General features: G+C 33.3%; 1 protein-coding gene, 3 long non-coding RNA genes and 1 other non-coding gene across 7 annotated transcripts in view; 4 read left to right on the forward strand and 1 right to left on the reverse strand.

Moving 5' to 3' along the window:
* LOC117682645 (uncharacterized) overlaps positions 1-10680 on the forward strand; it is a 13250-nt gene extending 2570 nt beyond the window's left edge. Inside the window, exons 2-6 of the mRNA XM_034450698.2 lie at positions 1-67; positions 7514-7749; positions 8301-8442; positions 8657-8800; positions 9037-10680. The exon at positions 1-67 is cut by the window's left edge and continues 55 nt beyond it. Of these exons, the coding sequence (XP_034306589.2) occupies positions 1-67; positions 7514-7749; positions 8301-8442; positions 8657-8800; positions 9037-9263 (816 nt within the window). The 3' untranslated portion in view covers positions 9264-10680. The remainder of the gene's footprint in view (positions 68-7513; positions 7750-8300; positions 8443-8656; positions 8801-9036) is intronic.
* A 16432-nt stretch (positions 10681-27112) lies between these two features.
* LOC136274572 (uncharacterized) lies at positions 27113-32960 on the forward strand. The gene is made up of 3 exons (XR_010712992.1): positions 27113-27945; positions 28578-28715; positions 32168-32960. It is a non-coding gene; the product is annotated as an uncharacterized lncRNA (long non-coding RNA).
* An 8997-nt stretch (positions 32961-41957) lies between these two features.
* Positions 41958-46179, forward strand: LOC136274573 (uncharacterized). 2 transcript variants are annotated; one of them, XR_010712995.1, is made up of 4 exons: positions 41958-42086; positions 42333-42470; positions 42897-42941; positions 46122-46179. It is a non-coding gene; the product is annotated as an uncharacterized lncRNA (long non-coding RNA). The 2 variants fall into 2 exon arrangements; XR_010712994.1 differs by having other exon boundaries at positions 42894-42941; positions 46122-46178.
* Positions 46180-46279: 100 nt separating this feature from the next.
* On the forward strand, positions 46280-56045 carry LOC105344457 (uncharacterized). The gene is made up of 8 exons (XR_010712993.1): positions 46280-46438; positions 46860-46907; positions 49966-50022; positions 50145-50282; positions 50553-50642; positions 53107-53163; positions 53272-53409; positions 54779-56045. It is a non-coding gene; the product is annotated as an uncharacterized protein (transcript).
* Positions 56046-61344: 5299 nt separating this feature from the next.
* LOC105330449 (uncharacterized) lies at positions 61345-65611 on the reverse strand. 2 transcript variants are annotated; one of them, XR_010712997.1, is made up of 6 exons: positions 65179-65611; positions 63527-63569; positions 63125-63193; positions 62951-62978; positions 62698-62772; positions 61345-62446 (listed from the first exon to the last, which is right to left on the reverse strand). It is a non-coding gene; the product is annotated as an uncharacterized lncRNA (long non-coding RNA). The 2 variants fall into 2 exon arrangements; XR_010712996.1 differs by lacking the exon at positions 62951-62978 and having other exon boundaries at positions 65179-65607.
* Between the last annotated feature and the right edge of the window lie 6478 nt (positions 65612-72089).

A 72089-nucleotide genomic window follows, 5' to 3' on the forward strand; every position in this document is an offset into this window, starting at 1 on the left:
CTGTCTTTTCTTGCTTTCTTTATGTGTCTCTCTGAAGTGCTAGTTGATGCTGTAACTTCATCCTCGTGTAAGTGGCATCTGTTTATTTTTTTATCCCCTTTCGCAAATTGAAGCATTGTCCATCAGAGAATACTACAGATCGCTAGATCTTCAGCTACGTTTCATAATGTATACGAATCGTTTTATATATAGTTTTTTATATAACTATAGAATAATGAATGTCTCTAAGTAAATCTAAATTATTGAAATTTTAAGCATATGTGTTGAGTTTTACCTGTTGAGTGTTGAGGTGAATGCCCCCCTCCCCCTTCCAAAAAAAAAATAAACATCACAAAGCTTGGAGATTTGGATAGAATGAATATTATGAATTCAAAGTGGTTTTAAGAATATAAATACTTGGGTCATATTTATTCTGATCTGGTACGTTTACATGTATTTTCCTAAATAATGAATTCCCTCCTAATATTATTCATGTCGCAAGGGAATGCTCCGTTTAACAGTGCCCTTGCTGCATTCCTCGTCACCTTACTGTGTCACACACATATATAATAAAATAGTAAAATACAGTAGCAGTGTAGAAAAAAAACATTTCTTACATCGCATACATATAAAGCATACATTGTACATTTGAAGAAATGGTACTTGAATTTTTCAATGCTGTTTGTAATTTTATTTTGGGTGTTTAAGTAACGCAATGGATGTATGCGCTTGCTTCTTAAATGCCCTGTCACACCGGAACTGCGTCCTTTAGGCGATCCCGCTGTGTCTTTAAACAATGTATAACGCCAAGGCGCACGCAGTACAGTCTCCTACAGCACCGTAAACACGCGACAACATCTTCATTTATCACAATGGGATCGCTTAGAACATTATAGAACGCCATGCGACGGCGCGCACTTTGAATATGCACAAAGTACGCATCGTGGCTCTGCGTCCGATAAACACGCAATGGAAACGGAGTGAAGTCGGCGTGACAGCGCTGTAAGGTCCCCGTTGGCACGCTCAAGGAACGCAGCTAATCGTAGTGTAGGCACAGTGATAAGTCGATTTCGCTTGCACAGAAATCTCTCGGAGTCCTTTGTGATCTCAATGCGTCCTATTGCGCTCTCACTACGCATGTTTGAGCTAGTTATTTTCCATTTGGCTGCGTTCACAAAGCGACCCCAAAGAGCTGTTGCTGCGTTCATCGCGCTCTCTGGACGTTTCATTGTGTTTTGATGTTTTCACGTGTTTTTTTCCATGTTTTCTAACAACTAATAACGGTTCTTTTTTGTAGACATATCTTTTAAGATTTTTGTCTTTCACAAATTACTGAGAAATGTCTTACGTTTCAATTGCAATGTACCTAATTTCAACAAAACAAAAATAATTTTTTATCATATATTTACTAGTTGTAAGTTTAAAATTCTTGTTCGTTTCCCATACCATTGTACAAATTAACATTAACCTTTCAATGAGTAAAGAACGTCTTATATTTACATTCTACTGTGTTTTTCCATTAAATTCCGTGATGTTTAAATGCCTCTAAATGCAACAAGTAGTCAAAGGTCAAATTGACGAGTTTTATTATGACGTCACAAACGTTGAACGCTGTAAACTGCAACGTCACAAGCGAAAATCAAAGTTCACGCTTGTGGCTGTTACTGTGGCTCTTCCATTAATATAAACTTACCCTTAGGATAAGATAGGAATTTTAAGGTATTAATCACATTTGCAGACAAGGCAAGAAGTTAAAAAAATGTAAATATAAGCATTAAATCATGATTTTTTGAAGTATACACTCTCATAACTGCAGCGGTGTGTGCATACAAATTTTCATAACGCGCTAACGCGCATTACTCAATTTGTATGCACACACCGCTGCAGTTATGAGAGTGTATACTTCAAAAAATCATGATTCAATGCTATAGTAATTGCAGTCAGCGCACAGAGCACGCGGTGGACGCGAGGTAAAAACTCTTAGCACGTTTGATACTCAGCGAGAGCGCAGTCAGTCGCCAAGAAATGCAGTTACATGCCGCGGGAGTTCCGAAGAAACGCCTCGGTCGCCGTCAAGACGCTGTGACATTTTCACTTGTAAAAATTTCAAATAAGATTGTATATTTTTCTGAATTTTCTTGCTATTCGAAGGTGTTTCCATGAACCCTGTAGGAACGCAACTTGGTGTGACAGGTCCTTTACGCTGCGATCTAAGGTAGCAAGGGACAGTTTCGAATAAAGTACCCGTCAATATTTTTGTAAAATTGAGAATTGCTGTACTTGAAGGCTTATGAGTGTTGCTAAAATTCATGAAATGATTTTTAATGATTATCATTAGTTAGAGGGGTGTCTCTTGTTGAAATTGATATGCAATATGTAGGCCCCTTGTGTTAGGTACATGAGAATCAGAAGTAAAATGCGAAACCTGCGGCTATGACTGTTGTGCTGACTTTACACAGTGAAATTGCAAGTTACAGACGGGAGGTAAAATAACACGAAAAGTAGGTGGATGGGACATTGTAAACTATACACCGGTAAGTTTCTGACATGTGATAGTGCAACATGCACGCGGTACGGAAGGTCAACCCTCTGCAGGGAATTAGCTGGGGGAGGTCTAAAAAGCTGAAAAATCATGAAAAATTAGCAAAATATGAAAGGGTCAAAATCTCATAAAAACCAGTATGTAGAGAATTTTACAGGTTTTGACTAGTAATTTTCTTCAGAAATTGGTGATTGGCCTTATAAAGTGTGAATTAAAGGTATTTGTGTTGAATGGGAACTGAGGAAATTCTAGTTACAGAGTTCCGAAGACATGCATCCCTTGGCTACAATGAACCGTATCAAAAAAACTGTCCCCTGCCACCTTCAAGACTACATGGTATTTTCATATTTCTCCTTTAAGTGTAATTTTGAGTGGATTTTGTACCATAAGTAATACATTTTGTGAAAATGGATGATTTTCTTTGCTATAGATGTCATTACATGATTTATTAGCTAAAATATTCAAGGGGGGTAACTCCCTCTTAAATGTGGAGAATGACCACCACTAGAGTAAATTGGCTAAGAGAGTAGGTATTTCCTATCCTGATGACAATTAATAGGCTTAAGTTAATTACTGAGATAAGAATAAATACTTTAAAACAGTTTTTATCAATTAAATCATTAAATTTATGAATTTGCAGCCATTTTGCTGTCTGATTTTATGAAATAACATTAAGCCCCCTGACTTATATCACCCAATATTTTTAAAACAGCATATATTTATTTCAAATGAACTTTACATGTAGACAAATCCAGTTATCAAAGTATACAATATGTCAAAAACTCAAGTTTTTGCTCCTTCCTATCAAAAAATGGTATTTTAGATGTATTTACAGAATTGAAAAAGCCACCCCCTCTTTCCAGTGGACTCCATTACCATTACATGTAGGATATGTAAATGTACATTTGACCTTGAAATAACATCTGCTATGATAATTACTCTTGAAATGAACAAAAAACAACATATTTTTACCCTTTTATTGTATAAATGCATCAAAAATGTAGAAAAACATGAAAAATTTGAACATTTTTCATGGAATTCTCATCCGTCCCCAGGTACCCGGGTGTGTTTGAATTTCATTTTAATTAAACGCACACATCACACTTGTAGGTCTTACTAATTTAGCAAAGTTTAAAGGAGACTAGAAACCAGAATATATAAGATATCCACTAAATATGATTATAGGTTTAGTTTTTCATGAAAACAAGAAATCACATGTAGGGCGACATGACTTTTTGTGAATAAAAATGCTACAAATCATCCATTTACCAAAAACAGATCAATTTTAAATATCAGTGATGGTTGTTTTCAAATATGTGTAAGAAATGACTCAAGGAAACTGCCACAAGTTTCATAATATTAGGTTAAAGTGTTCAAACTAATACTTCTTGTGAAAATCAAAAGATAGGGGGAGGGTATACATGTAAGGGTATTTCTAAGTGATGTGATGCTTTTATCATGATAATATCAAGCAGATGTATGTAGTATTGAATAAGGTTTCTTATTTAAGGAGGTTGAACAACAGTTGACCTCTAAAAGATTAGGTAAAGATGCTTTATTTATGGAGAGCCCTGTGAATCTGTGTTAAATAGAGGAAAGTGGAAATGGTGGGTTCACTTAAATAGCCATATTTTTCTTAAACCTCAATGGAATTGGCAAAATGTGGTGTACTTTTTTTCAGAATAGCATAAGCTTTTTAAATTTAAGACAAGGTGACTTTTCAGAGAATGTTAGTGTATGTTAATTTAAGGTAGCAAGGGACAGTTTCGAATAAAGTACCCGTCAATATTTTTGTAAAATTGAGAATTGCTGTACTTGAAGGCTTATGAGTGTTGCTAAAATTCATGAAATGATTTTTAATGATTATCATTAGTTAGAGGGGTGTCTCTTGTTGAAATTGATATGCAATATGTAGGCCCCTTGTGTTAGGTACATGAGAATCAGAAGTAAAATGCGAAACCTGCGGCTATGACTGTTGTGCTGACTTTACACAGTGAAATTGCAAGTTACAGACAGGAGGTAAAATAACACGAAAAGTAGGTGGATGGGACATTGTAAACTATACACCGGTAAGTTTCTGACATGTGATAGTGCAACATGCACGCGGTACGGAAGGTCAACCCTCTGCAGGGAATTAGCTGGGGGAGGTCTAAAAAGCTGAAAAATCATGAAAAATTAGCAAAATATGAAAGGGTCAAAATCTCATAAAAACCAGTATGTAGAGAATTTTACAGGTTTTGACTAGTAATTTTCTTCAGAAATTGGTGATTGGCCTTATAAAGTGTGAATTAAAGGTATTTGTGTTGAATGGGAACTGAGGAAATTCTAGTTACAGAGTTCCGAAGACATGCATCCCTTGGCTACAATGAACCGTATCAAAAAAACTGTCCCCTGCCACCTTCAAGACTACATGGTATTTTCATATTTCTCCTTTAAGTGTAATTTTGAGTGGATTTTGTACCATAAGTAATACATTTTGTGAAAATGGATGATTTTCTTTGCTATAGATGTCATTACATGATTTATTAGCTAAAATATTCAAGGGGGGTAACTCCCTCTTAAATGTGGAGAATGACCACCACTAGAGTAAATTGGCTAAGAGAGTAGGTATTTCCTATCCTGATGACAATTAATAGGCTTAAGTTAATTACTGAGATAAGAATAAATACTTTAAAACAGTTTTTATCAATTAAATCATTAAATTTATGAATTTGCAGCCATTTTGCTGTCTGATTTTATGAAATAACATTAAGCCCCCTGACTTATATCACCCAATATTTTTAAAACAGCATATATTTATTTCAAATGAACTTTACATGTAGACAAATCCAGTTATCAAAGTATACAATATGTCAAAAACTCAAGTTTTTGCTCCTTCCTATCAAAAAATGGTATTTTAGATGTATTTACAGAATTGAAAAAGCCACCCCCTCTTTCCAGTGGACTCCATTACCATTACATGTAGGATATGTAAATGTACATTTGACCTTGAAATAACATCTGCTATGATAATTACTCTTGAAATGAACAAAAAACAACATATTTTTAGCCTTTTATTGTATAAATGCATCAAAAATGTAGAAAAACATGAAAAATTTGAACATTTTTCATGGAATTCTCATCCGTCCCCAGGTACCCGGGTGTGTTTGAATTTCATTTTAATTAAACGCACACATCACACTTGTAGGTCTTACTAATTTAGCAAAGTTTAAAGGAGACTAGAAACCAGAATATATAAGATATCCACTAAATATGATTATAGGTTTAGTTTTTCATGAAAACAAGAAATCACATGTAGGGCGACATGACTTTTTGTGAATAAAAATGCTACAAATCATCCATTTACCAAAAACAGATCAATTTTAAATATCAGTGATGGTTGTTTTCAAATATGTGTAAGAAATGACTCAAGGAAACTGCCACAAGTTTCATAATATTAGGTTAAAGTGTTCAAACTAATACTTCTTGTGAAAATCAAAAGATAGGGGGAGGGTATACATGTAAGGGTATTTCTAAGTGATGTGATGCTTTTATCATGATAATATCAAGCAGATGTATGTAGTATTGAATAAGGTTTCTTATTTAAGGAGGTTGAACAACAGTTGACCTCTAAAAGATTAGGTAAAGATGCTTTATTTATGGAGAGCCCTGTGAATCTGTGTTAAATAGAGGAAAGTGGAAATGGTGGGTTCACTTAAATAGCCATATTTTTCTTAAACCTCAATGGAATTGGCAAAATGTGGTGTACTTTTTTTCAGAATAGCATAAGCTTTTTAAATTTAAGACAAGGTGACTTTTCAGAGAATGTTAGTGTATGTTAAAGGTAGCAAGGGACAGTTTCGAATAAAGTACCCGTCAATATTTTTGTAAAATTGAGAATTGCTGTACTTGAAGGCTTATGAGTGTTGCTAAAATTCATGAAATGATTTTTAATGATTATCATTAGTTAGAGGGGTGTCTCTTGTTGAAATTGATATGCAATATGTAGGCCCCTTGTGTTAGGTACATGAGAATCAGAAGTAAAATGCGAAACCTGCGGCTATGACTGTTGTGCTGACTTTACACAGTGAAATTGCAAGTTACAGACGGGAGGTAAAATAACACGAAAAGTAGGTGGATGGGACATTGTAAACTATACACCGGTAAGTTTCTGACATGTGATAGTGCAACATGCACGCGGTACGGAAGGTCAACCCTCTGCAGGGAATTAGCTGGGGGAGGTCTAAAAAGCTGAAAAATCATGAAAAATTAGCAAAATATGAAAGGGTCAAAATCTCATAAAAACCAGTATGTAGAGAATTTTACAGGTTTTGACTAGTAATTTTCTTCAGAAATTGGTGATTGGCCTTATAAAGTGTGAATTAAAGGTATTTGTGTTGAATGGGAACTGAGGAAATTCTAGTTACAGAGTTCCGAAGACATGCATCCCTTGGCTACAATGAACCGTATCAAAAAAACTGTCCCCTGCCACCTAAGATTAAAAGTGGTAGTACTTACTCGTATTTAAAAGTGTACACTGGTCGCCCGCTTGGATACGTTGGTTTTTCCCAGAGCGTCCTCTTACATTAATGACCTATTCCGACAACATCATGATCATTTTCTACGAGTGAGTTCTTTTAAGGTTACAGAACTTGTTTTTCAGTCGTTATTTTGAAATAAATAATATTCAGTTTTGGGGTTGATAATCTATTTTGATTTCAACATATATGTCATGAAGTATGCATGAACAAAGTTGTTTTTGTAGACGTTTTGTTAGTTTACAAGCCGTGAAGCGATTGTGTACCATCAACACAACTATATTATCTATAATGTCCTTTTGAATATCTTTGTCTGGTTTACTCGCTGCTTACTTTTAGCTAACGAAATCTTATCTCCCCTGAGTCCTTTACTCGACTCGAAAATCTTAATTCCCATTGAAGGGAAAATAACTCAGAAAAAATCTCGCAAATATATATGTACTATAATGTCTTTCTCTAAATTAATTTTTTAAAGACGAATTTGGAGAGGATTGCTTTTCGAGCAATGGAGGATTGAAAGAAGACGCAAAAATAATCGTGCGATACGAAGGGAAAAAAGTTTCCATTTGCGACTACTTTTCCTTTGAACCAGCTTCATCAACAGAGACTGGAATTAGCCACAAACTCTGTGTTAGACCTTTGAACTTTACAGACCCTGATTGTTCTGTGCAGTTGGAGATGAAATCCAGTTACCTTGGCTCCAGATTGCATGTGAGTTTAACGGTTTTATTGAAAATAATTTCACATGATTTTCTCACTCTCATAAGATGTCGTTTTTTGACATTATTTTAGCATCCATGAATTCACTTTATTAAGTATCCATCCGATACTCTAAAAGTAAGTTTCAAAAATAAACCCCATTAAATAGATGTAAATATATATATATATATATATATATATATATATATATATATATATATATATATATATATATATATATATATATTTTTTTTTTAAATTCAAACGTTCATATACTAGCTTATATAATTGATATTGTTAGACTTGGAAGTAATAATGTTACTTGTGTTTTGATTCCTTCGTACAGTTTTTGAAAGTTTAATTTAGTAAATAACAATAACAATATAACAATTTATCGACTACGATATAATTTTAAAAGTTTATTTCAAATATTAAGGTTCATTTCTTGACTATCCAGCCTCGTTGATATATCAGACATAATTATTCTCCATCGCAAACTCTTCTATTACGTCTGTGACTTACTGTGCCTTACCGTCAATCAAATCTCTTGATTATTTTTACAGACTATCACCTGTTATACAGGAACCACGGCCAACTTTTGTGGTGATGAAGACAATGATCTTTATATATTTTTCAAAGAACGTGGCTATACATCGACAAATAATGCCAGATTTATGCTTCAGGTCTACGCTCAAAGAGTAGATAGTACGTAAAGTCTTTTATTTTGTTTTTGATTGAGCAACTAATGTCAAATACGAATTTATCAACATCATCATTATCATCATCATCATCATCATGATAACCAACAACATCATCATCATCATCATTACCACCACAATCGTCATCATCATCATCATCATCATGAAATTTCATTTTTGTAATTAAATCAAGTTTGATTTAAATCAAATCTTAATTTCAGATAGCGCTATAGTGTGGGGAGTTATCGGAGGTGTGCTTGCAGCCATTGTTCTTTTCTCTGCTGCTGCTGGTTTAGTATTCTGGTGCATATGCAAACGAAAACCAGCTCAGGGTAGAGTACTTAACCCTGGTCAACCAAATGCAGGTAAGAACGAATTCTTGAGCTATTATTATTATAATTTTGCATATATGCATACACGTGGTAGGTAAACAATAACTAAAGAACTATTATCCTAAATGTACAGAATGATATATTATTTAAATAATTAGAAATCATTTATGTTATTCGTTTTATGAATATTTCAATGTCGTAAAAAAAATGTTGTCTATTATTCTTATTTTTATCCTATACGTTCAAAGTATGATTTATCTATCCTGAAGGTACTGCAGCGAATCAGCCCGCATACCCATACGCTTCATACTCCACACAAGCTGGAAATCCAGTCACCAATCTTTATCCAGTAGGAAACTACCCTACACAGTACTCATCGGGGACTACCCCACAACCGCAGTATCAGTATCAACCCCAGCCTCAAACTGCTTCCTATCAGGAGCCTGAAAAGGTGCCTTCTGCTCCCCCTCCAAGTTATGACGAAGCGCATCAGTGATTCATTACCCATTTTATAGCAAGAATGATTGACAATTGAATCTCATAAAGTGCAAAGAAAGTTATTTTTCTTTTTAACCACTGTTTCATCTATTTATGTTGACTTGTTTTACATGTATCTGTCGCTCAGGATGTTTTAATCACTATCTAAACAATGAACGCACGTGAGCGTGAGTCATTTTGCCCTTTTCTGAAAATCATGCATTAATAGAATATAATATTGATTTTTTTTCTTACTTAAATTTGCAGCTTATGAATAATTAATCTCTTTTTGGGTACTCTAAGAGGACTAAATAGATGTTTTCATATTTTTTCAAAGATCTCAAATTTGTACACCTTAAATATAACTTACTTGATAAATAGATCATTTACTTATAGCATATCAATCGAAAAGAGCCTTAAATAGATGAAAACCAAAGATGTATCAAAGTGATTATAAACCAAAGTATTGATATGTATTCAAATATAGGAGCAACTGAGTCTGTTGGAATTAACAGGTATTCATCGCTTACTTATGAAACTATTGCAATACCTTGATCAGAATTTTTTAGCAAAAAAAATGTATGTTATGCATACACATCAATTTCAATCTTGTGTTGCATCTTCTAACATTTTACAATTCACAAGATCATCAGATATAGGATATTATAAAACAAATGTGACATATATGTGATATAACTAAAGTTTACGATTATTTTGCAGGCAAATGACATGTTAAAGTTATTTGTGAGTCGTGATAAAACTACTGAACTTTACTTGTACGTTTGTCTGATAAAATTTAGGCTGTGTCATATTTCATAAGTTTCATGAAAAGTTATCATGTTTATTTATCTTTATTTCTGCTTGATTTGCAAGTGATTAAAGAAGTGGGAAATTGTGTAGAGGTAACTTTAAAAAGAAAGTGTGTACATGTAACACATAATTCCATAATCATGTTTTCTTTTTTTTACAGACTTGTTTAAGTTTTGGATTATGATACAATGTTTACCGATTTCTAACCAGATTTCAATTATATTACTTGTATTTTGACAATAAGGTGGCTCACTACACCTTGAAATGTTTTCTCAAATTAGCAGAAAATTACTTGATTATGATAGACAGAATTATAATGGATACAAAGTATTAAAGTCACAAAGGCAAAAAATGTGCAATTTTGGATGAAAAATTACATTTTCGAAAATTTAATTCAGTAAACATAAACAAAAGCTCAAGGCGGATTCGGTCGCGAACTCATGATCTGCCGTTCAGGAGCCCAATACTTTAACCACTTAGCTACGACAATATACAACCGAATCGAAAGATATAAACAATTTAATAAAACGTTTAAATCGCCACCCTGTGACGTAGTGTCATTAAAGGTATTAGTCTGGGTGTAGTGATGTACCTTAATTAAATAAAAAGTTTGGTTCTAAGTGTGATTTTGCTTGTATTTTTGTTTTACCTATTAGAGTTTATAACAAGTGAAAAGCTGTCAATGTGACAGCAAACCGGGTTTTCTTTTATGTGAACCGTATCCATAATCCATTTCAACCCGTATCCAGTGAAATGGAATACCCTATATGCAATATTTTGCCAAAAAATGACTAGGTAAAAAAGCTGGCAGTTTTTTCATAAATTATCGGAAATCAAATCCTAGCAATATGCACACCTCTGATATATGTACAATTGATCTGCAAAAGAACAACAAATTTCCTATCTTGAAAACTGTAGGAGGAGTTATCCGTACAATGAGGGTACCCTATATGCAATATTTTGCTAAAAAATGACTAAGTTTAAAAGCTGGTATATTTTTCATAAATTATCGGAAATCAAAATCCTAGCAATATGCACACATCTGATAGATGTACAATTGATCTGCAAAAGAACAACTTCCTATCTTGAAAACTGTATTACATATTACATGTAAGAGATACATAATGGTGAGGTCTGAATATTGATAATATTATGCTATACCCTGAACTTCAGATGACATTGGATATCTTAAGTTTAATATAAACTCATTTATAATATATATAATTCAACATTTAATCACCGTTCTAAAATTTTAAGATTTTATGATAGTTAATCAAAATCGCAATTCAAAATTTTATAAAGGCGAACGAAAAGAAAACGTTGTTGAAATTTATAACCTCATGACTTCAGGTCATTAACTGACGATAAAACAATGCCCTAAACTCTTCAATATGATAAAAGCAAGCAATTGTATTAAGTTGTAGTTCCTCTGTTATCATTTGGCACATTGCACAATTTAGTTGCCAAATACACTGTACATGATTCATTGTATACGCATTGTGAAATAATTAAAAGTAATCTTTTAACCATATCAATGGCATATTTAATCAATGCAAATCTTTATATCTATCTATCCATCAGTTTTCTAAATCTGTTATTCAAGAGGTTTTTCCGTCATTTAAAGTTTCTCCGATGTTATATAATTACCCTTTTTGGAACGTAGAGAACTGCAAGTTCGTTACAGACAACTTTAGACTTCCCCCTTAAACTTTCCGTAGCAACAGCTATTACTATATGAGGAATTTAACATTTAACATTGAAGTTGTTCCTTGTTAGCAGAGACAATTGTTGTTTGATACCGCCATTGCCGAGTATTTCCTGTTCATATATATTTTCACAGATAAAATATTAGAATAGGGAAACGGAATCTAGAATAACCTTTAGTATTAAAGACTGTATATGATCTATTAATTGAAAAATCTTACTGGTATTTGTAATGAATTATTAAATAGATTGTTTATGTGTATGTATTCACTCCAAGTACAGTACCTGGAAGGTTTTGTTTGTTTTGTTTTGTTTTGTTTTTACAAGATAAACAATAGGATAGGATTCATGCACGATAGGATAGGATCAATGCACGATAGACCAGTATACACGCACGGTACGATAGGATTGGTACACGATATAATAGACGATGTTCAGGAGAAACGTTTAATCGCGTTAAACCGTTTTCACGATTAACCAGATAACGACAGAATTTGACGAATAACTCGTACGAATCAATATATACGTGAAATTTCTTGTTATCAACAAATGCCTATAGTTGTTAATCATCACTGCATCATTTATAAATTTAATGTTTATAAATGACCAGATAAAACTTTTAAACAAAAATTGTGAGCTAAATGATCAATAAACTATCAGTATTGTTAACATTGTTTTCAATACTGAACACCCTAGCCGATCGCCGCGAAAAGTTCAGCCTGCGATCAAATCACACGGAAAATAGCGGGTTTAATGAAATTACAATTATTGTTCTAAGTAAATAAAAAAAAAACTTTTATAAATACATTTATTTCTGTATAAAAATGACACATTAAAACGAATTATATTGCAAACAATTTAAATAAGTATCAATGCAGATACACATTGTTTTATTACCGCACACCCAAGCCCATCGCCAGGAGCATTTCGGCCCGAGATCGAATATCACACGGAACATAGCGAATTCAATTAAAATTATTTAAAGTAGATATATATTTTATCATAAATATTTTTGTTTCTTTAAACAATGATGCATCAAAAACGAATTATGTTACATACAAGTTAATGTTTACGCAGGTATACACTCCGCGTACAATTTAATATATTCGAAATACGTGTACATGTATATGTGTTTCGTTGTTACTAAGAACTTCGATAGTTTACATTACTTTTTTCACTTCCACTGCTTACAGATATGATATACATGTAATATTTATTAATTTTGACATAAAGAATTCATTATTTAGCATCAGGATAGAATGCTGGATAGGGATTTACATTTCTTGCTCGATAAATTTCAGTATACGGCGCTCTGAACGACTTGTAACTTTGAAATAAATGCACATGCTTATGAAAAAGACATGAAATGATTAACACGATAGGATAAACGGAAAAACTGTTAAAATCAAACGATAAATCGATAAGATTAACGCACGATAAGATAGGGTTAACACAAGATAGAACAGTATACACGCACGATAGGATATGATTAACGCAAGATAGAACAGTATACACGCACGATAGGATAGGATTAACGAACGATAGTACAGTATACGCGCACGATACGATAGGATTGATACACGATACGATAGAATAGGATTATAAAGAATAACATTGCGGGTACTGCATTACGCATTCGACTCTCAACAAGGCACACGAAATCAAACAAATCAGGTATATGACTATACTACTTTAATAAACACAATAGAATAAAAAGTTATTTAATTATCATACTCGTGACCAAAATACATCATAAAGTAGGAAACATTATTCGTTTGGATTATAACTATTTCCTGTTATTGTTATGCTGATCAATTTCGTGTAACTGGCTGAGCTTTATCATGATAAGTTTTATCTTTGGATCGTTTTAACTATCATGCAAACAGCCAAATAGAAGGATGATTTATACATATGTGTTCATAAGTATAATCCTGTGTTTTTCTATATGTTATGTTCACAGTGATTCATATGGGTTCGTATTCAAATTCGTTTTCTTAATGTTTATCCAACATTTTATAAAGGTATATTTTTTTTATTTATGATGTATTCATATTTTTTCAATTTTTGTAAATTCGTATAGAGCAACACCAAATAGAGATTGTTTATACAATTCCTACAAAGATGGTGATATGTGCAGAGGTATGCTATATTTTATTAAAAGGTTTCCGTGAATGACTTTAAATAAGAAAGTCATGTACAAAAAATGGCGCTCCTTTTAAAAATTTTATTGAATATTTCGGAAAGAACTGCACTGATACACCTTTTTAAAATTATCTTATTAAGTTTACAATTCTCATTGGAATTAACATTTATCATGACTGTGTTTTCCATTCTAAAGATTGTCCGGCAGGATATTTCGGAAAGAACTGCACTGATAAGTGTAAACTTCCTTCTCTGATTTTATAATTTGATATTATCGAAAGTTCCAGTGAACTTTTATAATTCTTATTTGAATTCAAATTTATCTTGATCGTTATTTTTTTTTTCATTGTGAAGATTGTCCGGCAGGATATTTCGGAATAAACTGCACTGATAAGTGTAAACATCCTACTTTTGGAGTTTTGTGTTCAGAAACATGTGACTGTCCAGATTGTCATCATATTGTAGGTTGCGTTTCACCTACAGTAAATACAGGTAATGTAAAAGTAGTTTGTCGCTAATTTTTAGGCCTCTTTATTGTAACACACTTTCATCGAAGGACATTCTGTGTGCCCAATTTAGCTGAATTGGTCCACTTGCCCTAGAGACGAAGTAAAACTTATCAATAGTTTACAGACGAACGGAAAAGTGGATATAAATGTATGCAGACAGACGGCCGACGTTCAAGTTGTTAAATAAATTGTGTTTGAGATATACTTGGAAAACCTTTTATGACATTGCTTATAAAATGCAATGCATAGGGAACTGTAAATTGTGTTTGTTTTTGTTATAACAGCCCTGAGGTGAGGTAGAACTCGTATGACACAACCTTAATTTCCTTAGTATTATTTAATTGAATACATTGTATTATCGATCAGTGTGTTAAATAAGTAAAGAATGATTTTTTGGTTATTTCTCATGGTTTACATTATTTCAACTCATTTCTTTACCTTTATATGGATTCAATGAACGCTAAAAATTCATATTATAAAGACATTTGATAAGAAAAAAAGTTAAATAAGATATAATTATGTTCAATGGATGTTATAAAGTCTTAAGTATAATATTATTCGATGTATACACATAAACTATTTAGATCAATAAATAAGGTCTAAAGTTCTTACATTACCATATTATTGATCGAAATTATTTGATAAAGCAGGAGATGGTACTTGTATGATTTCTAACATTTAATTGGTATAGTTACGCCGTTCAGTTTCATGTAACTGACTGAGCCTAATTAGTTTTAACCCGTGGGCGTCATAATTATCATGCAAACAATGAAGGATTATTCATACTTATGTATAATCTTACGTTTCTTTGTCTGTTATGTTTAAAGTGATTCCTAATGGTTCGCATTCAAATTTGTTTCCTTAATGTCTATCAAACATCCAATAGAAGTATATATTTTTGAATTAATTATGTGTAAATGATTTTTAAATATTTTGCAATTCATATAGAACAACCAAATAAAGATTGTTTATACAACTCCTACAAGGATGGTGATGTTTGCAGAGGTATGCTTTATTTTATCAAAAGTTCCACTGAACGCATGGATTATCAAGGAAATGCATGTACTTATAATGACACTTCTTTTACAATTCTTATTTGAATTAAACTTTTTTTCATTCTGAAGATTGTCCAGCAGGATATTTAGGAAAAAACTGCACTAATAATTGTAATTATTTCCCATGAAGCTTGTAAAACGATATTTGATTAGCTAATGAGCCGGGTGTAATTGTCTGTACACCAGACTTGAGCTGGACGTAAAAGAATATGACGTCACAATACTTTAAATGCGTAAAAACGTGACGTCATAATACTTTAGTTCCGTAAATGTTAATAGCATAAATTTAAAGTGTAATATTGAATGGGAAACGGATTTATTTGGTTTACATATAGGAAATAAATTCGTTATCCAGGTCAAATAAAAGGGGTACTGGAATATACACCTGGTCGTATTTCATACACCCTAAGACCTTCTTCGGCTTCAGTGTGTATGGAATACAGCCCGGAATAAATTCCCGTACCCTCTTGAAAACTTATTTAATTATCCTTTTTAAATTCTATCAGATTTAATCAAAAGTTTCAGTGAACATTTACAATTCTTGTTTGAATTTAAATTTATCTTGATCGTTTTTTTTTCATTCTGAAGATTGTCCGGCAGGATATTTTGGAAAGAACTGCACTGATAAGTGTGAACATCCTACTTTTGGAGTCTTGTGTTCAGAAACATGTGACTGTCCAGATTGTCATCATATTGTAGGTTGCGTTTCACCTACAGTAAACATGGGTAATGTAGAAGTAGTTTGTCGCTAGTTTTTTGTTAAAGAGCTTACAAATCTTTGTTTACACATGTATGAAAGCAAGGCTTACGACATTTTTTCTGTGTACTTTGGTTATGATACAAAAGCTATCTTATTTTTTTCTTTCTTTTTTTTAAATTTCATGTTCGTGGTAATTCACAAGTATGGCTTTTAAGCTCTTCGTCATTTTTGGTGTAAAAAACCTTTACTGTTGGTAACGATTAATTTCTCATCAAATAGTTTTAGATTTTTGTTTTTAAAAACAATCACAGATATTTATCCTACATTTTTTTTTACTAAACATCAATCATCATTTGTTGTTTCAGATTTATAGTGCTTATTTAACTATAACTATAATGATATAACACATGTAATACAAAACACAGTACCTATATTTACGGCAACAACACACAGAAATCACAAGACAAAAAGACAAACTGACATTTCTTGCACGAGAAAAGGTAATAAATTTTGTAGTTCCATCCCGAACTTAATTATCACACATAATACGATAGCTACAACACTCCTCTCCGTTTACTTATATGTTCTAAGTAAACGTATACAACTCACAATATTTCGTCCGAGTCCACCTTTGAATTTGTATTCATCCAACACAATGAATTCTTCGTCTATGTCAACGTGTGTAAAGACCATCTGTGATGGCATCTCTAGGGCACCATCCATACATCAGCGAATGGGAGTTACACCAACAAAGCAACCCTTCATCTCCAGTGAAATAGAACCGAAGGCCAATTGATTGGATGAAGCGTAAACTTCTCTGGCCATCCTTGATATATACACATAGTCTGGCGGCTGGTGTATCACAGAAGTCGCTGGTGCGGCCTGCAAAATATTCAAAGTGCACATTGCATCTTCCCTGGACATGTCAAATCTCACACTGGCACGGGTGAGCAAAGACAATGATCTAAACTTTCTCTCCAACACTCCAGGGTAGCCACTTTTCTCCTTAAACAGAAAAGGTAGGTGTTTTTGATACACGAGTCCCGGTATCTTTTTATCCGTTGATCTACTTGTTAGGAATGGGCACTATCCAATCGGTTCTACCACAACTAATCCTACGTGTTCTCTCTGATGGTCATCTCTCTCAACCGGTTGTCTTTCCTGGTGGTGGTCTTATGATCGATATTCTCCGTCTATAGGGAGTGCAGTTTCTCCTTTCATCTTTCCATATTCTTTTTCTCTCTTCTTCCTCTTCCATACCCCTGGATCTGAAACATATTAAATTATATTATAACTACCCAAGACCCAACACAACCAATGTTGGCTGATGTAATCTAAGTGAAAAATTAACCCGAGATCTCACACCCCGGACAGAGACAAATACTGTAATTCGTTTTAATTCCACGGTGTTAAAATTTCACAATTTCTATTTAAGTACCAATCGCGATGGTTTTAATTCATGCTGCTTAAAAATCAATTGATCAGAATATAAGCATTAAAACTAATAATAGTATTCACGATGGCTTTAATTTTGCGGGAAAATATTAAATCGCCAACATAGTGAAATTAAAACCATCGTGATTATTTGCCAATCTACAGTATTAACTATTGCTGTTTTAGTTAAATCCATATTAACACAAATGCCATGAAACCAATCTTTGCATTCATTAAACTGGATTATAAAGCTTCCATCATAAGGTCCTCAGCATACACAATACTGAGTTGCAGTGTTCGTAGATGCCGTGCTCCCCAATTTGTTGTCATCATACCTTAAACTGTTTTTCATATTGGCAATCTAGGCAGACAATGGTGTTCACTACACAATTTCAATTTGTCATGATTAATGGTTACCAATTTCTACTTAAGTTTGGCTTCATACACATAGTCAGAAAATTTTCGGGTAGCAATTCCGGGTCCTTATCAAGTAGGGCTCAGCTCTCTGCATCTCCCCTTTACATATGCTGAGTCAAAAACACAAACTGCATCTCCGACTTTGTATGCACGCGAAACCGTTTTTGAGTCATAATCCCCAACTTCAGAGTTGATCGTGCAATTTTATGGGCGGATTGCAATTTCTCAACAAATTCCAGGATATACTATTCAATATTCTTGTTAACCTTTGCTAATGGACCTGGAAACATTATATCTACAGGCATTGCGACTTTTCTTTCCAACATAATGATTCTGGCGGTAAAGCCTGTACTTCTATTCTTTGCTGACCTTAATACACTTTGTAAATGTGGGACATATTTATCCCATAGAGTTGGTCTACGGCTGACAAAACAGCGCAGTGCATCCATTAAAGTCAGATTGTATCTCTCCACTTGTCCATTTATGGATGGCCTACATGGAGTGTTTATGGTTTTATGAATATGTAACTGTTCTCACAACTGTTAAAAAAGCACTTTCAAATACGCTTCCTCTATGTGTAAGAATTGGGAGAGGAATACCAAATCTAGAAAAAATTCATTGGCAGCTTTGACTGTTGATTCCACAGTTTGATTTGAAAGAGGAATGCACTCCACCCACTTGGTGAACCGATCGATCATTATTAAAATTAACAAATTCTTCTTCTTACTCATAGGTAGAGGTCCTAAACAATCTAAGTGGATTCTCTCCATGGGTGATCCTGCATTGGAAAGCTTATTCCATATCTTATCTTTCTGATTGCTTTTTTATTTCTATTGCATAAAGGGCAAGAAAACATACGTTCCTGTGTTAATGCTTACCAGGTAAATGTTTGCTTGAATTCGTACCACAGTTCGATCGTAATCCTTTTGTCCCGAAGTAGGAAGAGTATGTCCGTCATCATCTCCATTGGTATTAAAAGCAGTTTACTGGATGTACTAGTTGTTTTTATTTTCCACAACACATTCTGTTTATCAATCAAGTACAATTCTCAATAGATCTAGTAGTGTTTTGCAGCAAGAGTGCTTAAATGAAGCTCATTTGCAGATGGATTATCTTTTTTTACCAGCTATTGGATAAGGAACGTAAACTCAGCTTCTGAAAAACGTCTTTCACTTATGTTTTTCCTAAAGAAATTTTCTACCTATGAACTGCCTTGTAAATTCATGGTTTGCACTGCTTGTACTGTTGACTCATCCAGAAACAAATACTCATCTCCTTTAGCGTATATTCATATTCAAGAAAATTGCATTGAACTTCATTATCCTTTGGGCTGCTATTATTACTGATCAATGGAACTGTATCATCCCCATCTGAAATAAACTCACTCAAATTCTGATGTATCCTTCTGCAATAATCGCATCCCCCACAGCTGATCTGGTGCATGTATAACGTCATCTTAGTAATACGGACAACTATCTGCATCTGGAGTTCTCGAAAGTGCATCTGCATTCTGATGCTTGTTCCCTGGTCTGTGGTATATATATATTCAAGCAATACTGGCTTAACTCTTCCAACCATCTAGCTAACTTTTGTTTAGGTTTCTAAAATTCATAAACTACTGTAGACTACTGTGGTCTGTTCTTATATCAAAAGGTCTACCTAGTAAATAATGACTAAAATGGCAGGTAAACCATACAACAGCTAATGATTCCTCTCTCGTAGTACAGTACTTTTTTTGCTCTCGAGTAAGTGTAAAGTACTCTTCTTCTGGTCTTAAATGGTAACATTTTTTCCCTTTTGAGTTTAATTCCATTCTCTCTAAAGCGCTGAACTACTTTGACAAAGTAACAAATATGACTATCAAAATTCTTGATCAAAAGCAAGAACATCATCTATGAGAGCTAACACAACTGTCAAATTAAGTCCTTTCAAAATTAGATTAACAACCGTTGAAAATTTTGTCGGCGCATTGCAAAGGCCAAAACTCATTCTTTTGAACTTGAACAATCCATGCTAAGTAATGAATGCGGTTTTACACTTTATTGACTCTTTTATTTTCACCTTCCAATATCCTTTACTTGCATCAAGTTTGGAGAATTAAATATTGCTCGACTATGAATCTATACACTCCTCCACCAGTGGTAGCGGAAATACATCATTTTCGTAACTTTGTTCAATGCTAGATAGTACACACACCACCTAACACTCCTGTCTCTCTTGCAGATGATTACAGGGGATGAGGCCCATTCTGAGATTGATGGTTCAATCACATCTGCATTGATCATCTTTTCAAGGTGTTTCTCTTCTCCCCCTGCAAAACAACCTGGTTTGCGTCTGAGGCGTTTTTTAATAGGCCGGGAATCACCTGTATCCATACAATGTTCAATTGCAGTAAAGTTGCCTATATCATACTCATTAGTCGAAAACACCTCTGAATAATCGATCAACACTGTTTTGAGTTTCTTTTGTTCTGATGTATTAACTGTTGACTAGACCTCTGATACAACTCTTGTAGGTGTGGTAGAATCTCCTAAACATGATTAAACCTAGCTACATACTGCAGTTTTGTTGACAGTCATTTTCGGAACAACTTGTAGAATTTCAGGAAGTATATCCACCATCTGGTTTCGTTTCAGTGCAATGTGGTAGTCATTGCAATCAACAAATGACATGATAGGCTTTGAGTTGCCTTCAACTAAAACACAAGGAAATAGAAACTTTTCAACTGTTGGCTCCACGACACATCGAGGAACTACTTTGTCTATTTCACATAACAACTGAAATACAGACTATGCTGGCACTACCATTCTTTTTTAAATAGTTACCCTAGCAACCTGCAGAGTCATTAATTTTTCACAACTGTGTGAAGCTTGAGTTGAATACCATCATCTGTTACAGTGTTCTTTGCTAAATTTATATCATTACCATTTTTGGTAAGAAAATCCAACTTAAGCAGCATGTCATCATATAGAGGGGCAACAGTTGACTTCAAATCTTAAATCTGCAATTCTAACTGACCTAACTGACAACCAGTCATTTTTTAATCACAGCCTGCAGTAAACAAGGTAAGATTTTTGACAACATATGGTTAGTTTTTAGATAAGTTATACAGTTGTTAAGATATCGAAGAAATTTCTGAGGCAGTATTTATAACAGCTTGAATTTTCTTAACATGCACAATTACTGGAATATGAATTTTTGAGCATGATTTCAACTGACTAATGACTATGGCTGGTTTATCTGCTCCCTTACAGATTTTTAGATAAGGGGCCGAGGTGAGGCTTCTTGACCCGATCCTTGAATGATTAAAGAATCTAAAAAAAGTCACTTCTTTATTTCTGCAGCCTTGTTCTCTTTGTTCAACTTCAGACAATTCATCCGGAAACGACCTTGACCTCATCAATGATAATAATTGCCACCTCTTGATTGAGAAGGAAACCTTACTCTAAACCTTTGATTGGGACTTGTCGGTCTAGCTCTACTTTTTAAGGAAGACAACGATGGAACTTGTTTGTTAACTTTTTTGATTTCCATCATCAGATTTCCCATCTGTTTATCCAGTTTAGTCAAACGTTGAGCTCGATTGACTTCTGATTCACTACTTGGAAACCCGTGTTGTGAGCGACAGATTCGCACTGACTATCCTGAGTCAGAAAGAAACTCGTCAACTTCACACAAAACTTCTCTAACGTCTCTTCGGTTTGGCATAGATTGCCTTGTTATTCTTATGAAAACTTTTAATCTTATCAGTGACATCCTCATTAGAAGTCAATGTAGGTTTGCAGCAAATTGTCTTGCTTCACAGACTGAACATCCAAGACAAATGCACTTGGAAGCTTGAGAGTACATAAAATCATCAAGTAAATTTTGAAAACCTTAGTTGATAATTCGAGCACTCAATCTGCCAAGTCTTCAAGGGTCTCATCAGCTTGTTGTTTCATTGTTGTTATTCTACCTGAGCCGTTTCTGGAATTTTTTTACGCCAAATATTCTATCAATTTTCTGAAGAAGGTAATTAAACTCAATGTCATCATTTCTTTGTAGGATGTTTCAGAAGGTTTCGCTGGCTTTTCCATCCAGACTCCAGCTTCATAATCTTTAGATTCATCTGCAGTACAGTTCTTTAATTGGGCGTAACGCATGGATTTTTGCTTAAATGCATTTCATTTTCATTTCCATTAAACCTCAAAGTTTTGGACAGTACAGCCACTCTCTTTAGTCTTCGCGGGGGTGTTAAGGAAGCATATGGAATCTGAGTTACATGTAATTCCTTGAAATCACAAATCTTAGTTATTATGTACATATTCAAATATCTAAGCGATGAAACGTAGATCAAAAACAAATGCAAAATACTGAAGACAATTTTTTTCCAGAAATTAGTTTGTATTACGTAGATTTACACATTGATGACGTCATGACTAAAAGTTGAATGTCGTGTGAATTTTATCGGAAAGCATTGTAAACATATTCAAAATATAACTAATCTAAGAACTCTCATAAAGTATTGTGGTGTGATTTATTGAGAATTGAACATAAGAATACTGGGGGAGATGTTAGTTTTATCAATCATTCGCTAAAAGGTATGTAAATTTGCTTTTATTTCTCGGCCAGGCTTTCCTCTGTCGTTGTTTACGATATGAAAATCCGACTAGAACAACACTACCCCGTATATATTGAACTTGAAATTTTATACGTATCGTTAGTTTGATCAATGCTTAAATTGAAAAGTGCTGCTAGAATCCCATGTTGTGTGTTGTTTTGATGCAATTTGCCGTTTTCCGTGCAAACTATATAAAAGTTGGGAAGGTTTTACGAGAACCGGATAAATAACTTTTTAATAAGGAAAAACATAGGATTCTAGCAGCGGTTTTGATTAAACTGAGATGTTTTGCTTTCACTTGGTATGTTTATTTTATTTTTGAAACCGCGGGTTAGTGTTGTTCTATCTCATTTTATGTTAAGGAATATACGTAAGCTATTTATAGTTGTCACGTGATAATGCACCAATGTGGCAGTTATGTACTACCCGATTTTATTGCACTAACATCTATTTTAAAGGATAATACTAAGTTTTTGATCTTATTCAAAATAATTATTTAATTTCACGATTTTGAATATAACAGTCAAAATAAGACGCTAAATTACCCATATGCTTCCTTAACACCCCCGCGTTCTGTTAGGGTCTGGATTGTTTGCATTGGCGACAATCTGTTAGTAGCTTGATAACCATTCGGATATCCATTGTGACCGTTTGGATGGCGTTAGGTACCATTCTGGTTACCTTGGTTACCATTCTGGTTACCTTGGTTACCATTCTGTTGTTCTGATTTTCAGAATATCCTTCACTTCCCTGTGGTACTAGATGAGCACCGACTGCTTGAGTGTTTTGATTTACTGGTTGATAATTTTGTACTGGGTATGTATATAGCAATAAGGCTGCTTGTTGCATTTGATTTGGTGCCCAATTGTCTTGAAAATTCCATGAAGGTAAGATAATAGGAAATCCAGCATTATGTAATGAACCGCTGAAAGATGGGGTTGCCATAAGAGTTATTCAAACATGTAATACTGTCTGCTAGGAACAAACTGATTTCCATATTGAAAACCATTTGGCTGGAATGACATTGGTCACTGTGATATTTGATTTCCTAAATTCCAATAATTCATACCTGGTACCGGAGGTTGCACTGGCATGGGCATTCCTAAAGATGGAGGTTGAACACCAACTTGTATGTTTCAATTGAAAGGTACATGTACTCCTTGGGTAATTGAAGTTACTGGCATAGGGTTACTAACTAAATGGACAGGATAGTCCAGCTGAGGTGGTATATTGGCTATACAAGATAAAGTTAAAGTAAGAGGTTTTATTGGTTCCATCATTCCATTGCCTAAAAGAGTAATCTGAGACGTAAACATCAAAGAAGCTGTCGAAATTAGGTCTGCTTGAACTTCTTTTTTTCACCTAAGGAAAATCATTTGTTTTATCATTCATATTTGCAATTATTGGACAACCAGTATTAAGCTGTTGTGCTTTAGTATCTATTGATTAAGCAACTTTTGGCTTCTTAAATTTTGCACCCCCGAAACCCTTATGCTCATCTAAAGGGACATACAAACAATTTTCGCCTGTCTATTTATAAAAATTCTGTATTTGTGACACACCTGTTGCTCCTTTTTCACCACTGTCTTTCAGAAGTAGCGATTGCTGTTAGTCCATTTCACCTTTATCACCCCCAGACAGCAGGTACTCAGCATTTACTTCTGACATATTCTGGGTGGATGTTTGTTGGTCTCCATCTTGCAAACTATCCTCACTGTCCTCAGCATGAGGTGGGTTTAAATGAGGATCTTCTGAAAAATCTATTTATTCCATCAATTTTTAAGTCACTCTTAAGTGTTTTTAATTTCGCCAACAAAATGTGGGGTTACATTGCCAACAATAGTTCTATGCTGCAAAATGTTTCTTGCTACTGCACTCCCTACACCAACATTTTTTAAAATTCTCTCTCATCAGCAAAATTAATCATAACTTTATAAGGCATTTTCTTTCTTTTGTAATCTCTCAAAATACGAAAAATAACATATGCACGAGCTATCCACCAGCCCGTGTAATGAAACAAGTTGTCCTTTTCTTCGAGATAAAATTTACAACTGTTGTCAAAATTACCTTCCGTAAAAGAGGGCAAATGAGACAAGCCAATGTCAATGGCAGAGAAATATATAAATATAAATATATCAATAGTTCAACGCGGTCGTCAAATTCACGAGCAAACACAAAAAACCCATGTACATGTACATGTATCTACAAATTTCCGTACCTACAGTGCAAATGTTACTAAAAACTACCGCACCGGTTCATGTAAAGCCGGAGCGCCAAATTACCCTAATTAGCTATAATTATAACATACACATGTAACAAAACACAATTTTACGGCAACAAAACACACAAATTACAAGACAAAAAGACAAACTGGCATTTCTTGCACAAGAAAAAAAAAATAATAGTTGTTATTCGATCCCGAACTTAATTATTACACATAATACGATATCTGCAACAATTATTCAGAGAAAAATTTAAAAGAAAATATGTATATGTAAAATATGATCACCCCAATTGTGGTCCCAATCTACCATAAAAAATCATGATTTAATAAAACTTGAATATATATGATCTACATGAGGATGCTTCCATAGTGGTTTAAATTTCTCTAGGCAAATGGTTTTTGAGGATTCAAAAATTGTTCAAAACATAAACCCACCTTTCTGGTCGTCACCCACCCTGGGAAGTATATGTCTAACAAATTTAACTCAACACTATCGGCGGATTCTTCAACAAATGTTCAAGTATTCTCAATTGTTAACTCATCTCCCCTTTAATTCTAAAGAGAGCTTGGCCCTTTATTGTAACACTCTTTCATCGAAGGACATTTTATGTGCCAAATTTGATTGAATTGATCCAGTGGCATTAGACACGAAGTAAAACTTGTTAATAGTTTACAGACGAACGGACGGACGGATGGATAGAAATACATGCAGACAGACGGATGACATACACAATGTGATCATAATATAAACACCCATCTAAGGCATTTGCACTGGTGAGCCAAACAAAACAACCAGATAGAGAAACGACTCAATCCATTTTTTTCCAAAACAGACGATACATTTAATAAAAACGTCACCTAAACCACATGCCGATATGAAGTGCAAATGGTGATCTTATGCTGATTCCGCTGTCTGAAAATAAAACAGAAATTCTAAATCTGCGAGGGTAGATATTAATTTCTTGCTTATTATTCTAAAGTATCATATTGTGGTTAATTGGCATACATTAAATGTTCGGATTGGTATCAGTTGTACATTTATTATTAATGCAGTTATAAAATTCACATTCACGAGTGCCTGTACTCTTACTTGCTAAGTTTATAAAATATAATGCATGATGTGGTGTTTTGCTAAAAGGCGACTAGCAACAGAGGTATTTAAGTGAAGCGCTATACATAAAATACGTGTATGAAGTACAATTACATTGCATAATTAAGATAGAAAATTAATACTGATCGACATGAATTCATAAATACGCAGTATTTCCATTTATCTCCGACTACCGCCATATTAGTTGTCGATCTCTATTCGCTACACGCCCCATATATAGGGCTGAGAGCATTATTCCTGCTACACCGCATTCAGGTATTTCATACACCCGAACACGTTACTTTGGACGGAAAGACGTATAGAAACGCGTTTTGTACAAAAATAATGACAACCACTGCAGTGGCAAGAAATATCCAATAAACGATGAAACACAACAGACTGAAATCAATGCACAGATGTTGTATGTTATAACATCGCACAATCGATCAATGTCAGTGAGCCAATGGATTTTAAAAACGGAGCGTTTTTGTATGAACGGATGAAAACGATGTTACTTTCTTTGATTTACCATCATTTAGCTACTGTCTTGGATGTAGTGCCGCCGGGATTTTCAAAAAGATGCAGACGTTAGGCACTCTGTATAAACGACACACGTGTTCGATGTGCATGCGAAGTAAGGCAGCACTGTCTGTGCAAAATAATACGGATACCTTGGAAATTCTTTCAAAGAATAAACATATTTTGTATTTTATTGTTGTTTCCTTCATTTTTATTACAAACATTTTACTACAATGTGTAGTTCGTGCATTTAGAAGTCTGTGCAACCTGAATGCGAATGCCTCGATCGGAAAGCAACCGACCGTAACTTTCTCAACCGGTATAAATACCCCAGTGGCAGTAGAGCTTTCATGTCAGGTTTAAGAGGCATAACACGTGACTAAAATATATAGATTAAACAGATATAAGAATTGCATTGCTTGTAAATATAATTTCAGGAATCAGGTAGAGATAACAATAAATGGATTAAACAATTTTTATTAGTATTGAATAATTGCAAGTTCAAGGAAAAATAATTGTAATTTTAAGGTGTGATCATGCAAAAACATCGTAATTCTTGTTTTTTGTTTTGGAAGAATTACAGTTTCTTTTTTTTTTCTAATTTGAAAAATTGGATTTTCTTATTATCATTTCATCAATGTGTTTTCTTGTGTACGTAGTTATTAAAGCAGTTAAATACATTCTGTTTGAGATATACTTGGAAAACCTTTAATGACATTGCTTATAAAATGCAATGCCTAAGGAACTGTAAATTGTTTCATTTTGATTATAACACCCGTGGGTGAGGTAAAACTCGTGTGACACAACCATAATTTCCTTTGTATTATTTACTTTAATACATCGTATTATCGATCAGTATGTTAGATAAGTAAAGAATTTTTTTATTGGTTATTTCTCACGGTTTGCATTGTTTTAACTCATCTGTTTACTCTTATAAAGATTCAATGAACGCCATTATATTCATACAAAGATACTTGATAAATAAAATAAATAAATAAGATATAATGTTCAATGGATTTGACAAAGTCTTAAGGGTAATATCATTCGATGTAGATACATAAAATATTCAGATCCATCATTAATTCAAAAGTTCTTAAATTACCATATTATGGATCGGAATTATTAATAAAGGAGGAGATGGTACTTGTATGATTTCTAACATTTAATTGGTATAGTTACGCCAATCAATTTTATGTAACTGGCTGAGCCTAATTAGTTTTACCCCGTGGGCGTCATACTCATCATGCAAACAATGAAGTATGATTCGTACTTATGTATTCAAATGTATAATATAATGTTTCTTGACTGTTATTTTCACAGTGATTCCTAATGGTTCGCATTCAAATTCGTTTTCTTAATGTGTATTCAACATTTAATAGAAGTATATATTTTTGAATTAATTATGTATAAAATATTTTAATTATTTTGCAATTTATATAGGAAAACCAATTAAAGATTGTTTTTACAATTCCTACAAGGATGGTGATGTTTGCAAAGGTATGCTATATTTTATCAAAAGTTCCACTGAACGCATGGATTATCTAGGAAATGCATGTACTTACAATGACACTTCTTTTACAATTCTTATTTGAATTGAAATTTACCATTAGTTTTTACCATTCTGAAGATTGTTCAGCAGGATATTTTGAAAAGAACTGCACTGATAAGTGTAATTATTTCCTATGTAGCTTTTAACTAGATATTTGATTAACTAACGAGGCGGGTGTAATTTTCCGTACACCAGACTTGAGCTGGGCGTAAAAAAAATATGACATCACAATACATTGAATGCGTAGAACGTGACGTCTAAGAGCTTTAATTCCGTAAATGGTATGCAAAGAAAGTGTTATATGGAATGGCAACAAATCTTTGGTTTAGGCAGGAAATAAATTCGTTTTCCAGGTCTAATTAAGGGTTAAATGGATTTATTCCAGGTTGTCTTCTGTACACTTGAGGCCTTCTTCGGCCTCAGGGTGTATGGAATACAACTCGGGGTAAATCCCCGTACCCCCTTGATTGAACCTGGAAAACTAATATAATTTCCCTTTTGATATTCTATTCGATTTTATCAAATGTTTGCAATTCTTATTTGTGTTCAATTTTATCATGGTCTTTTTTTCATTCTGAAGAATGTCCGGCTGGAACTTTCGGAGTCAACTGCACTGATACATGTAAACATCCTACTTTTGGAGTTTTGTGTTCAGAGACATGTGACTGTCCAGTTTGTCATCATATTGTAGGTTGCATTTCAACCACAGAAAAAAAAGGTAAATTGTAGACGTAGTTTGTCACTAAGTATCCAGATACAGAAGTCACAAATCTTCTTACATAATTTGAACAGAGATTATGACATTTTTTTTTAAATTTGGTAATGACACAAAAAGTTGAACAATCTATGATCCTCGGTCATGTTCGATAACTTTTCTATTCGTGCAATAAATCTGCCTTTTATAAAGATAAATTAAATTAGTCTTCTAGTGATAGTTTTATGATTATTTATGCAACGAAAAGCAAGTCCTATCGGGTCTACGGATATCTATTGCATTAATATTTAGGTAGAGGGGTTCGAGTCTCCAATGCACCGGCACAACGTTTGTTTATCTTAACTTTAAAATTTATTCAACTATATCCATTGTTGGCAAATTTGTAATAAGATTTTATAAAGCATGGATAGCATTCAACAATTTCATTTAATTTAATTTCATTTATAAAGTCTGAGGGACAAATGTTTTTTAATGGTGAAAAATATGCTTTGAGTCTTTAAACAGATATCCTTTTTAGCTCACCTGAGCTCAAGTGAGCTATTCTGATCACATTTTGTCCGTTGTCCGTCTGTCCGTCCGTTTGTCCGTCTGTCCGTCCGTCTGTCCGTCTGTAAACTTTTTACATTTTGAACTTCTTCTCTAAAACCACTTAACCAAATTCAACCAAATTTGGCTCAAAGCATTCTTATGGAAAGATGAATATTAATTGCAGAAATGAAAGAAAAATGTTCATTGAAAGCGGAGAAAACCTCAAAACTGTAAAAAAAAAAAAAAAAAAAAAAAAAAAAAAAAAAGGGAGGGGGTGCATTTTAAAAATCTTCTCAAGAATTACTGAGGCAAATCTAACATGATTTAGCATGACTAATCCTTATGGAAAGGAAAATATAAATTGCAAAAATTATGGGCTAATTCTGTTTCAAATCAGAGTTATTACGAAAATAATAAGAAAGAAAAGCTGTGTTTCAAGCAATTTATATCATCCATGAGTCTTGGTAAAATGGGTAGGCATGACCGGGCCAGGGCAAAACAGAAGATTGACAGTTATCAATCTGCCAATCTAGTTAAAATTTTCAAGATATTTACTGACCAGTATATTTGTATTCGCTGTAAATATTGCTGCAAAATAATGCGTAATTGGAATTGACGATTGCCGAGCTGCCCCGGCTTTTATTTTGCCCCGGCCCGGATTTGCTTACCCATTTTACCAAGACTCGTATTCCATAAAACTAAAACGAGGTCCTTTGTTTAAAGCAGCCATGACGCTATATGATAAACGGGTCGATCGGACAATGATGAATTTGTTTGTTGTGCAACAGTTCGTGTACGAAGGGAATCTTTGAAACATGCAAAATACATTGGTGCCGATTTTGTGAAGTTAATTGAGGCTAAATATTTCAATGCGTTGACAGTTTTCACATCTGACGGTGGTGTTAGCTTGTTGTGATTTTCGTTCCGTTTTCATTTATGCTTTGCGTTAACCTGGGAACTGTCGCTTGTATTTCCTGATTTTTACGTAAAAATCAAACAGAGACTTCGGTAAATCAAACAGTTTACTAGTTACCTGCGCAAATTTAAAGCATCTGATGTATTAAGAAAAAACTGAAATGCAATTCAATCAGGCTATCGGTAATTCGGTATCATCTTTTGCGTAATGGTGTATGTTTTGTTGAGATGATCGGCATTATCTCGAGTTTATTCAGTTTAAATAGAGTTTAATATCGCTGACGGAAATATGTAGGTATATACATGTATATGGTTCATTTTGAAAAAAAAACTGTGTTCTTTATTTGTTATAGTGCATGTTTCTTGTGTTTAATTGTTTACAATTTCTATTTTTCTATTTCTATTTACTTACCATATTTGAGTGTTAAGCTTCGAATTATAAGCAAGATACAGAGATTTGCTCACAATTCTATGTTTGTACACAGATCTGAGTCCATTCATTTTTTTTCCATTTTAAATGCCGAATAGGAAATACCAAGTTAAAAATCTTAAGCTGAATGTAATAAACTCATGTGAACAAAATATGACTCAAATCTAGCCAAATTTTGAGCTCATCTTGCTTATAATTCTACGATTGACGCTGAAATTTTGGTTGATCATTAGAAATTCTATATGAATTAGAGTATGTTAAATACTTGTTCACAAAAAAAATAAAGAATGATGTGCTGTATATAACTACTCTCTGGGGCCCCCTCTTTATACAATGAATAATGTGAAATGTGTGTAAATAAAAACGACATCGTTAAAACAGTTTCCATAGTTCTGACACATTTCTGTTGCGGGGATAAAAGTATTATTGCTATTCCTAACACAATATTACAGCGGAAAAATATCCTGGTTTGAAGCCATTTGTTATTTTTGAATGAAAATAATGGATGGGCCGTAGTAAATTAGAGTGATGTGCCTGTCAATACGGTAACATTGATTTTTATAGCTCTTTAACATGTCACGTGACAACATTTTTCATTCCAGTGTATTCATCAATCAAGTGTGAGTAAAGTTATAAAAGTCACGAGTGTACGCGAGGTAAACATCAGTCATTTAATTATAACGGAGAAGACAAATTAAATTGTTGAATATATTTAGTTTGAGAAATTGAGCGTAATGAGGTGCAATTTTCTTCTTCACATATATACATGTAGGATTTTTTTGATAAAATACAATAACTACTAGTATTATATTTTAAAAAAATACAATAGCTAGTAAGTTGGTGAGGAAGAAAATGTACCTATATGCTCTCATATATTTTGATCGCTTTATTAAGTGGGGGAGGGGGGAAGAACGAAAATACAGGGGATTAGAAGTTGTATAACAGTGTACCCTTACAAAATTTTTAGTTCTATATCTTGCGTAGGATTTTCTTATTCTGTGTAAAAATAGGATTTCATGAAGGTACAATGTCAAAGATTACGTGTATGCAACAATAAGTGTAAATTCGAATACTTTACAATATTTATTTTTTTGTTATTCTACCGAGGGCCATATGGTACAATATCTTTTGAACGCCCATTTATGCTCAGGTGAGCGATGTGGCCCCATGGGCCTCTTGTTTTATTCTAATGGTTTTTTGCCTGTTATATGTAGTTATGAACACACATAAACAATACTGTATTCAATCTGTAAACATTGCATGACACGACTCTTGCTAACATTTAGCTTAAAAATAACTGCAACATCTTTTTTTCATAATCGACGGTCTAAATTCAAAATTTGGTCGAAAAAAAAAATCACCATAACTACACATTGAAAACACCAAATAAGAAAAAAAATTGTTTTAAAAAACGTAATCTAAAACATGATCATTAAACCTTAAGCGCTCAGAGCTAATTTAAATTTTATTTCGTTTTAGTATTATTTTGCAGACAGGAAAATTCTGGTGTATACTGATATGAATCATATATTGTTCATTATCTACGTATCATAAGTGGTATTTCTATTTCTATTTTTATCAGATGTTGTTCCGGAAAACAAAGAAACAAAACGACCAGGACAAATGACAAATTCCACACAGATAATTAAATTGATAATTATATCAACTGGATCAGTAATAACAGTTGTTCTGCTATTTTTTATCTTATTTACAATGCGTGTTTATTTTACCTCAGCAAATGTAAATGCTAACAGCTACAGCTTTGGAGACGTTCAAGTGGACAATGTTTATGCTGAAATCCATTGATGAAGGATCCTTTTATCAATTAACAATTATATCTAACATTAAAATTATCACACTTATACTGTTTTTGATATTGCAAGATTTTTTATGAATAGGACGATTGAAAATATGGAAACGATATGAACTGGGTTGCATAGAAGAGTTAAATGATAAAAACAATTGCCTATAATAGACGTGGCTGATTCTAGATCTGTACACATTTATTTTTCATCTCAGTATCATATAAGTTTGAGAAGGTTGTAATAAATCATATTTTTGTGGTAAATTGGCATATTTCAAATATCATGATTTGTATCAGCTGTACATTATTCACGGATGCTGTTTAAGACCATATTCAAAAAGTGCTCGAACGCATAATTGCAAAAGTTACATAATTGAATGCAAAGGTGTATAGCTTGTAAATAGTAACTTTACTATTTTTGTTCTTATTTCCTTACTGCGTTACACTTTGAAACGAAGGTAGTTATTCAAACAATAGAAAGCTTTCTTCATGTAACGTTTTTGCTGAAGAAAAGTCACAAGGCCTTGAGAGCTGTACCTTTTGTTTTTCCTTACATAAGTAATAATTGTTAATAAAAACCCGTGTGACAAAACAAACATTATTTGATTTGAATAATAAATTTATTAACTGTTCGAAAAACATCGTTTAATTGATCAATAAAATTAATAAAAGGAAGTGCACATTTATTTAATTCATTACTCAAAGTAAAAAAAATTTGCTCAAAGAGACCCGTACATGCATTAGTGTAATACCAAGGACAATTAAATGGAAATTTGCGGTCATTATAGTGGAACCATGCGACAAAAAAGTTCTTTGACTATAATGTTTGTGAACAATGGGCTAGCCCCTCAAATTAGGGACCAAGAGGGCTCTTATGTCTTCTTACAAGAACTCTTTACTGAACAATAATTTGTTATTAATTATAGAAGCAAACATGTTCTTTATAAAGATGTTTATCTATAAAGTACCATACCTAAGTCATAGATTACGTAATTAGGGGTTTCAAGGGGCCAGAATTCAAAACTTTGATCATTAATAGCTGAAAAGGAGAAATATTTCGAAAAGCAATGTAGAACAAAAGTTGTTTAAAATAATGTTCCTTACAATATGATGCCTTTAATTTTGTCGTTAGTGGACCCGGTAAGGGGTTAAAGGGTCGGACCCTATAACACAGTTGTTTAGTTATCTCGAGAACGGTTTACAATCTGTGAACACTTGTAGAAGAAAATATGTTTATATTTGCGAGACCTTTTATTTGATATTAAGAAAAAGGGACTGACCCCTCAAATTAGGGACCAGAAAGGCTACTAAGTCTTTTTTTATAATAACGATTTTCTGACTAGTAATTTGATATAAATTATGAAGCAACAAAGGAGCTTTTATTAAGCTTAATTTTAAACTGAAATCCGTTTTAAAATCGGACGATGCATCACAGAGATATTTGGATTTAAAAATTGAGTTTTCCGGAAATTTTGATTCCACGTTCTTGGTTAAAAAAGTGTTATGTTCAATATTAAATTAACTCGTACCTAAAATAATTCGGAAATTGTTAATTTGTACTCAAACACATTCGGGATTTTTTTTATTAAGTCGTTCTAGAAATTGTTAAGGTTTTTGTTAATTTGTTCTTGAAATCATTCAGATATTGTAAAGTCGTACTAAGAATTATTCGATCTTTTAAATTTTTTTTTTTTTTAATTTTCTCTTGTAGTTGGTTTTAGAACTCTGCTTCTAACAGGAACTTCTATATTTACTCGCGACTCTAACGGAAAACCCACTCGTTGCTTTGCAACGAGCTTTGCTCTAGTTATACTTTATTGTTTATTTCAATAGGAAGTATACATCACAATATGCAGTGTCCTTCACCATCATAAAGCTGTTATTTACCTAATAAAATAGTGCAAGGGGTTTTGAAGAATAGGTCATAAAAATATATGAATGTTACAAATAACTGATCTTTGTCTGAAGATACGTACACAACACAGGTCTGCAGGTCTCATCGGCGGGTACTACATGTAGTTTTACCCAGCTCTTCGATTTGATGGATTGCATGTGGTGTATACATACATGTATGTGTTTTCCATATGCAGAAATGGATTAATTAACATGCATAAACATTTCTTTTGTGATGATCAGCTAAAGGAATTCATTACTGTGCTTTAATTGGATTATCATTATGATGGTAACCAATATACATGTAGGTAAGCATAATACATGTAGTAGCACAATATAATGAGACGCCAGCATAAATAAGTATTACTTTCACTTTCTAAATCAGTTATCTCCCTTTGACAGCATACTGTATCATCATCTTTTAATATTTAAATAAGCTTATCATAATTACCTATCCTATCGCATTTTAAAGTTTCTGTCATTTTAATTGCAAAAGTTATTTTTTCATTTGTCAGACTTACACTATTGAGTCGACCCCATATTGACACTTTGTTTAGGAGACTTTACAATTGCCCCACATAGGCGAATACACATGCATATAACGTTTTGTTTATAATTCTTATAATCCAAAATGTTAATGTGCATTAAGAGAGAAAAAGCAATCAAGAAATGATTTAAAATTTGCTACTGTACACATGTAAGAATGTAAGAAGACTGAATCTTTGGGGTGGATGTGGAGTATAAACATTTATAATTTCAATCATTTATTGTTATTAGTTTTAACTTGTCAATGAATATTAGTTATTGATTCCAAGGTAGAAATATGACTTCTGATCATATCTCAATAGATCATTTGTCAATTATGCAAGATGTAATGTATTTTTTTTAAGAATAACATTTTTTACCAATTTATATAACTTTTAAAACCCTAAATTATATTTTGATTTTAATAGATCATTCGACAATTAAGGGGGGGGGGGTATATTTGAGTTTGTTTGGGTGTGGGGGTTCCAAGTCATATATTTGACAATTTTTTAATGTATTTTAAAATAAGACTTAGCTACAACAGTCATGAACATGAAAAGTATAGAACAAAGCACAAACTAATACATGTACTATATATACATAGGGAGTATTACAAAACATAAATGATTGATCTATATCTGGGTTCTTAAATTGAATCATATTCCATGTACATATATTTTTTTTCTTTATTCAAGGCATTTCAGATGGTATGTAGGTCATGATCCCAAGTGTTCTTCCTGAAATTGTCAAATATCATAAAAAGCATTGAGACCCCCACCTTAATCCAAAGATATTATTCCTCCTTAGGTCATGGCACATCAGATCATTATGGCATGTAAGTCATGACCCTAAGGGGTCACCCTGACCCCCTTAGAATCAGAAATTGTCAATTATCTTTAAATTGTTGATGTTTGATGATCCTATCTCTATTTAATCTTTATTATTAAGTCTCCCGAATGAAATTTCGAGACTTATTGTTTTTGTGCGGTTCTTATTACATGTATTATTATTCTTCGTCTTCTTCTTTTTCTTCTTTCCCGCTCTGAACTTGTTTCTCAGAGATGGCTGAACAGAATTGTACAAAACTCTATGATACGATATGCCTGCATATATAGTTGTGTACCCTGGTTTGATTTTTCTCATTTTTGGTTGGACGACCACTTTTCGGGAGGGAGGGGGGGTCAAAATAGTGTGGGGTCTAACATTAAACCTTGTAGGATGAATCGTAGACTCTATTGTAAATGGTAACATGAAAACGGACAAAGATAATAATATAGGGTTTTCATAATCACATATTGACTGTTACTGGCAATATGAAGGGTTTATTAGATCTGACCCCTGGGGTCATCCCCCCCCCCCCCCCCAGGAATTGGAAATTACCATATATCTCAGAAACTGTTATAATCATGACCCCAAAACCATATATGTTCTTGTTTCTTATGTCAAGGGGCATCAAATATTATGTAGGTCATGGGCCCTGTGGGTGGTCCTGACCTCCTTGAACAGCAAGTCCCTTAATATCTTCAAAAGAGTTGAGATCCCCACTCTTAAACCATATATATTATTGTTCCTTGTGTCAATGGGCATCAACCGGTATGTAGGTCATGGGCTCCGGGGTTGCACTCGAACAGGAAGTGCACGAATATCTCGCAAACGGTTGAGATCCCCACCCCTTAACCATATATACGGTATGTAGGTAATGGGCCTCAGGGTTGAATTTAATTTTTCAAAACCGTAATGCACATCTATAGAACAGTCCCTATCATATCCCAAGATATGATGTGTCTATCCATTAAATCATAAGAGGAGTTCTTGGATCTATGTTTTTTTTAGTGATAAACGTCAGTTTTCTGCTACTATTTGACTCCCTGGATGAAATTTAAATCTTTAAAACCTTATTGCATATCTATAGGAGTTCTGGGAACCATACTTTAAAAGAAAAGGTAATTTTTTGTTGCCAACTGATCCCCTTAATAAAAAAAGAATTCTGGAACCTGATCACACTTCAATATGACACCCCCAGTCATATTTTAGAAGATCATTTCGCTACTGCCAAAAAAATTAGGTTTTTGAAACCAGTTATGTTTTAACAAAAAGTCATTTTTCAGCCATTCCGAAACCTCATTGCGCATCTATAGGATACCCTAAATCATATTCCAAGAGATGATTTGTCTACTGTTGAAATTGTAGGAGAAGTTCGAGGAAGAAGGTTTATTTGGTCCAAAAAAAACCGTCATTTTTATGCAATTATTTGACCCCCAGGACTACCAGAGAATTTTTCAAACCTTTTTACAAAACAACATGACACCACAAATAAACTCCGAGACTTCAGTTTGCTGGTTTATAAGATGTTAGAGCAGTTTGAAAAAGTAAAACGTGACAGACGGACGTACGAACGTATGGATGGACGGACGGAACAGGGTAACAACAATATACCCGAACTTTCTTTAGAAAGTGCAGGTATGATTAAAATATTATTTTGAATCAATGATGTATTAATAGTGTTTGAATATATGTCAATTTATCACAGGTTTATCTCAATATACGGTGGATATCACTCATGGGATAATTTTTGGATATTCCACGGTGTGTTCTTACGCCACGTGACGTCATAATGAAACATTACGTAGTTTTGGGCAGATAATTGACGTAGAATGAAGAAGTAACAAAAAGTTCATTTGAAAAACGTATAGTTATTAATGTGCAGCATTTAATGCTGTTTCAATTATTTGTTTTATAAATTGATGAAAATACACCAGAAAATGAAATGTTTGTTTGTAAATCTTCAAGGAACTTTTTGCCATGCGTAAAGTTGTTGACGTCTTGTAGTCAATGTGTTGTGCGGCTCACAATTACAATGTTTACAGAAACTTTGAGGTTAAACAAAAGATTGAGGTTTGTCTAGCGGTAAAACATGTGATAAAAGGAAAATCTAAGGATTTGCGATCATGGTATATGCTTTTTATCCAACTTGTTGTGTGTTTTCTATCCCCTCGCCAAGGCTCCGGGATATAAAACACACAACTTGATGGATACAAATCATATACCATCGCAAATCATGAGAGATGCTATATTAATATAGAAAAACCTAATGAAGATTGTTTATGCAATTCCTACAAAGAAGGAGATGTTTGCAAAGGTAAGCATTATCATATCAAAAGGTTTCAATGAACGACCTCATGAAAAAAAAATGATAACAAAATTGCAACCATTTCAAAAAGATGTAAGAAATAAATGGACATACAACGGCACTTCTTTTACAATTCTTTTTAAATTGAAAGTTGTCATCTTTTTTTCATTGTGAAGATTGTCCGGCAGGATATTTTGGAAAGAACTGCACTGATAAGTGTAAACATCGGACATTTGGATTTTCGTGTTTACAATCGTGTGACTGTCCAGTCTGCCATCATGTTGTAGGTTGTGTTTCAACCACAGTGAAAATAGATAATGTAGAAGTAGTTTGTTGCTACATGTAAGTATTCAGGTACAAAAGCCACAATGTTTTGTTACACATATATGAACAAAACTTATGACTTGTTGTGTTTACCTATGTTATGATTCAAATGGATATTTTTTTTTTAAATTATATATACATTTTTGCTTCTTAGTTATGAACACACATAAACAGTACTATTTACAAAAACATGTGGCGTATAATTCAAGATATAAATCATAAGTATGATTCATTATCCATCTAAACTTAGTGTTATTTACATTTATATATTATCAAATTTTGTTTCGAAAAACAAAGCAACAAAACGACCAAAACTAATGACTAATTCAACACTGACTATTAAGTAGATAATCATATCAACTGGATCAGTAATGAGCGTTGTGATATTAATTGTTATATCATTCACAATGCGCAATGTTTTTACCTAAGCAAACATTAATGTTAATAGTTATTGCTGTAAAAACGTTCAAGTGGACAATGTTTATTCTGAAATCAAATGATTAAGGATGTAAAATGTCAAATCTATCAACTTTCTTATACATGGATTTGTCACACTGAAACTTTTTTGATATTTAAAGGTTCTATGAGTATTGCGATTGATAATTCAGAATATTTACATGTTTAACCGGCTTTGTCTGTGATAACATTATGAATTAGTTTTGAACCCTAAAACCCAAAAACTTCATAAAACGTAAGTTACACAAAATGGGCGCGTCTTATAGAGTAACCAAAAAACGGTATTGGTTGCGCCACGTATTAGTACATAGCATGGAGGTATATCCAATCTTTTGGTCCCTGTACATAGCATGTGATACATGAAAAATAGTGGTTTCAAAATAATGTAGTTTTAAAGTGTAGTGATTGAAATAATACAATATAATAAAATATAAGTAATAAGGAATCATTCTTTGAGTTATGAGATGGTCTTCGGTCGGAGCGCGGTCAAATCTACCATTGAGCCCTTCGGGCTTAATTGGATTTGACCACGCCCCGACCGAAATTATCACCTCATAATACCCAAAGAATGATTTCTTATTCCTTAAAACTATTTGAACATGAATACGTGGAATAGTCAAATTAAATCATAGAACAAAACCACATAGCGGACATGAAGAATTAACTACCGTGGAACCTTTAGAATAATCGGTGGTTCAATTGCTTAGGTATTTTTTTATAGCCCTTACCAACAAATTTACATCCTCGGCGAAAAATAATCATAACAAATTTAGTTTTTCTACTGAAACTGGATGCATTAATTAAATTATATCCCAACAAATAAGCAAAAAACCTTCAACCCACGAAAAATAATCATAACAAATTTAGTTTTTCTACTGAAACTAAAAATGGATGCATTAATGAAATTATATCCCAACAAATAAGCAGAAAACCCTCAACCCACGAAAATTTAACCCCTCCAAATTAAAAAATTCCACAACACATTGTCACAAATTAGTTTCTATTGATACATTTATTACGTATCAATATTTTTTAGGGAACTTCTCAAACGGTCTTATGTAACTAGTTTATTATACCCGTAATGTACCTCTCTGGTCACGGTCTTTGTTTCTGTGTCGGTTAGTTCTTTTTCTGTTGTATAATTATCATACTTAAAGTGCGCATTGCAGTCCTGGCAGACAGTGGCCACGATTTATTTCTGACAGGTATGAGCAGCTAAGGTTTGAGTTACCCATTCTCCTACTAGGGGTAAGTGAAACTGTTTTATTCTTTTGTTATTTATCACCAGCTTAGTCTTTTTACATATATGTTGGGTTTATATTTAGCATTTTTTGTTACCTTTGATATACTGGTTTTACAAGGTAGAACTGTGAAATATAGGCGTTTGCTCACACGTGTTCATGTGTGGCCATATGTCGAGTGTGTGGGCTTTATACTGGGGTATAAGGGCATGGTATAATCTTATTTATGCCGAGTAGTACGGTGTATTTTGCCTATCGTTTAGACGTGTTTATTCTTTGTTAAGTATTGTGATACTCTTAACGTAATGCAGTATTCGAATTCGCTGCGTTTTCGTGCTATTGTATGGTATTGTATGCATGGCGTAGTGTTGTTTTCATGGTTATATTTAAGTAAGTGTGACTTAGCCTATGTTCATGTAAGGAATATTAATCATAAAAAAATATGTTTATTGTTTAAGCTAAAGGGCTTCTTACCAGTTTCTTTCTGGCAGTCCATCGCCATGGTAATATCTGTCAGCCGCTGTCTCACGCCATGCAAGTTCATCTCATTTCAAGTGTTTTATAAAGGATGGCATATTCTTAGTGCCCGTGCTAGAGACTTGGGAAAACGGAGAATTTTACATTTTATTGTTCATGATGTGTATATATTGTATTTATTTGTTTGGTTTTATCCTATATAAAAAGAATTGTAAATAGAAACGAAATCTTGTTATGTTTGACTGACCAGTCACGACACACATCATTTTATATTTTCATTTCTATTCGTTACAACTGATGTTAGCTACAATGTTGCTAGGAACAGTGTAGTTCATTGACATATTTTTCAGAAGAAATTAAACAATATAATATAGGATATGTTACGCTTAAAATAAACTTATCAATATAGTTATAAATTCATCATTCTACACTTAATTATAGTTCAAATTTTTTTACAAATTTATGATAGGTAGTCAAAAATGCAATTAATAATTTTTTAACCGCGAAAAAAGGAAAATTTTGGGAAATTAACCTCGTGACTTCAGGTCAGAACCGTACGATTAAAACACAGCCCTATGCCCTTCAATATAAAAATGATGAAATGTTACAATTGTATAAATTTGTAATACTCTGTTATCTATAATGGCATATCTCTGCCCCTTGTGTGCAAGTTTAAGTTCGAAAGATATGACTTAATAAATAAATATTGTGTAAAAAAAAGTATTTTTTTAACAATTATATTAAATCAACGGAAATTTGTATAAATCCATTTTCAAAATTGTTATTCATCAGGGTTTTTCCGTTATGTAAAATTTCCTGGATCGTTTTGGAACAAAGAACTGCAAGCTCGTTACGGACAAGATTAGCCTTTCCCCTAAAACTTTCCGTTACCAACAGCTATTATCAAATGAGGAAATTATCGTGTAATTATTGATGCTGTTCCTTATTAGCAGAGACAATGGTTGTTCGATACTGCCATTTCTGAGTATTCGCTTTTCAAATATATTTCCATAGACAAAATATTGAAATAAAGGAAATAAAGGAAACGGGCTCAAGAGTACAATGTTTAGTATTGAACACTTCATAATCTTTTAATTAATATATTTTACGAGTATTATTAATTTATTTATAAATAGATCGTTAACGTACATGCCTTTACTCAAAGTATTATGCATTCGACTTTTAACAAATGCCGCACGAAATCAAACCAGGTACATGTAAATGTATATATTTATTTATTAAACACAATGAAATAAACCTTCGTTATTTATTATACTTGTAATCAAAATACTTCATAAAAGAGGAGACCTTCCTGTTTGGATTCGAACTGTTTCCTGTTATCGTTATGCTGATCAATTTCATAAAACTGTCTAGATCGACATAACTATCATGAAAACACACAATTAAAAAAGGATGATTAAAACTTGTGTGTTCAGAACTATAATTCTATGTTTCTCTATCTGCTTTGTCCACAGTGATTCAGTTGGGTTCGTATTAAATATTTCTTAATGTTCATACAACATTTAATAAAAGTATATTCTTTAGAATAAATGTTGTATTAATAATTTCTCAATATTTGTCAATTCATATAGAACAAAACCAAATGGAGACTGTATATTTAATTCCTACAAGGATGGTGATCTATGCAGAGGTATGCTTTTATTAATCAAAATGTTTAAGTGAAAGACTTTATATAAGAAAGTAATAAACATAGAATGTCGCTCCTTTTAAATTTTTTTTATTCTGAATGTCCTGTAGGATATTTCGAAGAGAAATGAACTGATAAGTGTAAACATTCTTTTATTACTTTATAATTCATTATTATCAAACGTTCCAGTGGATTTTTACAATTCTTATTTGATTTCAAAGTAATTCTGCTTTTTTTTTCATTGTGCAGATTGTCCGACAGGATATTACGGAACAAACTGCACTGATAAGTGTAAACATCCTACATTTGGACGTTTGTGTTCAGAAACATGTGACTGTTCAGTTTGCCATCATATATTAGGTTGCATTTCAACTGCAGTAAACATAGGTATGTAGAAATAGTTATTCAGATACAGAGGTCACAAATGTGTTTTTTTTTACACAGGTATGAAAACAAGACCTACAGCAGGTGTTTTGTTTACTTTTGTTCTGATTTAAAAGTGATTTTCCTTAAAGGTACAATTTCTTTATCATTCACAACCTTTTAAGTATGAATTTTTAAAAAAAAAATCCAAGCTCTTTTTTATGATAACATAATTAGGATTTTTTCCGTATAAGAGAAAAAATCTATACTATTAGTGCAATTTATGTCCTGATTAAAGATAATTTTCCTGACATGATAATGTGATGCTGATAGCCATAATTGTTACGTTTTAATGTAAAAAATAGAAAAATAAATTTAGTAGAGTATATCTTGTTTTAAAAACATTTTAAATTTTTACACCACTAGTTCTTGCTATTTTTTGTAAAGCAGATGCATCAACCACAGCGCTCACCGGGACATCATTCACCTTTACAGGTATTCGCCATGTGCTTTCCCCATAACCTACATCCTAAGATCTGATTGACGACACAATGTCCTTCTCGGCCCAAACTGTTATAGACAATATTGACCTTGCATAGTTGCTCCCCATACCAGTACCAGCTGAGGGTTCTTGCAACCTCTTCCCTACTAAAATGTCGCTTGCCTTTTCCAGAGTAATTATCCCCCAGTTAGGTGGAGCTAGTTTACTTTACCGCAAGAGGTACAACCCAGACTTTGTGACTGCCTGTCCACTGACATCATGCGTACTTGCCTGCGACATTTGTCAAAGACTTGATGGCTGAGCTAGTACATGTAAGTATTCAGTCGGTGGACTGCGTCATGCACAGTGGAGGGGGACTTTCTATCAACGTCATGTCTACTCTCGTGTCCTGGCAACCCATTGCAAAGCGCAGGACTGCCTGCACCTGTAACATCTTTCCCGGAACTTTTGCTGTTAAAACTTTTTGAGCAATTTCCATGATACGATCGCCCCATTGTTCTTAACTCACCACTTCCCCTTCTGGTTGTGGAGTAGAACTCAACCTCAGAAGTAGCTTGAAGTGTTTTCTTACCAAGTCTCGGCTCCACTCGAATGGCTTTTTGCAGGAAACTCACTTCCTTACCCGCGACGAGAGGATATAGAAGTATATAGAAGTACATGTACTTGATTGCTGGCCTCGTCACTGAAACACTTAAAACAAACACACAGTCATCATCATTCCATCTATATACCTGGTTTTAAACTAAGCATAAAACAGACCCACTCTAAACTACGATTATACTGAAGAGACTTAGCCTCTGTTTGGATTTATGCTCTTACCTGGACACACTATGCGACACATTCTTCCCTGGGAAACAAAGTTGTTACATGTAAAAAAAAAAAAAAAAAAAGCACCACTATCACCCTGTGTCATACTGGCTGCAAGGTTACCATCAGGTTTTACCTCGCTGCCAGAATAACTCCTGTGACACTTTTGTGCTGCCATAAAACTTAAATGGGCTTAGGTTCCAGGGCCTACCCTCATGTGAGCTCCCCGTCTGAGGCAGAGAGGTCTCAATCGATACCTTAAGGATGGACGGGCCCCTATCACTATACAAATGTTTCCCCTTGCTTTGGTCTAAATATATTCCAGCCTGACTGACTGAAGCATACTAATGCAGTCAGGGGGATGCACTTTCCTATTATTGTAACACAGTGGTCACTACAGCACTTACTAGGAGTGTACATGTAGGTTGTGTTTCTTTTTACACTAGTGTCACATAAGTCAGTAAGGGGGGGGGGGGTTCTCTCCCAGGGAAATATATTTGGGCAGAGTCAGGTAAGACGCGTGTACATTGTTGTCCTCCCAGGTATTAAGCTTTTGATGAGGGAAACTGCCTACCAATAAGCCCGACAGCCCGATAAGCAGTTGTGTCACTGGGTCAAATTTTACTCCTAAGCCCTGAGCCTGGCCATTAGCACAGGACCCCCTTTTACACTCCCCACATCCCGTACATGTGTATCTCCAGTTTAGTGTGTATCCCTAGCTGCACCGCAACCATTACACTTCTGAGGAAAGACACCTCTACCTTCCCAGCATCGATACTGTACTCTGGTGGCTCAGATGGAGATAAAGAACTGCAGAGCTGGTCACCCCTGTCAGTCGTGAATCCCTCCAAGGCAAATGTATCCGCCCATTGGGTCCCTGTTAAGCCGCCCGGCATAAATACCTTGTCCCCCCTGGGACACCCATGGCACTCACGAACAAGGAACTCTTCCTACCCTGACTACTTGACCCTAAATCTCCCTCCATTTTCACAATACACGCACAAATCCCCAATGCACTGTCCAACTACAACATTAACATAACACCAAACCAAAAACTACCAAATTCAACCATTGCCGAACCGCGTTGTGTCTTCTCCGCACCGCGTTGGTCTAAAAAGACCGCTAAGATAATATGCTTCCAGTGGCAATAACGTGATTTTGCTATCGACAGAAACAATAACAAAAAGGAAGATGAAGGTGAGAAAGCACAAGAACACAAGATAGACGATGTTCAACTGGCCTCGGCCTGGCTAACGGGTTTCGCCATACCCTTACGCATGGGATCATGATAAGACCACACCTGAGTCTACATGACCTGAATTTTTTTCTTTCTATGTATAGCTTTATATTCATGGAGAACATTTCAAAAGAGTTCTCTATATTTATTCCTATGTAAAAATTCAACCCCTTTTTCACCCCCATCCCTTTCTTTGGGATCATAATCTTTAAAACAAACTTTACTTTAACATGTTGACGCTTCCACTAAGATTTAAGATTTTCTAGCATAGTAGGTTTGATTGATAATACATGTAATATTTAAGATTTCATTTTTTCTTCATATATTAATATGTAGAAATACAAATCATATAGTATCCCTATTCCATCCCGTACGTCATGATTTGATAAAAAAAAAAAAAAAAAACCTTAAATCTATCCTATCTGAAGATACTTCCACCCAAGTGTCAGGTTTTCTGGCCAAACGGTGTTTAAGAGGAAGATATAAATATCTCTTTCTATATATTCTAAAGTAAAATTCAACCCAAAATTAGGAACCGCCTTACTCCCTCGGTTCATAATTTGAATAAAATTCAATCCTCACTCTCTTTCTGTTTGAGTTATACTTAAAAAAACCTTTAATGACATAGTTCTAAAAAAGCAATGCGTAGGAAACTGTATATTGTTTTGCTTTGCAATGACAATAACAGGTAACAGGTAAAACCCATGTGACACTATCAACATTTTCTTTGTACATGTACTAATTTATTTTATACATCGTATTATCGAACAGTATGTTAAAAAACCGATTCTTTGGTACCTTCTCTCAGTTAGCTTTTCGTTTTTACTCGTCTGTTTTACCTAATATGAATTCATTGGAAACTTCATGGTATCAATTCAAAATATCTAATAAGAACAAAAAATAAAAACGATGTAATGTTCAACGGATGTCATAAAAAGGATAATGTTAATCGATGTATGTGCATAAATGTTATATTCACAGTGATTTGTTTGCATTTGTATTAAAATTCGTTTTCTTAAAGTTCATTCAACATTACAAAAAATACATATTTTTTTAATTAATTAATTCAACACATATTATTTTAATTAATGATGTATCAATGACTTTAAATATATGTCAATTCATATAGAACAACCAAATGGAGAATGTTTGTACAATTCCTACAAAGATGGTGATGTGTGCAGAGGTACGCTTTATTTTATCAAAAGGTTTCAGTGAACGACTGTAAGTAAGAAATAAATGTTAATACACTGACCTGTCTTTTAAAATTATTCTTTGAGTAAAAATTGTATTTTTTCTGTTGTTAAGATTGTCCGACAGGATATTACGGAACAAACTGCACTGATAAGTGTGAACATCCTACATTCGGACGTTTGTGTTCAGAAACATGTGACTGTTCAGTTTGCCATCATATATTAGGTTGCATTTCAACTGCAGTAAACATAGGTATGTAGAAATAGTTATTCAGATACAGAGGTCACAAATGTGTTTTTTTTACACAGGTATGAAAACAAGACCTACGGCAGGTGTTTTGTTTACTTTTGTTCTGATTTAAAATTGATTTTCTTTAAAGGTACAATTTCTTTATCATTCACAACCTTTTAAGTATGAGTTTTAAAAAAAAAATCCAAGCTCTTTTTTATGATAACAAAATTAGGATTTTTTCCGTATAAGAGAAAAAATCTATACTTTAAGTGCAATTTATGTCCTGATTAAAGATAATTTTCCTGACATGATAATGTGATACTGATGGCCATAATTGCTACGTTTTAGGGTAAAAAAATAGAAAAATGAATTTAGTAGAGTATATCTTGTTTAAAAACATTTTACATTTTTACACCACTAGTTCTTGCTATTTTTTTTAAAGCAGATGCATCAACCACAGCGCTCACCGGGACATCATTCACCTTTACAGGTATTCGCCATGTGCTTTCCCCATAACCTACATCCTAAGATCTGATTGATGACACAATGTCCTTCTCGGCCCAAACTGTTATAGACAATATTGACCTTGCATAGTTGCTCCCCACACCTGTACCAGCTGAGGGTTCTGGCAACCTCTTTCCTACTAAACTGTCGCTTGCCTTTTCCAGAGTAATTATCCCCCAGTTAGGTGGAGCTAATTTACTTTACCGCAAGAGGTACAGCCCTGACTTTGTGACTGCCTGTCCACTGACATCATGCGTACTTGCCTGCGACATTTGTCAAAGACTTGATGGCTGAGCTAGTACATGTAAGTATTCAGTCGGTGGACTGCGTCATGCACAGTGGAGGGGGACTTTCTATCAACGTCATGTCTACTCTCGTGTCCTGGCAACCCATTGCAAAGCGCAAGACTGCCTGCTTCTGTAAGACTTTTCCCGGAACTTTTGCTGTTAAAACTCTTTGAGCAATTTCCATAATACGATCGCCCCATTGTTCTTAACTCACCTCTTCCCCTTTTGGTTGTGGAGTAGAACTCAACCTCAGACGTAGCTTGAATTGTTTTCTTACTAAGTCTCGTCTCCAGTCGCAAGGCTATTTGGAGGAAATTCAATTCTTTACCCGCGACGAGAGGATATAGAAGTACATGTTCTTGATTGCTGGCCTCGTCACTGAAACACTTAAAACAAATACACAGTCATCATCATTCCACCTATATACCTGGCGAAAGATTTAAACTAAGCATAAAACAGACCCCACTTTAAACTATAATTGTACTGAAGAGACTTAGCCTCTGTTTGGACTTTATGCTCTTACCTGTGCACACTATGCGACACATTTTCCCTGGCAAAGAATTGTTACATGTTAAAAAAAAACACTGGCTGCAAGGTTACCATTAGGTTTTACCCCGCTGCCAGAATAACTCCTGTGACACTTCTGTGCTGCCATAAAACTTAGATGGCCTTAGGTTCCAGGGCCTACCCTCATGTGAGCTCCCCGTCTGAGGAAGAGAGGTCTCGATCGATACCTTAAGGATTGACGGGCCTCTATCACTATACAAAGGTTTCCCCTTACTTTGGTCTAAATATATTCCAGCCTGACTGATTGAAGCATAGTAATGCAGTCAGGGGGATGAACGTTCCTATTATTGTAACACTGGGGTCACAGCAACAGTTACTAGGAGTGTACATGTAGGTTGTGTTTCTTTTTACACTAGTGTCACATAAGTCAGTAAGGGGGGGGGGGGTTCTCCCCAAGGGAAATCTATTTTGGCAGAGTCAGGTAAAACACGTGTACATTGTTGTCCTCCCAGGTATTAAGCCTTTGATGAGGGAAAATGCCTACCAATAAGCCCGACAGCCCGATAAGCAGTTGTGTCTCGTGGGTCAAATTTGACTCTTCAGCCCTGAGCCTGGCCATTAGCACAGGACCCCCTTTTACACTCCCCACATCCCGTACATGTGTATCTTCAGCTTAGTGCGTATCCCTAGCTGCACCGCCACCATTACACACCTCTACCTTCAAAGCATCGATACTGTACTCTGGTGGCTCAAATGGAGATAAAGAACTGCAGAGCTGGCCACCCCTGTCAGTCGTGAATCCCTCCAAGGCAAATGTATTCGTCCATTGGGCCCATGTTAAGCCGCCCGGCATAACTACCTTGCCCCCCTGGGACACCCATGCCACTCATGAGCAAGGAACTTTTCCTACCCTTACTACTTGACCCTAACTCTCGCTCCATTTTCACAATACACGCACAAATCCACAATGCACTGTCCAACTACAACAATAACATTACACAAAAGCAAAACCTACCAATTCAACCATGGCGGAACCGAGTTGTGTCTTCTTTGCACCACGTTGGTCTAGAAAGACCGCTAAGATAATAAGCTTCCAGTGGCAATAAAAGTGATTTTGCTATCGACGGAAACAATAATAAAAAGGAGGATGAAGGTGAGAAACCACAAGAACACAAGATAGACGATGTTCAACTGGCCTCGACCTGGCTAACGGGTTTCGCCATACCCTTACACATGGGATCATGATTAGACCACACTTGAGTCTACATGACCTGATTTATTTCTTTCTATGTATAGCTTTATATTCATTTTAAAAGATCTTTCTATATTTATTCTTATGAAAAAATTCAACCCCTTTTTGACCCCCATCCCTTTTTTGGGGATCATAATCTTTAAAACAAACTTTACTTTAACATGTTGACGCTTCCACTAAGGTTTAAGATTTTCTAGCATAGTAGGTTCGATTGATAAAACATGTAATATTTAACATTTCTTTTTTTTTCTTTTTATAATAATATGTGGAAATACATAATATATAGTATCCCTATTTCATCCTGAAGGTCATGATTTAAAAAAAAAAACCCTCAAATCTATCTTATCTGAAGATACTTGCACCCAAGTGTCAGATTTTCTGTCCTAAAGGTGTTTAAGAGGAAGATATAAATATCTCTTTCTCTATATTCTAAAGTAAAATTCAACTCAACATTAGGTACCGCCTTACTCCCTCGGTTCATAATTTAAATAGAATTCAATCCTCACTATCTTTCTGTTTAAGTTATACTTAAAAAACCTTTTATGACATAGTTTTAAAAAAGCAATGCGTACGAAACTGTATATTGTTTTGCTTTGCAATGACAATAACAGGTAAAACCCATGTGACACTATCAAAACTTTCTTTGTACATGTATTGATTTATTTTATACATCGTATCATCGAAAGGTATGTTTAAAAAAACCGATTCTTTGGTTCCTTCTCCCAATTAGCTTTTCATTTTTACTCGTCTCTTTTACCTAATGATATCAATGCAAAATATCTAATGAGAACAAGAAATAAAAACGATGTAATGTTCAACGGATGTCATAAAGAGGACAAAGTTAATCGATGTATATACAGAAAATGTTATATTCACAGTGATTTATTTGCATTTGTATTAAAATTCGTTTTCTTAATGTTCATTCAACATTACAAAAAATACATATTTTTTAATTAATAATGTATTAATAACTTTTAAATATATGTCAATTCATATAGAACAACCAAAAGGAGACTGTTTGTACAATTCCTACAAAGATGGTGATGTGTGCAGAGGTACTTTTATTTTATCAAAATGTTAAGTGAACGACTTTATGTAAGAAATAAAAGTAAAAATAATGACACTTCTTTTACAATTCTTTTTTATGTAAAAAGTGTATTTTTTTTCCATTGTTCAGATTGCCCAGCGGGATATTACGGGAACAATTGCACTGATAAGTGTAAACATCCTACGTTTGGACTCTTGTGTTTAGAAACATGTGACTGTCCAGTTTGCAATCATATTGTTGGTTGCATTTCAACAGTAGTTAACAAAGGTAATGTAGAAGTAGTTTGTTGCTAGGTAGATTCAGGTTCAGAAGTCATAAATTTTTGTTTCACATGTATGAGCAAGGCTTATGACACTTTTTGTTTGTTTTTACAATATGTAAACAAAGCAGGGCACTATTCTTGCTAACAATTAATCTAGCAAATAATTATGACCTCTCATAGCCGACTATCTACACTCAAAATTTGGTCAACAAGTAAAAAACCCGAATATTATTTATTATCAACAAAAGAAAAGTTTTTATTATTTATTTTCTTAGTAGATTTTTTTCCGGAAAACAAAACAACAAAACGACCAGAAAAAATGACGAATGCAAGACTTATGACTCGGGAGATAATTATATCAACTGGTACAGTGATAGCAATTGTTTTACTAATTGTCATCTTATTCACAATACGCAATGATTTTACCTCAGCAAACGTAAATGGTTACTGCCATTGCCGTGAAAACGTTCAAGTTGACAATGTTTATTCTGAAATCAGTTGATGAAGGAATTAATTAAAAAGTTAATTCCATCAACGATCTTACACATGAAATTAGCACCCTGAAACATTTTTTATGCTACAAATATGGACTGTTGTTTTATGAGTATGGCTGTTGAAATTTCAGAAACAATTGGAACACGATTACGTTGAATAGTAAATTAAAGCATAAAAACAAAACCACATAGTGAACATGATTAATTAACTACTGTTGAATCATAAGAATTCACGATGGCTCAATTTTCGTTTACAAGCGATAGCACATTAAAATTATTTCCAAATGACATGACATTGTAAAACAAAGTTCTGTTTGTTGGCGATGAAAGAGTAGACTCGACATTGACCATGGATGATACTTGCATTGACGATTTCCCCTACTTCAAACTCCTGGGTGCACAAGTGCATCACCCAGAATTGATGATGAAATCAAAATTATGAAAAGATCACTCCATTGTTAGGCATTATAACCATGCAAAAGTTAGCAGCCACTAACAACAGCAATTAAGCTAATAGACGCTAACGGCCAATAAGGAAAATCATTAATGTACTGAGACTACTTGGACAGAAAATATAATTTAATTTATCATTGGTATACTTTAATTCATATCAAGATGATTAATGCATCAATAATTTGAAGGAACATTGACAACTTCGGAGGCAGTTAAGATCGCCTTGATAAGAGGTAATCAATTTGTCTTGTGATCAAGATCAAGGGCGATATAAATCCCTCGTAACCACATTAGCTTGTGCTACCCGTAAGCCTAAATTTGGACCTGGATATAATAGCTATTTATATAGGTCCTTTGCACTGTCGTGTAATTTGTATGATGTACACTATAAAAAAAGGGAGATGACGGCCGACAATTATTTTCTTTTCGTTTTGTTTTTTATTAATTATGGAATAGCTTTGCAACAATAGCAACACATGTACAGATTTCTAATCAGACACGTGTAGACCTTGCAATTTGTTTCCGAAGCAATTGTAAAATCGCGATAAAATTAAGTTTAGCAAGCTTCGTTGAATTTTGTAAATCAAATATCTCTTTTAAATAATAAATCATGCAGAGCAGCGTCATTTCCCGCCGTATGTCGAAGAGAGACGAGGCGTAACTGTTAACAATCAATTTCTGGCAATGGAAGCATGTTTGTGTGTGATTGCTACTGATATGAAAACTTCTACACAGCGATTTCTTTACACGCTCGATGTTTATATCTTCAAAATCAGTTGAGCTGAGTGAAAATTCAAGGAATTTCATAGTCAGATATCTTGGATACGGGTAACTTATTTGTATTCTTGTGTACAGCTTGTGTACTGGGCGTCATTTCTCGTCATGTTTCGTAAATTAGATTTACGATTTTATGTTAAAAATGATGGGCTCCATCTCATCTAATCATAAATTTGACGGAAGACCCACTCGTTGTTTACAACCAGAACGATCTAGTTTTTATTATTTTTATAAGATTTATATAGCAATAAATATAATAAGCGTTTCTCTGAAGCGCTTGGCATAAAATCATTGTATGATTTACAATTACATTACATGATTAAGATAGACAGTTAAAGAGGCATGGTTACGATTTTGGTCAAAAATCATTTTTCCAATGCTACAATAGGTCATTTTTAAAAGACAACCAAAATTTGAGTGTCGTTCGTTGAGTTATAAGCAAATTACAGAGCATTAAATTCTTTGCTATGTAGAGAAAGCCTTTGTTTACATTTTAAATGTTGAAGTAAAATTTTAGACCTAAAATGAATGTGTTAAACATTAGAAACTGTTTATCTATGCTTTACACGAATAAAAATATAGATAAATCAACTAAAAAAGGTTTTTCCATCTCTAATAAAAGTATTGTAAAAAATATAAACAGAAGAATAGAATTTGACTTAAATAGTGACCATGCCCCTTTAACAGGCATAACACTTTTAAAACGCTAATTTGAACAGATGATTCTAAAGCGCTTATTTTAAAACAGCACAATTGTGTTCGTGCCTTTGATATGCCGGTTAGTAAAATAATTGCAAATATAAGGGATAATAATTGTAGTTTCAAGATGTGATCATGCAAACACACGTAATTCTTACCTATCTTTTGGAAGAATTAACGCCCTTGGAGTTTGATTTTCAAATTTGAAAAGAGATCGTTTTTGTTAATTAAAGAATGATTTATACTTATGTATTCAAATGAATAATCATAAATAATGTTTCTTTATATGTCATGTTCGCAGTGATTTCTGTGGGTTCGTATTCAAATTCCTTTTTTAATGTCCATCCGACATTTAATATTTTAAATAATTAAAAATAATGATTTTTAAATATTTTGCAATATATAGAACAACCAAATAAAGATTGTTTATACAATGGCTACAAAGATGGTGATATTTGCAGAGGTATGTTTTATTTTATCTAAAGTTCCACTGAACCACTCATACATGTATACGTCCAAAGACACTTCTTTTTCAATTCCTTTTTATCATTTGTTTTTTTTTTCTTTTGAGATTGTCCCAGAGGATATTTCGGAACGAACTGCACTGATAAGTGTAAACCCCCCACGTTCGGAATTGTTTGTTCAGAAACATGTGACTGTCCAGTTTGCCATCACATTTTAGGTTGCATTTCAACCACAGAAAACACGGGTAAATTTTAAAGTATTTTTCACTAAGATTCCAGATACAAAAGTCATGCATTTTGTTACACATGTCTGAACAAGGCTTATGACATTTATCTTTTGTTTACTTTGATTATGATTTAAAGGCCGAACATTTTACGAGGTGAAAAATCTCAGGTGAGGGCGGGGCCTAATTGTTAGAGATGTAAAGGCTGCAGTCTACCTGCTGTCGTGAACGCTGCTTATCTTTATACAAAGGAAGCGAATTGATGCAGGAACATTTTTAAAAAATTCAGAATTGATCTTAGTTAGAATATCTTGTTATTCTTTATGTATATACGAAACGATTTTATACAGAAATGAATCTCAATTTCTAAATGATTAATTTTCACAATCAATTTAAATAATGTTTAACATCTCTAATTTTTATTTTCCCCTTAAAATCCGGGACTGAAGTTATCAAAGATAATGATGTTATTAGCTAGATTTCCACAGACACGACAAGATCCCCTCGGACGATCAAGTCAATTAAAGTTGGTGCTATCGTTTCAAAACTTTATCGGCAGGTGGCATCATTTTGAAGTTTGTACAGGTTTAAAAGATACATTTGTAAAATTGTTTGGCCTCTAATATGATTAAACAATCTCCGATAATTGGTCATGTTTGAAAAAACTTATTAGTCTTCTGTTGATAGTATTACAATCAGTTATTCAGCGAAATGTTTGTCCTCGTGTATCCATGGATATCTAATACATAAATATTTAGGTATTCAGGTTCAAGCCTTAATGCACCGACACATCTTTTGTTTTTATCTCAACTTGTATGCTTTATTCCACTATATCCATTGTGGACAAATTTGCAATAAGGTTGTAATAAAAATCATAGATAGCATTTAACAAATTCATTTTAATTATTAAGTCTAAGGGACAAATAAAATCTTAATGCTGAAAAAAAAATGCTTTGAGACTGAGAATTGGAGAACCTTTAATGTATATCGTCTTTTAATTCTATGTACTTTTTTCTTTTAAGTTACATTGTATGTACACACATAAATAATACTATATTCAATATGTTATCAAAGCATGACATAATTCCTGCAAACATTTAACTTTAAAAACAATTTTAACCTCTTTTCATCTTATCATTGGCGATCTACACTCAATATTTGGACAACAAGAAAAAACCAAAACAACACATTGAAAATACCAAATATGAAAAAAAAATGTTTTTAAAAAACTTAATCTAAAACATGACTATTAACCCTTAATCGCTCAGAGCTAATTTGTTTCGTTTTAGTATTATTTTGCAAACGGAAATTGTGGCGTATAAAGATATGAATCATATATTATTCATTATCATCGTATCATAAATATTATTTTTATTTATATTTTTATCAGATTTTGTTCCGGAAAACAAAGAAACAAAACGACCAGGACAAATGACAAATTCCACACAGATAATTAAATTGATAATTATATCAACTGGATCAGTAATAACAGTTGTTCTGCTATTTTTTATCTTATTTACTATGCGCATTCATTTTACCTCAGCAAATGTAAATGTTAACAACTACAGCTTTGAAGACGTTCAAGTTGACAATGTTTATGCTGAAATCCGTTGATGAAGGATCCTTTTATCAATCATCAATTATATTCAACATTAAAATTATCACACTTATACTGTTATTGATGTTGCAAGATATTATATGAATAGGACGATTGAAATTATAGAAACGATATGAAATGGGTTACATAGAACAGTTAAATGATAAAAACAATTACCTATAATCGACATGGATGATTCTAGATATGTACAAGATTAATTTTTTTTCATCTCAGTATCATTTAAGTTCGAGAAGGATGTAAGAAATTATATTTTTGTGGTAAATTGGCATATTTCAAATATCGTGATTTGTATCAGCTGTACACTATTCACTGATGCTGTTTAAAACCATATTCAAAAAGTACTTGAACTCATAATTGCATAATACAAAGGTGTATAGCTTGTAAATAGTAACTTAACTATTTTGTTTTCATGTCCTTACTGTGTTACACTTTGAAACGAAGGTATTTATTCAAACAACAGAAGGTTTTCTGCTTGTAACGGTATTGCTTAAGAAAAGTCGCAAGACCTAGAGAACTGTACCTTTTGTTTTTCCTTACATTAGTAATAATTTTTAATAAAAACTCGTGTGACAGAACAAACATTATTTGATTTGAATAATGAAATAAATAAATGTGCGAAAAACATCGTATAATTGATAAATAAAATAAATAAAAGGAAGTGCACTTTTATTTAATTCATTATTCAAAATAAATAATGTTTGCTCAAAGAGACCCGTGCAGGCATTAGTGTAACAGCACGGACAATTAAATGGAAATTTGCGGTCGATACAGTGGAACCATGCGACAAAAAGTTCTTTGATTATCATATTTGTTATCAAAAATTTTTATTGGGGAAGAAATGGTACTTATACATGTATGGACTGTTGACACTTCACTGTTATCATTTCGGCTATCAATGTGATGTAACTGACTAACCCTAATTAGTTTTGTCTCTGGGTTGGCATGATTATTAATATGCAAAAAACCAATAAAAGAAGGATGATCTATCCTTTTGCTTCCAGATATACAATCTTATGTTTCTTTATTTATTATAGTCCCCGTAATTCCTTTAGGTTTGCATTGGAATTTTTTTTTTACTGTTCAGCATTTAATTATATTGTATTAATTTAAATTAATGATCAGATGTATAAAAACAAATAAAATTAACAAATAAAAATAAATGGAAATTATGTATACAATTCCTACAAAGATGGGGATGTTTGCAGAGATATGTTATTTATCAACTCTTGTTTTTTTTTTCCTTTCTGAAGTTTGTCCGACAGGATATTTTGGAAATAACTGCACTGATAAGTGTAAACGTAGGTCTTTAGGATGTTTGTGTTTACAGTCATGTGACTGTCCAGTTTGCCATTATATTGTAGGTTGAATTTCAACCATAGTAAACGTAGGTACATGCAATGTACATGTAATAGTAGTTTGTCGCTAAGTATTCGGGTACAAAATTCGACTGGCTTTGTTTCACGTGTATAAAAACAAGGCTTATGGCATGAATGTCTTGAATTTGCTTATGATTCAAATAGATATTTTTCTTTAACGTACACGTTTGCTACTATTCCTAACTTTATGATACTTAGTAACCTTTTTGAAATTTCAAGCTATTTGTCTTAATAACATAGAATTTTTAAAAATCATTTATGTCAATTATTTCTTGATCAAATATATTTTTTTAGACAAAAAATTGCGACGAATGCTCTGTTTCTAATATATACATAAAACATATGTCGAGAATGTACATTTGGTTGCAATCAGTCACATTTGATTGCTATGCATGTGTTTTGTTCGGTACTATTGATTTTAGACCCTATATCAATTGGTTGCATAAAAAAGTGGATTTTGAATGAAGGGTTTATGTATGATAGGTGATATATTACAATAATTTACAAAGGCTTAATGTTAACGCTTAATTATGAGAAAATAAACAAGAGGCCCATGGGCCACGTCGCTCACCTGAGGAACAATAGGTATGATAAAATCAGCTTACTGGAGTCATAATACAAACTATCTGGACAATGTGCAATAATACATGTAGATCCTGTATAAATAAAATCCATTTTCCCCTGGATATTCTTATGTTTATAATCATTAGTCCCTTTTCTGACAGGATGATTTTATAGTCATATCATATGTTGAGTATTGCAGTTCTCAAAAAGATCCTTAACAATAGTTTATATAAACGTACATCAAACTCTGAACCTTCTCGTGAGGCCAAAGAATTGTCCTGGGGCCAAAGTCTTAACAATTATAAAGAATCATCTGGCTGATTAGTTTCTGAGAAGATTTTTAAAGATTTACCCTATATATTCTTTTATTAAACTTTGACCCCCCCCCCCTCATTGTGGCCCCACCCTACCCCTAAGGATCATGATTTTCACAAATTTGAATATACACTACCTGAGGATGGTTTCACACAAGTTTCAGCTTTCCTGGCTGGTTAGTTTCTGAGAAGAAGATTTTTAAAGATTTACTGTACATATTCCTATGTAAAACATCGACCTCCCATTGTGGCCCAAACCTACCCCAAAGGGTCTAGATTTTCACAAATTTGAATATACACTACCTGAGGATGCTTCCACACAAGTTTCAGCTTTCCTGGCTAATTAGTTTCTGAGAAGAAGATTTTTAGAGATTTACTTTATATATTCATTTGTTAAACTTCAACCCCCCCCCCCATTGTGGCCCCAACCTACCCCAGGAGTTATTATTTTCACAACTTTGAATCTACACTACCTGATAATGCTTCCACCCAAGTGTCAGCTTTCCTGGCTGATTAGTTTCTGAAAAGAAGATTTTTAAAAATTTACTGTATATATTCCTATGTAAAACTTCGATCCCCCATTGTGGCCCCACCCTACCCCCGGGGGTCATGATTTTCATAACTATGAATTTACACTCTATGAGGATGCTTTCACACAAGTTTCAGCTTTCCTGGCTGATTAGTTTGTGAGAAGAAGATTTTTTAAGATTTACTCTATATATTCCTATGTAAAACTTCGATCTCCCATTGTGGCCCCACCCTACCCCCGGGGGTCATGATTTTCACAAATTTGAATCTACATTACCTGATGATGCTTTCACACAAGTTTCAGCTATCCTTGCTGATTAGTTTCTGCGAAGAAGATTTTTAAAGATTTACTTTATATATTCATTTGTTAAACTTTGACCCACCATTGTGGCCCCACCCTCAGGTGAGCTAAAAAGATTAAGTTTACAATACAATAAGTTGTTAAAGTTGGTTTCTGGAAGAACAGACTGAAAATTTTCTTAATAAATATTGACAAATTTTTTACTTTTTTAATCTTTTTTAAGATCTGTGTACAAACATAGAATTGTGAGCAAATCTTTGTATCTTGCTTATAATTCGAAGCTTAACACTCAAATATGGTTAGTAAATATAAATTGTAAACAATTAAGCACAATTAAGAAACATGCACTACATGTTTAACAAATAAAGAACACAATTTATTTTTTCGAAATGAATCATATATATACATGTATATACATGTACCTACATATTTCCGTCAGCGATATCAAACTCTATTTAAACTGAATAAACTCGAGAAAATGTCGAGCATCTCAACAAAACCTATTGCATTAATCTACCATTACGCAAAAGATAATGCCGAATTACCGATAGAATGAATTGTATTTCAGTACCCCTACATCAGATTTTGCTTAATTTGCGCAGGTAAACAGTTAACTGTTTGATTTACCGAAGTATCTGTTTGATTTGATACGTAAAATCACGAAATATAGACGATAGTTTCCAGGTTACAAAGCGTAAATAATGAAAACGAAACGAAAATCAGAACAAGCTAACACCAACGTCATGTGTGAAAACTGTCAACGCATTAAAATATTTAGCCTCAATTTACTTCACAAAATCGGCACCAATATATTTTGCATGTTTCAAAATTTCCCTTCATACGCGAACTGTTGCACAACAAGCAGATTCATCATAGTCAGATCGACCCTTTTTCGTATAATGTCATAGCTACTTTAAACAAAGAACCTCGTTTTAGAAGTATGGAATACGAGTCTTGGTAAAATGGGTATGCAAACCCGGGCCGTGGCAAAATAAAAGCCGGGGCAGATCGGCAATCGTCAATTCCAAATACGCATTATTTTGCAGCAATATTTACAGCGAATACAAATATACTAGTCCATCAAATATCCTGAAATTTTAATGAGATTGGCAGATTAATAACTGCCAATCTTTTGTTTTGCCCAGGCCAAGTCTTGCCTACCCATTTTACCGGATGCCGGTATTGAAGAGTGAATTGAAACACGCCTTTCCTTTATCATTATTTTGCTTAATAACTCAGATTTGAAACAGAATTACCCCTTAAATTTTGCATTTTATATTTTCCTTCCCATAAGGATAATTTATGCTAAACTACGTTGAATTTGCCTCGGTAGTTCTTGAGAAGAAGATTTTTAAAAATGCACCCCCCTTTTTCTACAGTTTCAAGGTTTTCTCCGCTTTGAATACAGATCGGACTTTTATTTCTGCAATTTATATTCGCCCTCCCATAAGGATGCTTTGTGCCAAATTTGGTTGAAATTTGATAAGCGGTTTTAGAGAAGAAGTTAAAAATGTAAAAAGTTTACAGACGGACAGACGGACGGACAGACGGACGGACACACATTAGGCTATTTATTGGGTTCGTCAAGTCCAAGTTCTGTTGGATATTGCTTATTGGATATGAAAAAACCGTACATACGAGAGTGTAGTTTTTGGGTTGTAACTGTTTTAATCTAATTGGGTAAATATATTTAAGTGTCCACATTTATTGAATTTATTTTTCATTTTTCTTTATTCATTCCAAATTAATGCTTGTTTTATTGTTTGTAGGTATATTGTGACAAAACTGCAAATGTTTTGTGTGAGGCAAACTATCTTTTTGTGAAGTTGTTTTGCTAAGATAAAAAAATATTATTTCCTTCTACAATTTACCTTAAAGTGCTTCCTACTGAAAAGCATGTTATTCATTACAAAAAAACTAAGCAAGTCTTATGATAAAGTCCCATTCATATTTGATACAAACAAGTAGCCAACAGGTATTCTACTCCTGTCCAGCTTCTCTTGGTTACCTGTATCCTATCAATGTAAATACAACCCAACAAGAATTAGAAACCTGTCCAAATCTTCTTGATTACTTATTTTCCTTAAATGGAATGCAACCTAATAAATATTGGACACCTGTCCAAATCCTCCTGGCTATCTTTCTTTCTTAACTGGAATACGACCCAATGAAAATCGGACACCTGTCCAAATCCTCTTGGTTACTTGTCTTCCTTCAATGGAATACAACCCAATAGAAATAAGAAACCTGTACAAATCCCCCTGGCTACCTTTCTTCTCCAATTGGCATACAACCCAACAATAATTGGGCACCTGTACAAATGTTCTTGGCCACCTTTCTTCCCTAACTGGCATACAACTCAAAAAGAATCGGACACCTGTCCAAATCCTCCTGGCTATCTTTCTTCCTTTACTGGAATACAACCCAACAAAAGTCAGACACTTGTCCAAATCCTCTTGGTTACTTTTTCTTCCTTTACTGGAATACTACCCAATAAAAGTTGGACACCTGTCTAAATCTTCTTGGTTACCTTTCTTCCTTTACTAGAATACAACCCACTAAAAGTTGGACACTTGTCCAAATCTTCTTGGTTACCTTTCTTCCTTTACTGGAATATAACCCAACAAAAGTCGGACACTTGTCCAAATCCTCTTGGTTACCTTTCTTCTTTTACTAGAATACAACCCAATAAAAGTTGGACACTTGTCCAAATCTTCTTGGTTACCTTTCTTCCTTTACTGGAATATAACCCAACAAAAGTCGGACACTTGTCCAAATCCTCTTGGTTACCTTTCTTCCTTTAATACTAGAATACAACCCAATAAAAGTTGGACACTTGTCCAAATCCTCTTGGTTACCTTTCTTCCTTTACTGGAATATAACCCACTAAAAGTTGGACACCTGTCCAAATCCTCTTGGTTACCTTCCTTCCTTAACTATAATACAACTCAACAAGAATTGGACATGGTCTAAATCCTGTAGGTAACCTATTTTTCTCTAATTGAAATACAACCCAAAAAGATCTGGACACCTGGCTCTCCAAATCCTCTTTGTTACCTATCTTCCTTAACTGATATATAACTTAACAGATATTTGGAACATCTGTCGGCATTTTTCTTCAATATCTGTTCTCCTTCATTAGAATACAACCCAATCAGTAGAGGGCATTTATATAGCCCTTGTTTTGTACTGAAGATTCCTAATTAAATACGAGGAATTTATAACCACATTGAATCACAAGAACCAAATCTCACGAGATTTTAACATTTCGTTTTTATTTTTCAAAAAACAATTGGCATTCATAAGCATTATAAGCATTAAATAGTTCAAATATTTTTTGAACACTACATATCTGGTCTAGAAACCTTTACAAATATCAATTTATGATAGGTCAAGGTACATGTACCATCATTTTGCAACTACCTGGCTGTTATGCAAATGACAATTTAGCAATTAACAATTTTTCTAAGCATGAACCTTAAATAATTGCAACATGGCCACAGTTCAAGAAAATTCAAGCAATATAATGAAAATATTTTGTCCACAAACCTTCAATTCATCTACCACAAAGTATATGTAATTACCAAACTAAGAGGTGTCAACTTTCTTTTGTTTTTATCTTCAAAACACAGAAAGATAATAATCTAGGCTTTGATACAAAGATATATTTATGACAAAGGGCAAACGGTGTCTTAAATAAATCAAGTGCTTAGTTACAAAAATTGGCAATCAGTTCCTTTAATAAAAGAAGTTCTCATCAAATGAAGAAAATCCATGAAAATACTACAAATAATTGTATACTACCATACTGCTAAATAAATTGCAATCTTGCAATAATTTGACTTGATCAAACAAAATTCTCATCAAATGTCCAATTAAATGAAAATGTACTTTTGAATGATAACATTCTCAAACTGATTACATCCTTTCTAAAAAGATACAATGCATGTCTTTCTCACAATAAAAGAAATTACCATTGATTCAATTTCAGTGAAAAGTATGGTAAACGGTGATGAAAATGAAAAAAAATTGTCTCAAAACTAAAAAAATAAAAATTCACTGTAATAAGAGCAAGGAGGAAGATGAAAACAAACATCATTACATAATTAAGTTTTGCTGTAGATTTTAGATCCAAAAACTGTCAAGGTGGTTTTATTTTTTATTTTTTTTGGGGGGGGGGGGGGGGGGCAGACTCCACACTTTCTTCTTTAGAGTTTCCCATAGCTTATTATATTAGCTCTGCTTTCCTCTATCCACATATTTTAAGTTATTCTTCCTGGAGTGGTGTTCGAGATCAGACATTCTCTGAAATATTCCTTAACCTCCTCCAGTTCAGCCTCCGTCCATTTCATTCATGCTGCAATGAAACAAATTTGTACGTCACATAAAATATGTTAATTAAATAAAGATAGAAAATAAAATAACTCAAATCATATCTTAACAAGGACTGAAACACACACTTGGCCTCATTTACAATTAATTACTTTGCACACAAAGTTTGACTGATAATATCCTGTTTGGATGGAGTTTGAAATTAGAAAGGTTAATTGAATTAATAGATTAACTCAAATCAGTCATGTGGTATGATATGAAGAAAAAAATATTTACTAGATGAGGAGGTTTTCTTTCCTCGAAGTGATGTATCCTCTTATTCATCTTCCTGTATGTCTTCTTCTTCTATCACTACAAGAAAGTTTTATTCAATTAATTGCAACTGAAAAGTGCTTTTTTCCCAATTTATCAAGTTCCAGAAACCAAATTTTCAAACACCTTTACAACAAACGGTTTACATCTAACTGTTCATCAAAGGAATATAATTATGATGGTGTAAACAAGCAAGCAGTAAAAAACTGTTCATTACAATTTTTTTTCCTTTGTCTGCATTCACACTGAAATATTAAGAAAATTAAATACAGGAATCCATTTCTCAAAACTTTTGAAATAGCAAATTAATGTGCTTTTCACTTGAAGATAACATGCATTAAGATGTTTCTAAGAAAAGAAAAAAAGCACAAAAAATATTACATAAACTTACTTTATTCCGTCAAGGAACATGCTCCTGGCCACCTAACACCCCCATCCAGGAGAAGAGCTACAGCATCTCCTGAAATACAAGGAAATCGATTAAAAAAAAATTCATAAGGCTTGATCATTGTGTCATGCTTCTGCTTAAATTCAAGCCAAGGTTACATTCACTATTTATTTGATGTACACCTGTCAGTGTTCTAACCATAGAAACCAAACTTCTTGTTTCTTTATGGCCATTTAATCTAGAGTTTAAAATGCAAACACACAAATACACATGAATTTACAAGTGTAAGATACCAACAATCATAGCAGCTTGGTCCTCACAACACGCTACTGCCATGTTCTTTACCTTCAATTTACTACAGAAAGTAAAATATTTAATGTGGCACGTATCATTATATGCTCTTACCTTAAAATTAGCACATCTTTTGTTCTCTTGGTAGTTGATCCACCTGTGCATAATAAAAATGCAAATATATCTCTATATTTATACTTATAATGGACTTAGTTACTGATTCACGATATCCAACAAAAAAATTGGACAAGCGATTTATTAATATTATTTTACCCAACAATGTATTCATCGTCAAAAATATACAAGATGTTAGCATAGTATAAAAATTCATAATCCACATTTACGATTTCTCACTTTCATAAATAATATAGTTTTTAATATATAGCCTGGTATAGTGTTAAATCTAGGATTTGAAAAGGGCATGTTAAATAATGGTGAAAAGGGCACTTTTCTCTGCGGTAAATATTATAAAACCTTGAAAGAGGCACCTTTTTTTGCGGTAATATTATAAATCATTAATCCTTGGAAACAAGCGTATTTTAAGAAAAATTTTGCATCGTAATCAAATGTGACCTCAAGATCTGTAATGAAACAATATTATTGTACAAAAAATGATTTGCTTTTGCATTCACATATTTTAAAAAAGTGTTATTCAATATTTTATTTTCATTTTTTTTCTCTCTTAAATTGATTTACATTTATTTTCATCCCTTAGAACAGTCTGACTAGTTTTAAAGTGTAATGCATTAAAAATTCTTTATTTCATTTAGGCTATATGTAAACTTAAACACATCTGTATCCAGTAATGAATCATAGGACAAGTATAATGTAGACAATATTCTCTTTTGAGAAGTAGACAGGCATAGCATGAGTGTAGACTATGCCTGTCCACTTCTCAATCAAAAGAAAATAAGTAGACAACTGATGGCAAAATTATTAAACCCTTTTTACCACAGAAATTTGGATATTGAAATTGTTATTTTAGGGTTTTTAAAAATCAAGTGGCATTAAAATCTGCAAAACAATATTGCAATCTTTTATTATGAATTAATTAAGTTTCTGCATTCTTCGAGAAGTGTAGTTACGTTTTTTGGGAAACAGAGAAAATTCTGGTTAATCTGACGATAGCTTAAAAGCTTAGAAAAGAATAGGAAAACTTCACATCTAGTTTTTTATTAAAATGTTTCTTTAGTCAAATCATGGTTTTAGATGCCTCGGTGTTGAAATTTCAAATTATCTCCATAAAATATATTCTTTTGTGTTAATTCTATTTTTTATAGATAACCTTACGATGTCTCAGTGTTAATCTAGCTTGTACAATTAGCCTACTAATTTCAAGGAGATAATACAGTTGTTATTTATCAAATTATTGCACCAGTAATTAGGTGTCAAATCACCCAATTACCAGGACAGCTGTGTATACCCCCTCAGCTTGGGCCTCTCTATAGTGTTTAACTGAATTGTCTATTGTCTCAGGTCACTCGTGCGTGAAGTCCAGCAAGTTCAGGTTTAACTTTGCAAAAAACAGAGGCTAGGACAATGGTGGTTTTGAATTGAATTTACTTTCAATAAAAAGGGCATCCGCTATTCAATGTATGTTAAGACGATCAAGACAGAGGAAATTCGAAACACACATAAGTCCTTTTATTACTATAATTATCCGAATGTAGTTCAAAATTGATTAATAAAGTAAAATATCCTTATGTTTGACAAAATGTATCAAAGCAAGACTTATTTTTAAAGTGTGAATAAATCGAGAAACTTACTTTTTGGATCTTGACCTCGTGCTCACTATGCCTTGCAGACGCCATTGTTGTTGTGTGTGATATCAAACGCTTGAAAGAACAAGATTAACGGAGGTTGCTTTTCGGATCTCTCGGGAGTTACTATGACCGCAGCTTAGCTAAATTTAGTGTTCCGAAAGTATGATATAGAAGCGAATACATGGTGCGTCCATAGAAGCAACTTTTTCAGACACTTTATTGGACAAGTCGCAGTGTCTAAGTTTTGTTGGGTACTAACTTTCATGTACCCAATTAAGGCATTTTAAGTAGATTAAGCGACACTTCCTCTTGGGTATACCCAATAAGAAAAAAGTACCCAATTAGTACCAATTAAGTATAAAAAGAACCCAATACATGCACTCTCGTAAACACGGACGGACAGACGGACGACGGACAAAATGTGATCAGAATAGCTCACTTGAGCTTTCAGCTCAGGTTAGCAAATAATGTTTCACATTTTCGTGTTAACTAAAAATCATTTCAATAACACAGTGTTTAATATTTCACGATTTTATTAATCGCTATGATTTTTTATTTCACGCTGCAATACAATAGACACAATCATTTAAGTATAAGCATTGGAACAATTTTCAAAACTAAAAATAATATTTTAATTAATATCACGAAAAAAACCAATTCGCAAACAATTCGCAAACATTGTGAAATTTAAACCATCGTGATAATTTACTGCATAAATGTCACGCAAAGAGTCCTCAGTGCACATCTGTGTCTGAAAATATATTTAACTGTGCTCGCCGGGCAATCTATTACATTTATGTCTTAAAAAGTTTGTAATTGCATTAAACTACAGTAACTCGAGTATATAAATATTATTTTTACATCTTTCGAGTATGATTCCATCCATTTTTTACGGAAACATTATAGTGAATTTATTTCATAGCTCTAGAGAATCTGCCAGGACTGAAATCTACACGCTCCGCTTATCGAGTAGTCGAAACATAGAACAATCTAAGGAAAATCACGAACTGCACGAAATAGCCATGATGATGCCAGATTCAAATTCTTAAAAAAGACGTTTCTTCTAGCTTACGTACTGATGTAATTTGGTGAATTCTACTTTTTACAATTATTCTATTCATTTTTTAAAAAATGTGAATATAAACAGGACAATTCCTTGGATGATGGTTAATGCAGGTTATAAAGGTAGACGCAGTGATCATTGCAGAAACATTTTTTTTTAATCTTGTTTACGCCTTTTTTCTGCAATGTCACCTTCATATCCCGCATGGATCACAACGAAATAGTGAAATCGTTTAAATACTCTCACCAACTTTGTGTTTTCTTTTATTAAAATTGTCATCCTAAAGAACATTGAGCATTATAACATATATTTATATCCAAGGTATTCTGTTGTTTGATTTTTCTTAGATACGCAAATATGAACATGTGAAATTTTAAAGATTTTTTTTAAACAGTTTTTATTTTTTAATTGATTTATTTGATATATTATAATATTCATAGATTGCTTTATCCATCAATATGGCTCAATAGTGTTTAAGTTATTTCTCAAATTAATAAAAAGTAACTTGATTATGATAGATATTGCTATGCGCAAGAAGAAAACATTGAAGTCAAATAGGCGAAACAATATGCATTTTTTTAATAAAGATATAATCTTACAATGTTATCAATTGTAGTAAACATAGACAAAAGTCACTGGAGGACTAAATCTCATGATCTACGGTTCATAAGCCTTATATTTCAAACATTGAGCTTTGATTATATGGGTGCAAATACTTTAATACTTTAACATTTAAATAGCCATCTTGTGATGTTGAGTCTCGAAAGTATTGATGTAGTGAGGTACTTTAAAGCCTTCAGAACATAGGGTTTTTTTGTTCTTTGAAATGTCAGAAACAAAAACTTAAGAAAATAAGTAGAATGGATAATGATCATAATGTAAAAATATTGATAAAATATTGAATTGATGAATTGCAGACGCCACTTGTGAGGCTCCGGCAAAACAACAACAGACAAGCAAACAGCAGCATCCAATGCAAACAAAAACACCAATCACGATTCCGGCAATGACTCCAACGCTTCTTTGAACAAAACAGTAGCTTTCATGTTTGGTATTGATATAACTCTTTTACAAATGTTGTTCCTCGTACATGAAAAGTGAAGTACGATACATGTGTATAAAATTATAGTTTTTCTATATGAAAAATAGTTGTGCATTTGCCAACTTACATAGATGTGGATTCAGTATCAGCGTTTGCTTCAGAAAAACACGCTCCGACTGTAAGTAAAATATGTATACACAAAGCTTTAAATTGATTAAAATAACAAATTTTACAAACATTTGACAGATTTTCGACTGCAAAAAATTGATTCTCTAAACATGATTCTTCTTCATCTTGACAAGTGTTCCTTTATTCAATGTCTAATTAATAACCTGTTCACTATGTTAACAGAAAAATAAAAGGTACATAAAAATCGGTGGTAACGAAACCACAACAACCAAATTGATATCTAGAAAAATCATAAAATTATGATTAATAATCGAAATTAAAATCAAATTTATGATAACACACATATATAAGAAAATCAGTGAAATATGAGAGTTGAATCAGGGGTACTAAGGCCCAAAAAAATTCTTCCCACCCCTGGGCGCCGCCATATTGGCATCCATTTTGTTTTTAAAAAGTTAGTTCGATCATTGATTGACTAGCACTTATCGATGTTAATTGACCTTTAACCCAATTAAAATGTCCCAGTCTTTCAAACGAAGGTATTCTGAATTAAAAGAAATAAAAGAGGAATCCAGATAAGTTTCATTTATAGTGTTTCAATCAAGAAACAGTGTAGTTTTACGTATGTCTTATCAAATTATCAGATTGAAAATAAAAACATTAACATCAAGGAACTGATCTTTTAGATACTGAATAAAGTATTCGCTTTTATTACCGCGGCATTTATATGAATTAAATTGATAAAGAATGAAAGAAGAAATAAAAAAGTTCAGAATTACGTAACTCTCGTCGCCTATTTCCGTAGACAAAACGTGTACGATTTACGTCTGAAACATAACGTCATAATGTCCACTGAGCACGCGACGTTTAAACTTTTTGGCTGATGATTTGAGTAGGAAACCAGGTGGATCATACTGTGTGCGTTCCAAATAAATTTTACTCTACAAAAATCAAACTGACCTGTGTTAAATCTGCGCTCGGTCCAACGGTCACACCGTTTACATATTATTTATCATGAAAACACGAGAGTTCTATTTATTAGTTTTGTCAAACGAGGAACAAGGCGCGATAAATTTGGTTTTAAAGAATATCAAAGTAAGTGTTTCTTATCAATATCAGTTAAAATAAATATATTAAATAATTTTCCTTAAAAATAAAATTAGTGTGAAAATTTTTGTGAAGATCTTCATAAATTATATTCACATTCACCACAGAAAAAAACATGATATTTTAAAGCTCTTAATTTCATAACACTCACCCAAAAGACAAATGATACAACACTTAATCGTTAAATCCATTTCTAAACGTAATCAGATTGGCCTTTGGTAGTTTCTTCCAAAGCTTTAAGTATGTAATACTATGCTCTTTAACGTCATCGCATCCATGGAAACTTACAGAGGAACTCTTCTCTTCCAAATATAATGTATTTGGAGAACTATTCAGAAAAAGATAACATTTTGGGATAAAGGCGTTGCATATGTATCAATTATCGTGGAGGACCTCTAAAGTCTTTAAAAGCTCAGTAAAGAATGGTTTGTACCTTTATCAGTTTTCAAACGAACTTTACTAAAGGTCACAACACAATATAGAAGTACATTCCAAAAACATTTTTTAGATTACATTCCAGGTCACTCGCTGAAATATGTATCATGTGCAAAGATCTAGTATAGTGTTTCAAAATTAGCATTCTGGAAATGTCAGACATTTTTTTTTTAAATTTATATCTAAATTGCTTTTTTTTTTACAAGCTATGCATTTGCAGGAGATTTAAATCAAAGAGTCATTTTCTGCTACTTTTAACCTCAAGGATAACAATGAAATAGTTTAAACTATATAACACTTTAACAGGACAATTTTGATCATATCTAAAAAGTTGCTTTAGCTACTGCTTAAAAACTAACGTTGTGAGAAGACGTTTAAAAAACAACAAAAAAGTATTCTTGGAACCTACAGTATTTGACTCCTGGGATTAAAGTAAATTTCAAAACGTTAATTGGGCTTTATAAGAATGCATCCAGTTATATTTAAAAAGCTTCTTTTATTCTCCCTAAAGTTGTCGAGGATTTTGTAAGAAAAGGGATTTCAATAATGATTATTGAACAAGAATGAATTTAATTCAAAAAACTTTTTGCCGATCAACATACAATGCAACAATGCGAAATCATACTTATTGATATGATAAATCTAGTACGTGAAATTTAAAAGTTGTATCAAAAAGAAAAATCGGACACACGGGCGCACAAAGTGGAAACGGCTCCGACTGATATAGGAAAGGCAGGTCCTAACCTGAAGGTTCGGACCAGATGCATACATGGTTGATTTGCATTCGTATGATAAAAAAAATAAAACAATATAATGTTTTATTCAGAAATATAATTGATGCAAGGACATCTAATCCATTCTTTTTAAACAACGAAATATAGACACAAATTGTTGCATAAAATTTAATGTATCCATATTATTTTGTTTAGGGTGCTTTCTTAATGAAAAAGAATACGTTGTATTTGTGATCTCAGTACGGCATTATATACAAAATTTAGTTATCCCTCTTTGTATGATGTTTCAAGCTTGATGGTAGAATCTCATAACAATATGAACATGAATTCTTTCAAATATATGCATCATGTCACACAATTGTTGTATAAGTGAATTTACTCGTGGATCGTGGAATGTGGATGTAAACGCTTGTGGTCCAAATATTATACTGGGAAAACAACCTAGAACCTCCTTTAAGACAAATATTAAAGTTTTCATCCTCACTTATTTCACAAATCGATGAAACAAACTGCTGTTCAAAATGCTCCCACGGTGTTACTTTTGAAATAAACCTATCTGACACGTTCACGAGTACTATTAGATCAGTATTTTAAAATAGAAAATAAGATAATTATAGTTTACTATTAATAATTTTCGAACGTTCATATAGCTTGTTTAATAAAGCAGCAAAAGTCAACCAATTCATCTTTAACCAGTGTTGGACGGTTCATCATTTTCGTATCAGTTAAAATATATAAGAAAGTTCGATGGGAGATCGGAGATGATTAAAGGTATATGTGGCGTATTTTGAGTAAAATTTTTGACATGAGTTTGAGTAAAAGTATACATAATGCTTCTTATAATTAATCGTTTTACAAAACTTTAGGCCCATAAAACCTGTTCTGTCTTTAGTTATTTGTCTCTAAACTTTGCTACACGTCTGATGAATATTAATGTGATCCGCCATTTTTTACGTCACTGTGCATGAGTGCAGGAAAACCTAGCATTGAAAACACGATGGAAGAACAGATGGAAGAGTGTTTATTTATTCTTTAATGAAAAATTCCTCTAAACGAAAATCCACTTGTGGTTTATTACCTGTAAAGTAAAGACACGGAACACATGGAGCACGAACCTGACTAGCAAAACCCTTACAACATCATGATGGAAACTTAAGTTTAATTTGGCTTTAATTCCTATTCCATCAATATAATCTCCATAGTCTCCAATGACAATCTTCCCTTTGTTCCTATCCTTGTCAGTCTGTCTTTTTTCTTTCATTGCAAAGTCTGTCAAACTTAACGGTAAATCTATCTTCTCGTCGTCACCATTGTTGTTAATAGAGCGCAATTGATGTCACGTGATCCATTTGAGGCGGGGTAATTCAAATATTTCGTATTTTTTACCGTGGCGGTAAAAAATAATAAAAAAAAAAATATTTTTTTGACTTCTTGTATCTTTGTTATGCGAATGACTTATAAAGCGAAAATTGTGTGAAAGTCCTATCTTAAAGTAAATAAATGAAGCAAATAATCAGATCTTATTATTGTTATTCATTAAAAATGTGACACATTTACCTTTAAATGTAAGAGAAGCACCCAATACATAGCATTTAAACTGTTTAAATATCCAGACGTAAGCGATTTTTTTTTCAAATTTAACTGTAGGAAGTTTAAAGGTAATCATGTCCAAATTCATTTTTGTCTTTCATTTGAAAATATTGTTTACATTCGTGTTTAAAAGGTCCTACTTTTGTTGACTTACTTTATATACATGTAATTTTATGCATCAATGGTAAAAATGTATGAACTGTACTTGAGCTGTACTGTGCAATTCATATAAAATACAAATGTTATTAAAAAGAAATACTAACTACTATAAGATTGTCAAATACCAGCTTGGTCTTAATAGATGTATATACTCACTGTTTGCAATCAAATCACAAAAACCAATAAAGATACAGCTGGTTTCAATCGCATTTGGATATGAATACTTCTTTTTTGATGTGCCCAATAGTAACTTTATTTTCACTAATCCCACTCTTATTAATCTCTATAAATTAAAAGACTAAAGCATTATATTTTATAAAAAGTAACACATCGGTTTGCTTCAAAATACATATATGAGGGGAAAAATACATTACAACAATGCTGCATACAATACCTATTTAAAGCGTACCTGTAAGGTTTGCAATGCCGTTATCTTTATATCGCCAAAGTGAGTACAGGCGGTCCATTTCTATTGCATATGCATTATTTAATAATAATTAATATATAATTAATAATTATGTATTTTCACAAAATGTTATGCCCCAAACTTTCAATTTTGCAATATTGTGTACAAAGTAGAAAAAGGATGTACTCTTTTACTCATCAAAAATACTTTTCTTACGTATATATATTATTATTCATAATAATACAACAA

Source organism: Magallana gigas, chromosome 4 (genome assembly GCF_963853765.1).
Source record: "Magallana gigas chromosome 4, xbMagGiga1.1, whole genome shotgun sequence".
NCBI lineage: Eukaryota > Metazoa > Mollusca > Bivalvia > Ostreida > Ostreidae > Magallana > Magallana gigas.